Genomic DNA, 72,089 nt, shown 5'->3' on the forward strand with positions numbered 1-72,089 from the left:
CTTGTAAAGTGCTTGGCGTATACACGTGTATATATATATATATACACACATATATCCTCAACAAACACTAATATATGTATATGAATATAATATATTATTATGTAATAATATAATTGTTTATTATATATTATTGTATAATAATATACATATATAAATATATATTGGTATAATATAATATATAACTTATGTAAATATAGGTTTGAAATCTATATATTCAACAAACACTAGCTTTTACATAAAACAGATGCCCTTGGATGCGTGGGAAAGTGGGGAGTCATCCAAGATATTAATTATTCCTGGCTGGCAAGCATCCAGAGACCAAAAGTAAAAAGACCCTGAAACATGTTTATTGCCCTCACAGAGCGTGAGCGTGAAAGCATGCTTGCCCCTGGCTGAGAAGCAAAATAACACTTCAGTTATTTTGCCAAATGTCAACATCAGAGGAGGACTAACATTTATTCGAACAGTGCATCAATTTTGTAGGGAGGCTGGCTCTATTCTTTTACTGTCTGGATGAGGTGGCAATGAAGGTTCAAAGGAGGACCGACAACCAGGGAGAACGTGGAGGGAGACAGACCAGAGGGGCCACAGGAGGAAGACTGGTGCCCTTTCCCAGGAACTCTCATTCTGCATCCGTCTCACCATCTGCCAGGAGCTCCGAATTCCCCTCCATGCATGCTAGTGCCAGCTTGCAGATTCCTGCAGTCAGCCCTTCATATCCGTGGGTTCTGCATCCAGGAATTCAACCGACTGAGGATAGAATTTCTGTGAATGCAGAATCCGCAGATACGGAGGCCTGACTGTACTACGCCACTTTTTAACATGATCTGAGCAACCGGATTTTGGTATCTGTGGGGTGTGTGTGTGTGTGTGTGTGTGTGTGTGTGTGTGTGTGTGTGTGTGTTTTCCTGGAGCCAATACCCTGTGGATACCCAGGGACGACTGTTTGTGGTAATTCCAAGGCTCCTATTCACTCTCACTTTCTTTTAAAAGCCACCTCCAGCATCAGTTCCCCTGGGAAGTTATCCTTAAAGCTATCGAACAGGTGTTTCCCTATTTCTTAATCACAGACCTGCATATTCCTACACCAGAGTTTTCTTGGACCATATTCACCTTTCTGAAGTTGACATCATAAATCGTATGTGATGGCACTGGGTGAGGGCTCTGAATATTTGTGACTTTAAGGTAATGAAAACAGTTAGCATCTATCTATCCTATTTGCTACAAGTTAATCATCACATGACTAAATTGTGCAGGCACTGTATACTTGTAATTGTTTGCAGTCTATCTCATTAAATAGGAAGCTCCTTAAGGGGAAACTTTCTTCTACCTCTACACCTTTACCTCTTAGTACTGGGTCAGCATAGGGCCTGTGGTCAGTAGGGCTGGTTGAATGTATTGATAAATATGAATGCAAATAAGTGAAAAGCACACAGACTCCTTGTTCAGTCAAGAGCGTGCTAAAGAAAACCAGTTTACCTGCTATTTTTGCCTAACACTTGTGGAGAACTTGGGGTAAGACTGCGTGGTTCCTGAAATCCATTGCTGGCTCTTTCCCAATTTGCTGTAGTGCCAAGTGGGAGTTCTGAGATCTTGGTTTTGCCTCTGATTTGATTTAAGCCTTCCTGAGAGCAGGGACCAGCGTCTGTTTTATTTACAACCTTATTCCTAGCACAGTTGCTTGCGTATAATAGATGTTCAGTAAATGAGTGATCAAAATACTTGGCACAGTCATATAACTATGTAAGACTATATGTATACACATATGTGTATATATATATATATATATACACACACACATTGTATATGTATACCTATGCATTATAATACATACACATTATAATATACATCTTTTGTGTATATACATATATATATACACATATAATCTATTCATATTCACACTGTCTCATGCTATTCTAATTTACATATCCTCACTTACCATACCTTTACTATACCTTTGGTTACTCAAACAGGCCTCTTTCCTGCCTCAGGGCCTTTGCACACATCTAGGAAACTCTTACTTTAAATATCTACATGACTGATGCCCTCATCTCCTTTAGGAGATCCTGACCACTCCCTCCCCTTTTAAATTGTAACGCCAACACTCTTCTTTCTCTTTTGCCTGCTTTGTTTTTCTCCGTGGTATTTACCACTGTTTGACAATATATATTTTGCTTATTTCTTACTACTCCATTTCCACCCCTCTTCAAATGTAAGCTCCATGAGAGCAGGGCATTTTGTCTCTTTTCTTTTTTGCTGATTCCCAGGGCCTAGATCAGTGCCTGAAATACTTTATTGAGGTTGGTTTCAATAAATCTTTGCTGAAGGGATTACCCCTCAACACGGTTATTTTAGGTGGTTGCACTGTGTGGGCCATGACGATTTAGTTTTGAGTGAATGTAACACTACGTGCTGACTCTCTTATAATAGAATAATATTTTGAAAGTTAAATAGTTCTTTGAGCTCCTCAGGAAAGGGTCATAACTTTGTCTTATGGGTGATCATTTTTAGTGTGATGCCAAGCTTTTTGAGCCACTGTTTGGTAGCAGATTTTGTGCCCTGATTAGAAGCGTGGTCCCTTTTCCCTGGTAACTGTTCTTAGAACCTATCAACCTGCAGTGTCTTATTTTCACTGGAGGAAACTGAGTGTTTCTTTCTTTGCTTCAGATGGTCACATCTTTAGATCCTGAAGCAAGAGCCGCAGCCCATTCTCTCAGGAGTCCAAATTCAGCAACAGATTTTGCCTCTAAGCAAGTAAGATATGCCATAAAAACGAGGAACCTTCCTTACCAGCCTGTCTCTCATTTGAATTTTTGATGCCTCGGTGGTCAGTTGGAGATGATAGCTGGTTATAAGAAAGTCTCTGCATTGGAAGGGGGAACACATACACCATTTCCCTCAGGGCCTCCAGCTTTTGCTTAATAAAGTAACTCCTTGGAGTCCGTGTTCTCTACCTCTATCCTCTTTGCTTGGAGGCCCTGCTGGTTCCTCTGAGAAATGCATAATTTGACATAGCTGGTTAGTAAAACCCAGATCTGGGGTCAAACTGTATCAGCCCAGCAATACTTGAGCACAGGGGCAACACTGAAGATGGAAGGACTTCACAGCTGCTGGAGATAGCTGTGTAGATGCTTCTAGCAATGCATTCCTTGAGGGGTGGGCAAGCTCAGGATAGGCAGGGGACTGAATGTGTGGACTTGGAGGCCAGTCGCTGTCTGGGCCTCTTTGATGTGCCCGCCATCTTGTGAACCATAGAAGGCATTTTGTCAGAGTTTGGTTGAAATTCTTCTGGAGTGAGGGCTTTTGCCTGCTCCAGGCAAAAGAAGTGGCTTTTCCCCACTTCTCTCCCTAAGTCATTGCTCTAAGGATCCTGGCTTAGCATCTTCTGGTACCTCTAATGGCTGTCTGAAGCCTGTGTTTAGTGATTAGCCTTCCCTAGAGTTCTCTCACCTCCTATTAGTTCTTCTGTTATCTGGAGAATCATTCAATATGGTTTGGAGGAGAAGAAAAACAGATAAATCTGTGTTGCCAAGAACACCCATCATCATTTTTGCTTGGGACTATCTATCTTTGGTTTCTTCTGGGGGTGGTTCCAGGTGGGATGGGTTGGGGGCAATGTCTCCTACAAGCCTGAAAACCTGGTGTTACTCAGTGGTTTTTGAAGATGTATATTCATCAGGGACTGATGGTTTGAAAGAATCCTAAGTCACGCTTCTCTCAGCTATGTGAGCACAAAGAAAGAAATTCACCTTTCTTTGTCTCCCTTTTCGTCAGCAGAATCCTATTTTTAAGTCATTGGCGTATAATTCAGCTTCCCTTACAACCAGGTCCTGGCATTCCTTTTAGGAATTTCTAGAGCCATTCATGGTATGTGACTAAGTTAGGGCAGAGTGTATTATCTCAGTTCTCTCCTGGCAATACGTACATTTGAGGAGCGTGCTATTTTCAGAAAGTTTCCAGTGTAGCATTGTCCAACGATCAGGCCAAGAAATCACAGATCTTGGGCATTGTTGTGAACAAAAGAAATTTCTTGTTCCTGTCGCCAGGCAATGTGATTACAGGGCCCGTGATCAGGTACGTGACCCAAGATGGATGCCTTCCTGAACGTGACTCAGGTCTATCTGTATCTGTCCCCACCTTTATCTCTGAGCGCGTCCTTTGCATTTGAAGATGACGTGCCTGTTGGATTTATTTCCTGTTCTGTCCTCCACCAATGGTGTTTACCCTTGGTGCCGTGCTGAGGGTGAATCATTCCCTCACCTATGCCTTAATGGTCTAGTGTCTATACAGCCAGGTGCCAGGCAGGCATCTCGGGCAGCTTTTGGCTCCTGGCTGAGTGATGATCTCCTTGTAACCTCTGGAGTGATGGGGCAGAAGATGGGTTCACCTCTGCTTGGTACCTGGAGATACCCCAGCTCTTCCCCATTCTCTGCTGGGAAGGAGCCAGCCTGTTTTTGTTTGTTTGTTTTTTGGAGAGGCTTCCAGTTGGGTTTGCAGATGAACTTGTTTCAGAGATGCTGCCTTTCAGGTTGAATCCTGTGGATAATTGAGCTGTAATGGACCAGAGTTTTACATACCTCCTCTTTGGTGTGCTCATTTCCAGCATTTAAGCCCACAAGTGAGCACTTCCCTTGTGAGCCGCTGAGTGTGCTGCTTGCCTGATGCTTTTGCTCAAATGCTTATTAATATGTGGGAAGGAAGGAAGGATGGGCACCCTGGTGTGGGACACGCACAAGATCCTTTCATGCACCGTCAAGAATCCTCAGGTATCCTCAGGGCCATGAGCACAGGAAACAAGTCAGGGTGACAGCAAACAATAATCTTCATGTTGGGATTGTGTTTATTTCTCACTAAACAGGATCATTTGGGTGAAATTGCACCAATTAATAGCAAAAGTCTGTTTTTCTCTCCACTTATACACTGTAAAAGAAGAGAAAGCAGTGTTTACTCAAGCAATCTGTATTTCACACTTGGAGCCATTAATGTCAGTTGATTTTTTTAATAACCATCTAGCAAAAATTTACTAGTCAATATATGTAATTAAAAGTTTCTGATGGTAGAGAAAAACAATTTAGTAACTCAATTTTTTTGAAATAGCTTAACCCACTTTGCATCCACCATTGATTCAGAGGAAGAAAAACTGTACCGGAGAACTGCACGGAGTTTACACGGAGATATTGCTGATGGAAACAAGCTTCCCTTGGTGGATCACAATATAGGGCCCAAAACACAGAAGTTAAAAGAGGTACTGGATATGAAGCCACGGAGTGTTTTGTAGGTGAAAGAAGCAAGTCTCAAAATCAATACTCTCACTTAATAGACGGTCCCCGCTGTGTTTCCAGGCAGCGTGAAACGTATTCACATGCACACACTAGGATCTTTGCATTTACACGGATTTCTCCTGATGTTTCCAGTTGAATTGAGTTGACAGGCTAACGGGAAAGCTGACCATTCGAATGGTCAAAGGCCTTGGCTGTTCTGAGAAGAGAGACAATTCTATTCTTTCGCTTCTTAGCGAGAACAAGCAGGAACTGCATGCTGTTAGGCCTGGTAAGACTTCAGTGATTTGCAAAGGAGAATGCATTTCATGTGACCAAGCTGGTTAGTCCCAGGCATATACTTTGGGATTTCACCAGGAACAACCAGAGGCCCCAAAACAAACAGCCCTAAAGGATTTGTGAACAGGAAGCATTCCTTCCCTTGTTGACCTTAACTTATATGTTGAGTAAGCAAGCCCCTGCTCTGTATACCCTGGTGTATCTAAGGCAACTTCGAATTTCACTGCAATTGGACTGTGTCCAATTGTCCCTTTGGTTCTGGTTCTGAAAACTGCCAAGAAGTGGAGGTTGAGAGAGACCTGACTTAACGAGAGAAACTGACTTGGAACAGGCTGTGGGTGGATATGCATATTTCTCAGGTTCTCCGTGTGTTACCTGACCCCCAGTAGGGGATTAAGAGGGGCACACATGACTAGGTGGCCCTGTCTGACTGCAGTTTCACTGCAAACCTGGCAGGGTGTTTGTTGTTCTAACTTTTAAATGTCTCATAGCTAGTTTAATCTGGTGAGCACACAGACCATGGGTGTGGAGAGTTTATACTCAGAATCTTGGGTTCCACAATAACCCTGGCCTTCTGGGGCCCCGGTTTTCTCTTTGGCATGAAGCTCTTCAAATGCTTGCATGACAGTCTGAATATTACTGGAACGTTTTTCACAATCATGGGAGATGGCTTTTTGGGGGGGGCGGTAGTTAAGAATTGGGTTAATTTCATCATAGACTTGTCAGGCAGTTCTGTCTAGATAGAAGGGGAAAAAATGGGTCAGACATTGCGTGATTATTTGGCTAGTACTTTGGGGAAGGGATTTTTGGAAAAGCTGTTTGCTTGTACACAGTGATCTCCCTCTGACCCCTTGTTTGTAGCTTAGGAATATTGAAGCTACATTGAGATAGGAATCTGCCCTTGGCTAGAAGCCAGGAATGTCATCTAGGGTTTTGTTTAATGTGCTTCCCTATGCCCACTGTGCTTCCATTTCTTGCAGAGGCTGAATGGTCCAGTAGATGAGGCGTGAACCGCGAGGCTTGGCCTCCGAATCTTGGAAGGTGACTTCCGCCTTCTGTCCTTACTATATCACATCAAGGCAACTCATCCTAATTGATCTGTTTCTATTTGTGCATCTCGTGTAGTGTAATCAGACTGGAGAGACTGGAATGGGAACTAACATTCTCTGAAGGCCTGTGCCATGCTGAGCACCTATTGTATCTGATGGCACTGGAGACTCAGAACAGCCTGTATGAGTTTGCTGGGGCTGCCAAAACAAAACACCACAGACTGGTTGGCTTAAACAACAGAAGTTTATTTTCTCACAGTTCTGGAGGTTAGAAGTCCAAGATCAAGGTATCAGCAGGGTTCATCCTGAGGCCTCTCTCCTTGGCTTGCAGATGGCTCTCTTCTTCCTTTGTCTTCTCGTGGTCTTTCCTCTGTGTGGATCTGTATCTAATACTTCTCTTATTCTAAGGACACCCGTCATATTACATTAGGGTCCACCCATCCGTCCTCATTTTACCTTCATAACCTCTTTATAGGCTTTATCTCCCAGTACAGTCACATTCTGAGGTACTGGCGGTTAGGACTTCAACATAGGGATTTTGGGGTGGGACACAATGCAGCCCGTAACACAGCCCCTGTGCATCGGTTCAACGTCGCGATTTTTAGGTGAGAAAACAGGCTGGAAAAGGCTGTTTAACATTACACAGAGAGAAGCAGGGCCGCCAAGGCTTGAATCCTTCTCTGGTTCTACATTCTGTGCTCTATTTCGTTTCTCTATTTCTGTTGAAGCAGACGTCCCTCCCGGAGATAGTTGGTACAATGACTTCACGAGTGCAGCGTTTCCATAGCACTGTTCTTGTGGTTCTTCAACTCTGATTCTGACTTTCTGGGGAGGGTTGGTAACTTAGAGTCTGCTTGTGTTACACGCAAACCGTAGGGCCTTATGACACCCGTCCACGTGTTTCCTAATGCACTGTAACTCGTAGACTTCCCACGTGCTTCATCAGAAATCCAACTACAGGAACGTAGAATCTAGACTTTAAAAGATCATTCTCAAAAAAAAAAAAAAAAGATCATTCTCTGTGAAAATGGCAAATGGAGTTGTTATTACCTGTGCATCACCTCTTCAGAGCCCAAGTTCACAGAATAAACACTCATTGACCCGGTTGACTCTACCCTTCATAATCTTGAATGAGTTCAATTAAGTGTCTGGACAGTGGCTCCATATGTTGGCTGGATGCAAGGTGCCAATATTTTGATGCTGCCTTCTCATTAAAATGATAAGGCCATAAAAGATTCCAGTGTGCATCTCACCTGGGACCTCCCCAAGGGAAACGTGACTGCCAAGCAAACCAGAAATAGTGTCAGAGAGGAAGCACCCCCTCTGCTGGCTCCCCTCCTGGATTGAGTCATTAATGAGCACTTTTTCCCCTTGGCAGGACCAGGTAAGTTGAAGTGTACCTCCTGTGGTGTTTAAACGCGTTCTGGTTACTCCCATGATAGCGATGCATGAAGAATCAACATATTGGACCCCACCCCCCAGAGTATGTATTAAGTTCTGAAGGATTCATCAAAACTGCACTATGTTGTGTGCAATTACACCCTTGAAAGGCAAAATAAATTTGCTGGAGCAGCAGCAGCTCTCATACCACCTCTAGCTGGAACGAGGCATTTTCCAGTTCTATTACCAACAGATGAGTTTTTGCTCGGGCACATTTTTCAGGAGGTGGGATGGGCTAGATGGAGACATCTACAAAACAATTTATGGATGGGAAGAGAACAGGGAGTCAAGCTCTTCTTGTGTTACCCTTTGGAACTGGGTAAATACCAAGCAAAATCCTTCCATCAGAAGGAGCACTGGATTGTGTCATTTTTCTTATTCAAGGAGAGAATGCCAACGCGTTGTCTTGGGAATAATGGAAGGAGTAGAACCTCTGTTGTCTGCCAGGGTCCTCTGTGGTGATGGGCGTGCCCTGCAAAGGGGGTTTTAGGGAAGGATTTCTCTACTCACTTAGCCATGCTCCTCCATTCTTGAAGATGAAGAGCTGGTGTGTATTTCCATTTCAGGTGAACAGAGTCCTGGAGCAAACTTGTTTCTCTCTGACACAGCTATGCTTGAAGTCACCCAGGGTGGCTCCTTACAGCGGTACCTCTGCCCTGCCATTTAAATGTTCCGGTGGTGCCGAATTGCACGTTGTATAGTCATTTTAGTTTATTGTATTATTATTATTTTTTTTGGCGGTACGCGAGCCTCTCACTGTTATGGCCTCTCCCGTTGCGGAGCACAGGCTCCGCACGCGCAGGCTCAGCAGCCATGGCTCACGGACCCAGCCGCTCCGCGGCATGTGCGATCTTCCCGGACTGGGGCACGAACCCGTGTCGCCTGCATCGGCAGGCGGACTCTCAACCACTGCGCCACCAGGGAAGCCCTATTGTATTTTTTTAAGCGTCAGTTAGAGTGTGTTGAAAAGAGCTGGGAAGCTGTATATTCAGTTCACCAAGGAGTGAAAGAGGAAAGGTTTGGCGTTGGATTGCTCTGCAGTGACACACGATAGCCAAGCAGTCACAGAAACTGCATTTTGGAGCTAGCCCTGTGAGCTAAAGGAGAATGAGAGCATTGTGAGGTCTGCTGGAAGGGAGTTAAGAAGTTAAAAAAAATCTTAATGAAGGCATGCATGAGACCAGAATTACATTTTTCTTTGTCCACTTTTGACAATAAACTTCCTGCTTCAGCCAGACTGCCAAGGCTCAAGAGAGGCTGGTAAGGATGGAGAGTGTAGCATGCTGCTAATGGCATAAATTTGTCTCCATATCTCTTGTTCCACCAGGGGTAAAAAAATTAGTGAATCAAAATGCCTAAGTCATTCCCATAAATAATCCAAAATTGTCTTCCTTGCAAGAAAAAATATTATATAGAATGATGTGAAATTCTTGAATTCATAAGTTCAAGCCCTGACCGTGTTAAATGTAGCAATTAGAAAAATAAGGATAATGTGTTTAATTTATACAAAGTACATTTGTTTGTTTTTTTTTTCAAAGTTCAGAAATAAATTTTATTGGGCGATGCATTGAAAACTCTCATGACATCTGGAATATGGAGATCTAATTGCTGATTCAATGGCATTGCGAACACGCAAACATATTTCCTTAGTGAAATGTCAAAAAGGCGGCAATCAAAATGAAGCGTTTCAGCATTAAAATGAAGAAATGATGACTGGGTTGATTTGTAAACATTTATCTCTAAGCTTACTTTATGAAAAAGAAGGAATAAGTTTGGGAACATGATGGCAAATTTGCACATTCTCAGTCCTCAGTGTCGTGAGGGCATAGAAGTCTCAAGATGCATGATGGGTTCAATCAAAATTTGTATTTCCCCGAATTCTGATAAGCCCACTTGACTTTTTATGTGAGGTTTACTGCGCTTTAATGAACAGCAAGAGGTTGCAAGGGGATTGGGGAAGGAATGGGTTTCTTTTTCACCTCCAGCTTAGTTATTTTAAGACAGAAGATTTCTCTATCTTTGCAATAATCACTTTTTAATGCATTTTGGAGTCATTTACTTATGCTGTGATGTTGGTAGGTGGCAGTGGTTACTTTCGCTTGTGTCACTGTGTAAGTAAGCTTGGTAGGGAACCTCTGGTTCTGGCATCATCGAACTTTGGCCTGGCTGTGCTACCACTACCGCTTCTTAGAGCTAGCTGTCCTGAAGGCCAGTGTTTGTTCACTCTGATTACATTCTGAAAAGACAGATCATGATTTAGGGGTATACCTCAAAACCAAAATGTGTTAGGCCACCTCACAGAGAAGGCAGATAAACTTGTTTCTGAAATAATGTTCCTTTGTGCTTGTTTATACAATCTCTACATTCTAGAGAAGCAGTCCAGAACGAAGCTTCCAATGAAAGGGGGAAACTTGTTAAATCGATGAAATCCCCCATGTATGGAGGGACTCACAATTTCTTGGCCACGAAATGAATAATCTCTCCCCAGTGAGTATGTTTTCGGGTTCCCAAATTATGCCAGTCATATACAATGAAACCTTTCTTCAGTGAAGACCTGATAAAGAAATAAAAATCTGCTTGAGGAAAGAAGTTGCCTTCCCCAGAGGCAGTGCATTTGTAAGGTCTCCACTGTATTGTGCTTCCAAATAACATTTATTTCTGTACTGTAAATATGCAAGAGTTCATTTTAATAAAAAGTAAGTCCTAACATAAGATAAAACCCATGACTAGACTTGCATTTGAAGATTTAGAGTGTATTCATCTGCTGGTTTTCGGTATAAATATTCATTGGTTTTGAGCTCTCAGGTGTTGGAACTTTTAATCTGCATTCAGATGGAGGTACTTTAATCAGAGTTCATAAAAGTCTGCAACTTTCCCCCCAACCAAGGAAAAAAAGAACAGAGTAACAGATAGCATAGAGGGTGCTAGGACTTCAAAATAACCCACCAAGCTGAACTGCATTGCTAAAGGGGGGGGGGGGATAAACATCAAATGCCATTTTGTACCATAATATCAATATTCTATTAAAAATAAATCTCTTTCTGTTAGACCGAAAAGCCTCAAAAGCCTGTCACTTGACTGCAGTCTTCGGAGATGACTGATAATGGGTAAAAAACCCCACAGCATCTGTTTACCATGTACTCACACAAACTGTTAGGAATGTTTTTAAACGTCAGCAGTAAGTATGCGTGTGTATTAGCTATCACAGAGCCATGTCGCCACCACGATGGCACCAGGGACAGCTCTAAATTAGGTAGGTCAAGTGAGGAAGGTACCAGAGGAGCCCTTTGAAAGGATGTTGTTTGTCTGGGAGAAAAACAAAAAACAAAACCTGAACTGCAAATGTTAATACGTGAATACCTGGGAAACCCCCTCCATCTGATTTTGAATCAAGCTTTAAATCAAGGAATGTTGGGCTTCCCTGGTGGCGCAGTGGTTGAGGGTCCGCCTGCTGATGCAGGGGACACGGGTTCGTGCCCTGGTCTGGGAAGATCCCACATGCCGCGAAGTGGCTAGGCCCGTGAGCCATGGCCGCTGAGCCTGCGCGTGCGGAGCCTGTGCTCCGCAACGGGAGAGGCCACAACAGTGAGAGGCCCGCGTACAACAACAACAGATCAAGGAATGTTTATCAGGATCCCAAGCATAAGGTCAGTTTGGGGAGAGCAGAGGGTAGAGGGAAAACATTTTGCACGAGATGAATTTTGCATTAGCAAGTTCTCAGATTTCTCTTGGTAACCTAAGCTCAAATCGAGAGAAAAAAGTCATTGAGGTACAGTCGCTGACTAAACAATGTAACGGTGGTTAGCAGCTGCTGGATTACTTGAGAATTCTGTGCCATTTAGCTACGTAGAGGGGAAACACTGCATATTGTCCCAGCAAAGTCATGGAGACTCCAAGCCGTCTTCAAAATGAGCTTTACAGCAGTTTTCACTTTCTTCAAAAAACAATAAGAAGTTTGGTAATTTATTTTGTTAATGGCTTTTATTTTTTCTGGTCTGGTAAAGCCCCATGAAGGTACCATAGCTTATTGATGACTAGGGAGTGTAGGGAGTCCAAAAGGACTGAAAATGAACTTTGGTTTCACCCCTTGCAAATTGCAACATTGGACGTGTTTAATGTTTAATGTCTCTGCCTCAGTTTCTTCTTTTTCAAAATGGGCTTGATAATAACACCACCTACGTTGGTTGTTGGAAGGATTCGATAGATGATGCATGAGAAGTGCCTTTCTCAGCACTCAGTGAATGCTTCAGACAAATTCAGAGGGAGGCCAGTGTGAATTAGTGAAAAACCTAATCTGTGCTATGTTTTCTTTTTTTTTAAAATTTAGTTAATTTATTTATTAACATCTTTATTGGGGTATAATTGCTTTACAGTGGTGTGTTAGTTTCCACTTTATAACAAAGTGGATCATGTGCTGTGCTTTAACGTAAATGTGGGTTCGTTATTTTCGGGTGTGTATGAGAATCATGCCATGCTGTCTAGAGAGTTGTGCCTTAGTGATTTGGTGGTATGTTTCGAAATTTACGTATCAGGGCTTCTGACCTCTGCTTATATCCTGAGAGGTGTGTTTGTATACAAAGTGGTTCCTTCTCAAGTGCTCAGAAGAGTGGGCATCCTTTCTGATCTGTTTTCAGCATTAACTGGAGTATTAAGCTCCTTTTTAAAAACTAGAACCAAGGTCACCTTTAGAATACCTCACATTCTGGTTATTATTTTAAGTAGTGGTGTTTTAACTAATGTGGTTTTATTTTGTTTGACAAATCATATAAATTGCAAAAGGGAAAACATATAAAATCAAAGTAAGTGGCTTCTTTTCCATTTGTCCAATCTAATTAGTTGGGGAAATAGAAGTATGCTTAACCTTCTCTTTTTTGTGGTCCAGCATAAAATTTCCCTCTCACACCACGTGTCCTATTGCAGTAGTTACTGATGTATATTACATACCTGGCTTCTCAGCTAGCATCTGATTTCTACCAGGGCAGGGACTATGCCTTATTTATTGGTATGATATATACTCCCAGAACAATGCTTGGCACTTGTAGTCCTCGTTTATCTTTTGTTGACTGTTAGTAGTCGTAATAATATAGTGGAAACAGAATTAGTGAAGTCAGTTCTTAATGCTTTCAGCACAACCAATGGATTATGTTTTGGGTGCTAGACAGAACCTTGGCACTCAGATTAAAACCATTTTCAGTACTTCAGATGACAAGTTTTTTGTCTGCTCATTCAACATGTATTTCTCCCCCAAGCTCTGTGTACCTGACACTGTGCTAGGTTCTAAAGGTAGACATGTCCCTTGGGTGCGGTCAAGGAGGGTGGGCATATAAGTAAGGAAGTGCAGTAAAGCGGGAGAGGGGTTGTGACAGAAGGGTGGTAAAGGGTCCGAGATGAGGAAATGGTCAGTTCTATCTGAAAGGGACAGGAAGCACTTCCTGCTGGAAGTGGGAAGGGAAATCTCATCAGATTTTGCTGGGAAAGAAGAGTGGTGGTGGTAGTGATGGTGAGGAGAATGTTCCTGGCTGAGGGAATAAAAGTACAGACCACCTGGCTCAGCAGGCTGGATCTGGGCAAAGAAATGGGGTCATGCTTGGGAGATGAGCCCAGAGAGATGAGTGGGGCCTGTCCTCTATACAAAGGAGGCTGGACTGTGTCTCGTAGGTCGTGAGTGGCTGCTGATGAGTCTTGAGTAGTTTGTGGCATGAGTTGATTTTCATTTATAGAAGCATGAAATGTTAGAGCTAGTGGTAGATTTAGAATAGATTTAGAATAAATATTTAAGATATTTACAGATGAGGAAATTCAGGCCTGGAGATGTGAAGTAATTTGGAGGTCATGGTGCATAATAGGAAGATGAAAGAGATTTCTAGGTGGACGAGTTCATGGTCCAAATTGGATCTGGCCATCTTATGGGATTGCATTTCATTGAACAAGTCGCTCAGACTCTCTGAACCTCAGTTTCTCCATCTTTAAAATGGAGATAGTAATTTTACCTGCCATGCAGGTGGGTAGGCAGGTATTGCTGTGGGGCTCAGGTGAGCCACTGCACGTGAAGCCCTCTGAGAGAGTGACATGCTGGAGAAATATGAATGTTTTTTGTTAAAAGCCTGAAGGTAGTGGAAAGTTGTCATAGAACTTAAGTTTTTATGAAGTTGTATCTTTATCTCTATCTGTATATGTTATATAATATTATATATATCCATATACATGCACCATATGTGTGTGTATATATACATAATATTATATATATTTAAAAATATATATATCTCATATGATCCTTGAGAATTGCTGTCTTGAAATTTTAATTGCCAAAGAATGATCCACCCCCAACTCCATCCTCTTCCCCACCAGATAAAAATGTTTTTAAACAAAGACTTTGTTGTGATAGAAAATCTTCAAATTTGGAAGAACACGTTGAGGTTTTGGTTTTTGATGTAAAACAAACAAACAAACAAACAAAAAAACCCAGGAAAGACTCCTGATCTCCCACACCCACCCCAGGATTTATTAGTTGAATTTTCTAAGCACAAGGCACATTTGAAACTTTTCAAATACTCTGGCCATGACAGCTAATGGTGGAGGGTGCCATGGTTTGGAAGTTTCTCAAGGCTAATCATTTTTCAAAGGGGGGAAAAGAAAAAGAAAAAAACAAGTAGATTGATAAAAAGGGCATGGTGTTCTTGATGAGGCAGGAAAAATCTCAGGCATGGCTCATCCCCTCCTTTAATTATCCAGCTCATTTAGTCAGCTGTGACCCAGGACTTTGGGAGGTGACCACAGTGTGAGGAAAAGCATGGTTGCTATCGACCCACTGTTCGGTTCAGGCATGGAAAATGGCCACACCGGCTGATTCGTCCTTTTACAAATGGAACCTGAAGAGGGGAGCTCTGGGTGTGATGTGTGGTGCCCAGAAGTCCTCTTGATGCCCTGAGTTTTCTTGAACCTCAACATAAAAATGTAATTGTATCCAAGAAATTGGCTGGTCAGCCAGCTTCTGTGGCAGCTCCTTCACTTGAACAGAGAGAGCACCAGGATTGAAATTTTCAGGTAATATACCTGCAAGGAAGCCCTTGGGAAATCTAATTATTGTCAGCACTGCATGCACTCCACCTTTTCCCCACCTCTGCTGATGGTTTTATCCACATGGGGTAACCTTTGGGGCTTCCTGCTTTCATGGTACGGCCGCCCCTAGACATCATCTTCAGGCAGGGGAAAAAAGCCAGGAAAACTCACCTGGTTCCTGCCTCACTACCTCTGAGACGCACTTGTCCTGGGATGACGAAGGAGAGTACCCATCTCTTCTTGCTACCAGCCTTCTACTCAGTCCTCTTGAGGTCACACATCCCACACAAAACACTCACCGTTTCTTGGTCCCTTTAAGGTATGTTTCATCCGAGGAACTACAGAAGTGACTCTGTCCCTTGTGTAACTTTAGAGTGCAAAGGGCATTACTGCTTAGTTAACTTAGAAGACCTTTTGGGTCAGTTTACCCACGTGAAAAATGACTGTGTCTGTGTGTGGTGAGAAGCCAGGCCCAGTCAATGATTTAAATTACTGTGTCAACATTCACCGAGGGAGGAGAAATTAGTCATTGTCGAATGATACACTGTTGGCATCTACACTGGGCTGTAGAGCCAGCGAGATCTGGATTGGAGTCTTGTTCTGTCACTTACAATGGGCAGTCACTACAGTGGGCATGTCACTTAATCTCGCTGATTCTCAACATTCTTTCTCCTTACCTGTGAAAGTGAGGGTAATGATGACTCTTCACAAGGTCATCATGCAGATTAAAGAGCAACATTCATTTCATAGCCAAGGGTTTAGAAAATTACAGTTCGGAGCTTACCCTCTTCTTGTTTTGGTCTCACTCTCACAGAGGCAAGGAAAGCTATTCACTGATTTATTCAAGGAGCCCTGTGCCACCCCTCACGGGAGGTGGGCAGGTGAGATATGTGAGACATAATCCTTTGCCTCACCTCAAGGAACAAAGGAGCCCGTTGCCCTCTGTAGAAATAAGATCACATTGAATAAATTTGGGGTGTGAAGTCTTTCTCTCTCAACTCTTCTTACATGAACTTCTAATAATCTCTAAAACTTGGGCAACTTTGTGGGTTTGATGCCATTATTTATAAATTGCTCGTCTCTCCTATAGAGATAATTACAAATAAAGCATATTAGGGAGTAGGGAAGGAGAAAGGAGGAGAGCAGGAGTGGAATTTTCCACTGAAGTCTGGTAGCATCACCAAAGTAGACCAGTAGCTGGACTTGCAGAACCGCTTCTATGAGAAGAGTGGGTGCTCAGCATTGTGGTATCTTCCAAACTAATGGCAGATGCTTTGCGGGGGGGGGTGTAGCTCCTCTGGAAGACTCAGAGGCCAGGAATCCACAGCTCCATATTATATATTATATAATCAGAAAGGCAGTGAATATTTGCCTGGAGACCACCTTGGGGAAGGGGATGGGGAGGAAGCTTTTCTGCGTGCTCGCTGTCTGTGACGAGAAAATACATTTACAGGCATTTTGTCGGCACTCTCGTGGAGGGAGGACCTGGCAAGTTTCTCGAGAGCCCAGAATGATAATGATAAGAGGGGGTTAATTATGTGATCCACATCATGATTAAGATGTGTAAAGTACCATCGTTGGCCTCTATAGAGCAGGGGATCCTTATTCTGCATGCAGTTTGTGTTGGTCATAGAGCATATTTTGAGCTTTCCATAGTGCTGCCCTGACCTCAGGCTGTCTAACCCAATATTTTCTATGGAGCCTTAAGTTTCTAATTGTGAATTTCAGGAGTTTTTCGGACTCTCGTCCCATGTTTCCTTTCATTCAAGGAGGGAGTGGAAAGTATTTACTCTGAGAAATTGCAAGACCCAGGGAGGTTTTCTGAAATTCTTGTGCTCTCCTGTGTTTACCATAAATCTGAGACAGTGATACGATCAGCAAGCTTATTTATATCTGAGTACAAAACACGAATACAATTTAAACAGAGCAGGCTCCCTTTCTAGCAGCTCCCGTTATATGCTGAATATGACTCTTACAACCTTGGTGGACAGTCTGTCCCACCATCAGATATTGATTAGTAATTTAGTTTGCAGTAAATTGTTGCCTGTGCTAACATTTGCATTTCCTTCCTAAAAAAATGGGTTTCTACCTTCAGCTACCTCTCCAATGTCATTTGAAGACTGTATCTGGCTAACTACTGAGGGCTCCCCATCCCTGGCTTTCTAGAAAACTAGTCACTTCCGGTAAAGATGTGTAGCTCAGGGTTTCAATGCTGCTTTGACGTGACGCCCAGATTGCAGGTCATGCCACAGACTGTCACCGTAAGGTGTCTGTTGGCATCCAATAGGATGACTCTTGAGGAAGTGATAACTTTAAAAAATGTATGATGAGTACCACTGAATTAAGACAGATGGGCTGATTTGTGTTATTCCTGAAATAACTGGCAAGTAGGTGTTTATCTCATTTTACAACAGGACAAAATTGCTTTTAGAGTGATTCATTTGTGATCCCAGCTAAGCTGTACTATCAATTTACTTTACTTCTGACTGGTGTATTTGCCTCGGTATTTATTGTGTTTCCCATCAGTATTGTCAAACTGTGGTGCCGCTCTGACACCTCGACATTTGCATTTAGATTATGGGGTTGTGGGTTAGCATTGTAAGATGGTATATGCAGCTACAGTGTGCTTATTGAAGGTGTAGTCAGAGCCATTTCTGACATTTTTCCTTGGGTTCTGCATGTGAAACCTTGATGATCACTGTGACCCTCTGACAGTTTCTTCTGCCTCCAGTCCCTCCCCATTCCTGTCACCTACTCTGGACACTGATGCTTGAGTGAGTTTTGTAACATGCAAATTTGATTCTTTTAAAGCTTCTTCCTCTTCTTCTTCTTCTTGTTTTTTTTTTTGAAAGAAAACCCAGGTTCCTGAAGGGATCAGTTTTACCAAAGGCATGAAACTGATTAGGTATGATGGGGCCTATGGTGACTAGGGGAGTGTCTCCTAACAAAGAGAGCACTGCTATTCCGGCTAATGAGAAAGTCAGCCCATCTTCTTAAGGAAAAATCCAGGTTTATGCAGAATGTCTTGATTTTTAAAACTTTGTACAGGCCAAACAAATTGCATCTGTGCACAGCTTTTGAATCCCTGGCTTATAGTCACTCGCTGGTCCCCCCCTTGGACCTTAAGATAACTCCAAACTCTTCGGCGTGGGATATGCAACTCTTAATAATCAGGGCTTTGTGTCTATCCTTATCTTCTACCCTGCACTCCATTCCCACCAGTCCCAATGCTACTCACACTGAACCCACTATAGTAAAACCTTCCACAATGCAATCAGTGGATTCCCAAAAGTCAACTGTGCGGAATGAGGGGGTGGGAGCTATGAGGTGGGCGGAATGACCCGGGAGAGCCAGTGCAGTGAGGCACACAGGTTTCAGGGATTTTGCTGCAAGACCCAAATCCATCCCAGTCCCACCTGTGGTTTGGTACAGGCTGGTGGTGGAGGTCTACTCTGGCTTAGTTCTTTTTTTTTTTTTTTTTTTAATGGCTTAGTTCTTGATGGGAACCATTCTGGTCAGGATAGCAGCAGTGATTCTGGGAATCTTAGCTGGTTGTCATTCTTTGGCCCACTCTGGAGCAATTGGGATGGGAGGTTACTTGGCATGTGGGATCCAGCATCAGCCTTCCTTTATGTGCATGAGCGCCATTTGCACGTGCATGCATACAGGCAGACATGCGTGTGCACACACACACACACACACACACATAGCAAAGAACTTTAGCTGTCCCCATTTGAGAACTGGGACTGGAGAGAGGGCAAGAGCTGAATCTTGTATTCAAATTCACATTATTGCACGACATGTTATCCTGGGGTTTTCCTGTACCTGTAGTTCCTCAGATGTCAGCACTAGGCTGTGTTTAGCCTCTGGGCCTCTGTAAGGGCTGCTCTGTCTGGTGGCCTCATTCTGGTTAACTCCTCTTAATTTGGGGGGATTCAATTTCTATTTAACCACCTCTTTGAAGACCTCTCCGAGTCCCTGTGAGGAGTCACTTACTTCCTCGTCACTGTGAGGAGTCACTTCCTTCCTCTTCAGAATTCTTGGTACGTCTGAACAACTTATCACGTCTCTGTAATTGGTTCCTTCTACTGTGTGTCCCAGGCTAGTTCTGGGTTGCTCGGGGACAGGGACCATATTCTCAGTACCCTTTTCTTTTCCCAGTACCTAGCACATGCTCAGTAAGTGTTTGTTGAATGACAGAAGAATGGAAATGAAATGTAGCCAAATGGCTACAGAAAAGTTTGCCAAGTAAGAATGAAGCAGTTTGGTTGAAAAAATAATATATATTAGTATATATATTTTATAGAATATATTTCATATAATAATATGTACAGTGTATAGTAATATAATATCTAGTAATATTTATAATTTTAAATATAATCACACATTATAAATACATGTAATTATTAATAATATATAATTAATATAGAAACATGTAATCAATATAGAATTGATTATATATTATATTAATTATGTATAATTACAAATTATATATATAATATTACAAATTATATATAATTTATATAATTATAAATTATGTATAATATGTATATATTATGTTCTGGCTCCTACAGAGGAGCTAAGAAGTGAGCATACCTTTCTCTCCCTCCCGTCCACCAGCCACATTATTCCACATTTTAGTTTCGCTCTGAACTTCCTGGCCCAGAACAAAGGTCTCCATGAGTGAAGCCTTTCTTGCTGCTTCCTGGCTTGGCCTGAAGTCAGATGCGGCAGAAAGGAACCTTACAAATAGATCTGCTCTTGCCAGGTTGCCAGCCAAACTGCGAAGACTTGACACGCTCGTTGAAGTTCTAAGCACACTGTCACACCGACCCCAAACTTTCTGCCACTTTCTTCCCCTCCTCCCCCAACTCGAGAATTAAAGTTCCTCAGCAAATTTCCTCCCCCTTCAACTTTTCCACTCTTTGAGTCACCGTCAGTGACGTGCTCTTACCCGTCACTTCAAGTCTTGCTAAAACGAGGTTCTCAGGAAGAAAGGGAATTCAAGTTCAGGGTTAAGATGCTAAAATCAGATTGTTCTCATCTGGCAGTAAATTGGTATGCCACGCTCACCACTGCTGCAGATGAAATTAACCATGCATTGAAATTATTGCAATAGGCAGTGTCATCAAAGCTTATTTGTAATGAAAATATGATGTTTCAAACCTAAACTCAGGAGTATAATGAATGTAGGACCATATGTTTCCCTCCCACGTAGGACTGCAGAGAAGAGATGCTATTTAAAATATGTAGCTGTGGATGGGGCTTGTGGTTTTCTCTGTAGTCCTCACCTCTGGTCACCCGTGCGGGTGGTCCAGGAGTAGGGGGAAGATCAGGGCGCCCAAGCCTGGCAGGGACGGCTCCTGAGTCTGAGGTGGTGGCCGGTGGGGTCTCTGGCTGGATCTGCTTCTCTCCTTCAGTGGCAGTTGTCTGAGTCCTTAGTGATGCCTCCCTGGTTGCCAGCAGTTGTGCTCAGGCAACTGCTGTAATGATGACAAGGAGAATGAAGGGACTGGAGGTAAACTCTAGTGAGCGGGACCCCTGAGACTGATGGTCAGGCTCAGAGGTTCCTGAGGACAGAGTTAGTTGGTGTTCTCACTCATTCGAAACAGAGGGATGGCAGAAGAAGCCTTCATTCCAATAGCCAGAAGCCTGTGTTCTTTCTCACTGGCCTTTTCCTGGCCAAAGCTAGCTCTCTGAAGGGGCCGCAGACCTTTGTCCCGTGACCGTGAACCTCAGCCACCCAGGTGCTTGGGCTCTGATGCAGCCACCCTGGAGGGCCCGGATGTGTAATCCTAAGTCCTCACAGTAACTCTGACTGGTGGTTATTACCACCTCTGTTTTTTAGGTGAAGAAACTGAGAACCAGAGAGGTTAAGTAGCTTGCTGGAATGAGACCAGCAATCTGAATTATTTCCTGCTTGTTACTGCTGGAGAGCGTGAAGCAGAGGGGTCTAGTGAGCTGTTTTGCAGCCTGGTTTTGCCATTAGCAGCCGTGAGACCTTGGGCAGGTTACTTATCCTAAGTCTTGATTTTCTCATCTGTAAAATGGGAACAAAGCTTATCTCAAAATTCTTACGGGAATTAAATGAGAGATTGCACATATGGACAGGAATCAGGACAGAGTCAGCGCACATTAAATCTTGGTTGTGAATATCATGCTGTTGCCTCTGCCAGGGTCCGTGGAGGGCCGCTCCGTGCCTGCTGTGTCCGAGCCTCTCCTACCCATATCCCTGTCGGCCTGCCTGGCTGGGGTGGGACCAGACGGTGGTGTTAAATGTCTACTTTTTTTGCAAAGGTGAGATGAAACAATATAATGTAATGTTGCTGGCGCATAGCGGGTATCCTACGCCGGTACATTTGTTCCTCTCCTGCTCTCAGCTGCCTTCCTCTGTTACTTACATTGCTTTCAGGCCTTTTACAGTGTCATCCATCTGGGTATTCTTATAACCTACGAAGGGGACTTGTGAGGACCAGGAAAGTGTTTAAGACTCAAAGGATATGTTTCCGGTGGAGGAAGTTCAGGCCCCTTTTATAAGTATAAGATGATTTGGGGGGTGTTTGAGTGAGTGAAGAGGGGGAGGGTTCTGGTGGGATGGATTTGTTGGGCCAAAAGGATGGCTTACGCGGAATTCACATCTCCTGAACTTATCCCAGACACAGAAAAATGGATCAAAGCATCCACTTCTTCGTTTCTTGCTCTCCCTATGAAAACATGCGCCATATTACCCAAATTAAAATCCTCCAACAAGTTTCTAGTCTGTGATTTTCTTTTGCCAAGTGTCTATACTATATTATTGTAAAGTCGGGCAGGTCTTCAGCTTTTCATTTGGCTTGTTCAGATAACGAGGTGCAGATGAAGAGGTGACCCTTGTGGATGGCTCTACACGCTCCTTTGATCTCCTGACGGTTTGCTCGGTGGCCACAGAGCAGCCCCTGTATCTTTCCTCCCTTCAGTTTTACAACCGAAAAATTGAGAGGGCGCGTTCCTACCTTCTGAGCCCAGGGCTTTCACGTCTCGGGAAATAATTTGGGGGGAACATTCTGTGTGTTTCTGGTGAAGCAGTGGCATTGAAAGCCAGAAGGGGTCCTACTTTGGACTTAGTGCTTCGACTGAGAGGTTCTCATACCCAGCAGTGGGAGCAGCGCTTGAGGGCGGCAGGAGGAACACGTGCGGGTCTCATCTTCTTGGTTTTGATCAGTCGTCTCTTTGAAAGGTTTCCTGACAAAAGAGCCTCCCTCACGGCATCGGGGAAAGCAGGCTTGGCATTCCATTTTATGTTGAGACAATGCAAACCAAAATCCCTCCCTGATGACTGTCTGATAAAGGAATAAATTGACTGGACAAGGTGATGCGTTTGCTAGGTCATTCTCACCAATGCACTAGAAACACCTTCTATTAAGAACAAAATGAGGACAAATTTGTTATGCACCTTTTGTTATTTTTAGATTGCACTGACTTTTTTTTTTCAGGTTGGAGCCTATTATCCTGAACTTCCTAATAAAGAGGAGTGACTTAGAAAACGTTTCATTGTGTTGACCTTTCCTTAATTTTCTATGCAAATGAAAAAAACCTATTCCAAGAACCAGTCCATGCTTTAAATATCCCATGTGTATATGTTGTACTTATAAATAGATGTAGGTATGGCTTTGGAGTATATTTTTATCAGCTTGTGTAAGGGTAAAGGGCTTATTTAAATATATATATATATATATGTGTGTGTGTGTGTGTGTGTGTCTATATTTATCTGTTTCTGGGAATAGGGTAAAATGGTTCATTTAGGACCATTGTGGTTCTAAGAGATCATGTGGCTGCTAAAATGTTAAAACCGGGTAGTGTTCTAAAAATAATAATATTCCACTGTGGCTTGCCTTTGGTGAGAGCTCTGCGTAGGGCAATTAGACAAAAATGATACTCTGTTGTCAATTTCCTCTTTAGCAGAAGACAGGGGCTGGCAGTGGAGCTAAAAGTGTTTGCAGGGCCGCTGCAAGGAGAAGCCGGCATCGGGAAGCAGCACCTTTTAACGTTTGGGGATTTTTCTTTTAATTTTCTTCAAACGTTCCAACTGTAGGAGGGTGGGTAACACAGCTGTTCTTTGTAGCTTCTCTTCTGGCAGGCCGACAAGAAAATCAGAGAGCTGCTGGAATCCCTGACTTGGCCCATAAATAGCGGCAAAGTGTTTGGTTTTGAAATGCCTGTGTAGCTCATTGACCACGCGCGATGGCTGGGATGCTAATGGTTTATGTGGCCTGCAGGTGACAGGAAGATTTCTGCAGGCAGGGCTTTGTTGTAAATTCAGTCTGCCCGGCCGCCTCCTACCGTCAGAGCTGGTTTCCAAGTGATTACAGGCTTTTTGAGTTACGGCGAGGGGCACCAAGATGAATGATGGGTTGGCCTAACACAGCTGTTGCTCCCGTCGTGAGGAATTCCAAAGGACACATAAAAAGAGATGGTGCCGGGGAGATGTGCGAATTAGAAACGAGGTGCAACTTGTGTCACAGAGCGGGGACTTTTGTGATGACGCTGTAAGAGATGCTTAGAAACTTTTATGTTATTGTTCCATTACGGCAGTGGACGCGGGGATAATTCATCCAACATGTATTGCTCTTTCTTATTATGACTATTTATTATTAATAGCAATTATGTCTTGTTCCTACAAGGGACTTCCGTTTCACAGTGTGCCCTTCTCTGCCATCTCATTTTATCCTCATACCAAGTGGCAGATATTTATAGAGGGGGTGGTGCTCTTTTCGGGGGAGACACCCGGCTCCTGTTGTGTGCCAGGCGCTGTTGTAAGTTAATTAAAAAGACACATTCTTTGCCCACTAGGCACTTCTAGGCAAAAGAGATGAGAAAACCGCAAATGCTAAACATGTCATAGCTGTTCTCCAAAAGGCCCTCTACAAATAAGAAAATAAGGCGAAAGGGTTTTTTCTTTTTTGTTTTTGGTCTGTTTCTCATCTTGGTGGACCTGTTCCTAGAGAAATAATGTTGATAAACAACAACAACATCCAAAGACATTAGTACACACTTGGCCCTGTCCTCGCTGGTACCTCGCGTGGATTCCCTCACTTAATGCTCACAGCAACCGGACAGCGTTGGTCTTGCTATTAGTTTTGTTTTACTAAAGAGGAAACCGCAGCACAGAATGAGCCCAAGGCCACGCAGCTGGTAAAGGCATTGGCAGAACTCGAATCCAGGCCATTTGGTCTTCTTGGAAAAGTATAAAGCTCTCTATTTATGAGGATGTTATTACTTTATGGTTTCAAAAAGCTTTCTGAGAATTCCCCTGCTCAGTCCAGATGTAATCCTTTCAGAGGAATCTAAAACAATTTCTTTCCAATGATAATTTACCTACTTCGCTGTGTAGTCATCATTTTTTTTTTTTTTTTTAACTTTATGAAGTCTAGAAGAGAAGTCAGTGGGAAATGCAGCACAGTTTCTGAGGCTGGGTTCCCCAAGGGCCATTCAGAACTCTGTACCAAAGCGTGTGACAGAATGTTTTAACCTGAGAAGTGCAGGGCTGTGGTGTCGGGGAGAGGTTGAGGAGGTCTGAGTTTGAGACTGCAGTGAGTTTTCACAAAGTCCTGTCTGGGCTTTCGTTTCATCCCTTGTGAAATCGGGACCATCCTACTCATCTTGCCTGTTTCATTATGTTCCTGGACCTGCCGAGTCATTCACCCCTCCGAGCCTTTGTGTGTGCTGTTCCTTCTGCCAGGAGTGCCCTTCTCAGATCTTTGCATTGTCTAGCTGTCCCTCATCACACGTCAGCTTCTGGAAAATTCTTCCTTGACCACAATGCTAAAGTGGCAGCCCTCTACTCTTGAGCTTCTATTGTATTATTTTCTTTCATATTTTTATTATTCTTATTATATTCTTAGTATACTTACTGCTTTTAGAAATGATCTTTTTATTTGCTAACTTGTTGATCATCTGGGACCCCAGTGCGCTAGTGTCAGCCTCTGAAAGTAAGGATGTGACCATCTTGTTAACGACCTAAGTCCAGTGCCCAGTACTGTGCCTGGAGCAGAGAGGGTGCTAGATAAGTATTTGTTGAAAGAAGGAATGAGCAGATGACTAAATGAGTTACTTGTTGGAGAGTTATTTGGGATGAAGTAAACGAAAGTCCTGTATACAAATTGCTGTAAATATCAAGCACAAAGCCAGTGACAACAAAGGGGCAGATCTGCTTAGGATGTTTACATGCAGCTAGGTGCTCCATCAGAGAATGTGCTCGGGTGACCTGCTTGTGTCAGTTCCAGGAACTGGAAGGCAAGATAACAGCTAACTTAAAATTAAAAAGCCTCTTCCCCCCACTCTCCTTATCATAATGCTGGAATTGAGTAAGTAAATTTCTTGGGTATGTTCTTGATTGGAATTGAATAAAAATCAATGTAAAGTGAAGCCCGAAGCCTTCCTTTAGATCTTCCTGTAGACAAAGTTTCATGTCTCTGATCTTATCAGGGAGGACAATCAAAGGGAGGATGTGTTGGGTCAGTCTTTGGATAAAAAGGAGCTCAAGAATAGCCCTTAATGATTTTCTAATACTTGGTCAGCATGAAAGTGCTCCATCGTTGGTCTATGAAAACGATAGCCTTTCTGATAACATAGTGTTCTCATTTCACCGGGAGCTGTTTCGAGAGCCTCTTAGGTGCATTGGCGCTTGGCATTTCATTTTAATTGGAATAATGTGAATCCTGGTTGCTAATACTCAGAATCAGAAGACCCTCCAAATATGGGATACACTTTCAAAAAATATTGAAATTGAGATGTTTGTCTCCACGTATCACATGGGCAGAATGACGTACGCCAAGATACTCCATGTTTTTTGGCAAGCCTCAGGGTTTTCCTAAGCACATCTGACTGTCTTTGCTACCTACCCTTTACCAGAAAAATGTTTATTTAAATATTGTACCATCCCCACAAGCACTTTTATTATTTACCGATTGAAAAAAATGACATCATTACTTTTCTTTTGAATTTTTTAAAGCGACAATTGTGCAATTAAATTACTGACTTCATTTATATTTAATTGTGCTTTTGCTTTTAATGTGCTATTAGACGACGTTTCTTTCTGAGGCTGTTAGTTTTCCACACAACATGGAGAATCTAAGGCTATATCAAGGAAATATATTACACGGGCAAGACAAAGTCTCATTAGTGTTATTTATAGCATGCTGAAACCTCATTAGGGGAAGGTATGCTGGATTCAAAAATGCATTACCGGGAATGCTTTATTTTTTGTACTGGAGAAATTGCTTTTATTGTGTTTCTTTGTCACAAGCATAGTGGCTACTGGACATTTTGGTTTCTTAAAGTATGAAATAAATTAAGTTAGAAGAAAAGAGTAATTAATCCACTAGCAAGTATAGCCTCATCATATTAGCAGAATGGCCTACACATGGTTCTAAGGAATTTCTATTTATCAACGCACCTTACCCTCGCCCAACGATTCACTTATAACTGGTTTCACCTCAGGTAAAAAGTGATATTTTTCAGGGCAGTAGTTTGCATCTTAAACAGGGATAATGTGCTTTTAGTGCATTTCAAATCAGGGATGAGTGAGTGAAACTTGGGGTGCAAAGTCACAAATTGCCCAATTTAGGAAGTTCTATTTGTTCTAATGTGAGCTATATATTCAAGCCTGCATAAATAGTGTCCAGGAGGCATGCCAAAGGACTGTGATCTGAGGCAAATGGGAGCAAAAGAATGAGTCCCTGAGTTGTCAGTCTCAGGAATGAAACTCATTTGGTGTGTGTGGTTGCCTGATGGGATGGAGTAAGGAGGTGCACGACTATTATAGTTAAAATTCTGCTCTTTTTTCCCCAAGACTTTGCCTTGCTGCAGGGTAGGTTAGTGGAAATCGTTCAGACCTGGCCACTCATTTCTCTGCTCCGTTATCATCCTGGCTGTCGTTGTTTATTGTCATCTGTCTTTGAGTGAAAGGCTGTATCAGTTAGGAATAATTTCTACTGTAAAATTCAGAAAACCCAACTGATAGTTGTTTATGATATTAAGTATCTACTTCATATCTATTATTTACTTAACAGGAGAGATAGGTGGTCTCAGGGCTTCTTCATTAGCTCAGCAGTATTATAAAGACAGGTTCTTTACATCTCTCTTCTCTAAAGCTCTCAGCTTTTTCTTTTCTTTTCTTTTCTTTTTTTAAGCAGAGGTCTTCTTAGAAGCCCATATGATTTAGATTTATTTATTTGTTTATTTATGACTGTGTTGGGTCTTCGTTTCTGTGCGAGGGCTTTCTCTAGTTGTGACAAGCGGGGGCCAATCTTCATCGCGGTGCGCGGGCCTCTCACTATCACGGCCTTTCTTGTTGCGGAGCACAGGCTCCAGACACACAGGCTCAGTTACTGTGGCTCACGGGCCCAGTTGTTCCACGGCATGTGGCATCTTCCCAGACCAGGGCTTGAACCCGTGTCGCCTGCATTGGCAGGCAGACTCTCAACCACTGCGCCACCAGAGAAGCCCGCTCTCAGCTTTTTCTTCATGAATGTTGCCACATGGTCTCAAGATAGCTGCCACAGCTCCAAGTATCATGTCTTTACACTAAGTATTGCAAGCAGAAAGGGACAGGCACAGGCAAGTCTTGTAAGTTTGTATCTTTTTTTTTTTCCATAGCGAGGAAGCTCCTCCCTCAACCTCTGCAGGCTTCATCTTAAATTTCATTGATCAGAACTGGTCCACTTGACCTTCTCCTCCCCCAAACAAATGAAATTACCAGGATTGGACTATGGTAAGGAGAGGGATCCCTGTTCCCTAAGATAAAGCGTTCTCTCAACAAAGAAAAAGAGGGCATATGGCTATTGGGTAATGAATATCCAGTATTTGTTATCTGCCTTGTTGGTCACAAAGCAGTTTATAAGGTTTGTTTGCTTATTTGTTTGTTTGTTTTCGCTCAGTAAATATTTCTACCAGTTACACTTGTGATATTGTTCTCTCGGTCAAGATAGAGATTTTCCCATCTATCCTTCCTCTTTCCTTCCATTTATCCATTCCCCCCCCCATCAACTTACCAAACATTTGAATACTAGCTTCTATGTACTAGGTACATATTAACTGCTTTGTGGAACAGAGAGATAAACTAGACATGGATTCTGCTCTAAAAGCAACCCTGCTATAATTTGGAAATTAGACATATGCCTAAGTAATCATAACTCAAGACAGAAAGTATGAATTGACCTGAGAGTTCAGAAGTGGGAGAACCAGGGACGCTTTCTGGCATAAGATTGGATTTGAGCATTTTATTTCTATCTAATACCTATATTAAACATAATAGCCCTTCCTGTATCTTTGTCATTGGAGAAAATGTCCATGATTCTCTCAGAAGTTATTTTTGACAGCTTCTCTTGCCCCGGCTTCCTGTGACACATCTTGGGGTGGAGTAGTCTCTGGTTAAAAAAGGAGTGGAGAAGGGCAACGGATGGGTCTTGATGTTCTTTCGCCTCACTTGATAATGAGTGTATTTGAATTTGTGGATGAATTGGGTGGCTGGTTTTGATGAGATTTCTATTGGAATTATGTCACCAATGACTCCAAGTGGTGCATGCAGGGCAAGATCACTACAGCAAAAACCTAGAGAAGAAATAGACATCATCAGCCACGTTAACAGTGATGAATGATCATGGCAATGATGTGGTCTTTTTTTTTTTTTTTTTCCTCTTGGAAGCAGACAGCCCTCTACCTGGCTACATTTCCAAGGCATAGTGACATAAATAGCTTCTGGGTATACATCTAGAAATGTTCTACCTGCTAACTTAGACTTGAAGGCAGAAAACCACTAAGGGCAGACGGGCACACTTGAGGTTCATGTGTCAAATCCAGCCTGTGGTCATATTTTGTTAGGTGTACATGGTGTTTTAAAAATCATGAAATTAAAAAAAAGTTCAGATTTTGGGCCTAAGAAATGGAACTGTGTATAAATTCTGGGTCCATATTCCTACAGGGCAATATTTGCCTAGAACTGTGAAGCTCCAGCTGCCTTGAACAGGGCATATTCCCTTCAGTTTGCCACATTACCTCCCATTCTCTGTTGCCTCACACTGGCTCTACTTGATTCACATGTAGTCCCTGGTGGACAGTGAAAACTTTGGAGTTTTGTCTCCCTGAGTTAGAGACTTTAGTTCAACTTAGGCAACACAGAACAGGTGACTCTAGCCATTTAGAAATTACTGACTTTTCTTATCTTTCAAAGTCCTCAGAGAAAGCTCACCACTATCTTCTAAAGGTTTTATTATTTTGTTTGTTTGTTTTCTCTAAAGTAATGAATAACTTTATATTTGAATTGCTAACAGCTCTGTTTATAATGTGTTGACATCTCAGTTAGTTTTAGAAATGGAGTAAAACTATTTGGAGTTAATCAAGCCAAGTGTAAATTAATACACTTCTTCAGAGCTGTTTTATATATATATCATATATGTATATATAATATTCATATATACATATATAATACTCATATATACATACACTATTCGTGTATACATATATTACTCATATATGCATAGACTGTATAGTCATATATGCATATATCATTCATATATGTATATATTATATGCATATATTTATATATTCATATATATGAATACATATACTATTCATATTCATATACATATATATATACATACATACATACATATATATATATATATATATATATATATATATATATATATGAACTTTCTCCACTGGGAAGCATTTGGAAGGCAATTAACTCTTTCAAGAACTGTCATTAAATGATCCCAAGTGGATTGAAAGGGTTAACTCACCTTCCAAGTATGCAATTAACTTCTTCAGGGCACTGCGAATTACAATCTTGGAAAATTTGGTCGAGTTATTGTGGTTGTTACCATTGCTGTTAAATAGTAGTAATAATGGATTTATGTAGTACCTTGACACCACAGAGCTAAAAACAATTACATTTAAATATCAATTTAATTTAATGTGAAACCATGTTTTGTCTAATCATTGTAGCTAATTGCCAGCTTTTAGAAGCCGTTGCCACGACATCTTTATTAATGGTCTGGTAGCAAGTTAGCTGTTTGGAAGTTTCTTCCATGAAGTATCATGCAGTGTGAATTTATGTGTATCAAAAGTATCTTTTTAAATGTATTCACTAGCTGATGTGTATACAATATATGACCTACTGAAGATTAGAAACATCAGTGGAGTGAACATGTCTTTGAATCAAATATGTCTGGAGAACGTTCATGAGGGTAAGATGAAGGCTTCAAATGATGAAGTCAATCTACAAAACAATGAATAAAGAAAGTTGGCTCTCCCACTCTTTCTGTCACCTAGGAATCCCTGTTAACAATCCATAGGTGTTCAATAAATACCCAGAGATCAAACAGTATTGTAACAAACTATGTTTGCAGTAATCTCCCCGGGGGCAGTGCAAATGGTATGATGTCAGAGTAACACCAAAGAAAGATTAAATGCCTTAAATGCTTTCTCCCTTAAGCTTTTAAAACAAGAAATGATTAAAAAGTTAAAGTCGGTGGGAAATAAAACAATATTTAAATTGTTTATATATAATGGGGTTGAAATCAGAAGGCCTGGTTTTCAGACTTGATTCTTCCACTTTTTAACTGTGCACCTTAAGCAAGTTATTAGACATTTATGAGTCTTTTCCCCTGTTAAACGAAGGTATACCTTCATGAGATGTATGCTGTACACCTCATAGGATTCTTGAGAAGTGAAAGTAAGATGATTTCTGTGGGCAGCTTGCATAGTGCTGGACACATTGGAGATATTCAACGTGCTGGTCAAGTGTTAGTTGCCTCTCCTTTTACATGAAGAAAGGCTTTTTTTTACACAATGTATGTTAGAAATTTCAAAGAAATGGCCAACATTATTGTACTAAGTTTATGAAAATGATATGGTTGTTCCTACCTGTGTTTCTTGCCTCATCCAGAAATACCCACCGGACTACCAGACGCCTGGTCCTCCTTTCCTATTGATTATTTTCCTGATGATTTGGTGATGCTTGTTGCTGAGCTGGAAGGGTGTGGTAGGTTAGCAGCTGAGGCTTTAAGTCCTATGGTACTCAATTAAGTGATTTAGACAGGTGTTTGTTTAATATGTACAGTTCAGGGAACATATCAATGTCCACGTGATTCCATATTCAGGTCAACCTCTTCCTGAAAGCCAAGGGGTTGAGATATTTGGAAATGAAGCAGGGCATATCGAGCTCTTAGGTTAAAATCTGGTGGTTTGTCTTTTACCACTCGGGTCATCTCTACACATAAAGTGTCCCATTGGTCTTCCCACCTAAGGCTAAGTCACATGGCTGAGATAGGTGGGTAGACCAGATGGCTGGGGGAGGGCACTCGCATCCAGGCCCAGGACCCCAAGCTTGCTGTGGTAGATAGCAGAGCACCAAGGAAGCAAGGAAGTGGTGTGGAAAGATGTTCAGTCTGATTGTCACCTGTGAAAAGGATAGAGAGTTTAGAGGGCAGAGGCAGCGATCCCTGCTGGGAGAAGGTTGCTGGGAAGACCCCCTTCCCTCGCACCTCCCCTCCTCTCTAGTCTCCTGGGGCTTCTTCCTTCTCCTTCTCCTCTGTGGGGATGCTGAACTCATCTGTAGCAGCTGTAGAAGGGGATCTCTGGCTCCGTGCCACCACCTCTTAGGAGGCCAAGTTAGACCAGGGAATGGAGTTTCAACAACTCCTTGTGCCTCGCATCCCTGCCCCTTCCCTTTTCTCCCACATCCTCGAACTTGCTTTTCCTTCCCACCTCATTGCTCACATCTGTTGTGAAGGCCTAGGAAAGAAAAGAGGTGTGGGCTACACCACTTGTCAGCATCTATTTTCAAGGTCGATTGTGGGGATCAATAATTGAAGAGTGAGTTTTAAATACGAAGTGTCATATAAATGCTAAATAGACTTGTAATTGATGGGGATGCTAATGTTTCAGATACCATAAGGTGGGGTGGGAATGAGTAGATATAAATGCTTATTCCATAAATATCATGACAAAGGAACATGTTAATTTGTTCAACAAATATTTATTGAGTGCCTCACTGCCTCGTAGGAGCCAGACTTTATGGTAGGTGCTAGAGATACAGAGGGAGCAACCACAGAAATGACGATGAACCTCCTTTCCAACTCCTGCCCAAGGAACTTATGTCCTGATGAAGAGAGATAGGCAGTAAGCAAAGGAATAAGACACATAGTGTCAAAAAATGGTGTTAGGTCCTATGGAGAAAAGTATAAAGCAGAGAGGGGTATAAGGACTTGGGGAGAGGTGCAGTTTTAAATGAGATCAACTAGACAAGGCCTCATTGGGGCTATAGTATTTTAATAATTAATTTTTACCAAGGAGTTTAGATTTTCCAAATTAAAATCTAATTCAGAAAAACATCTATTTCAACCTAGGGTAAAGAATGCCTTTTCTGTTATGTAGATATCCTTTCTAGAAATGGCATTATGGTTGCAGATAAGGATGTGTGTGTGTGCGTGCGTGCGTGCGTGTGTGTGTGGTTTTTTACAGCTCCAGAGTCAAGGTTTTTGTTGTCACCAATACTTCTAGATTCCACTAATGCTCGAATCTTGTTTTTTTCCAATTCTTTCAATCTTCCTCTTCCTATCTCTTTCTCTCAATATATCCCTTCTGTTTCCTAAGTTTAGTAGCATCTTCTGCCCAAAGTCACCCCTGTATGTTTTCCTAGAAATTCAAATTCGGAGGCCCCTGAGAGCTCGTGGAGGAGTTCCTGGAGCCACTGGGTGTGCATGGAAATGTGTACAGCTGTGGTCAGAGCCCAGGCTCGGAAGTCAGCACTGAGATCTTGGGCAAGTTATTGGATCTTTCTGGGCTTCAATTCCTCATCTGCAGAGTGAGGCTAATGATTCCTAGTTTGGAGATCTGTGGTGTGAATTAAATGAGAGGACCCAAGGAAAGTGTACAGCATACTGCCTGACCTGCAATATGTTCAAGAGGTGTTGGGTGCTTACGTCCTGATTTTTTTCCTCATTCTACGTTTTGGAAGATAATTAGTATAGATTTTTATCTTAGAGCCAGGATGGATCATGGAAATCATCTGGTTTAATGGTTTTCAAATTATTATAATTTTTAAATCAATAGAAGGAACCCTATTTTTTCCCAATGAAATTCTGGCATGGAACCTCAGAACATAAGGAAGATAAATGAGATGAAGCTTGTTGAAATGGGAGCAAGAAATCAGGATCCTACCCACCTAGCCTGTACCCCTTGACACCTCAACCTTCCCTTCTCTCCACAAAACAGCCTGTAAGGCACTTCTGAGAAACACTAGGGTTTCTTAGGCCTTTTAGACCAGCCAAAGCCATTTATCAGAGGGAGGCTGACTATAATCTTCCCTCAAATGCTCTGCATCCTTAAATACTCTCAATCAGTCAACCTTGTCTCCTCTCTGAAAGAATTTGGGATGGGAACTGGCACTTTGAATTTCTCACTTACCTACTTTGTCCCGTTCTTTTTTTGTATTCTATTGAAGTTTTCCTTTCCAAGGTCACCAGACTATCTGCCTGGCAAACCCAATGGATTTTTCATCCGGTTTTATCTCTATGCAGAACGTGCAACTAACCGTCTCATCCTTTCTGAAACTCCATCATCCTGGGGCTTCCATGATCCTTAAGTAAGGGCCTGAGGCATCTTAATAACGCTTCCTCAATGATAGCTTTGATTGTGTCACTCCCTTTCTCAGAAGCTCTCCATGGCTCCCTATTGCCTGTAGAATCAAGCACGTACTCTGCAACCAATCTTCAAGGCCTTTCGTGATCAATCTGCTATAAAGCTCCTTTTTTAACCTTAAATTTTATGACTTCCCTGGATTCTTGCCTGAACTTGCTCTATGCCTCCCAAAATGTGTTTTGAAAGTTCAGAAACTTTACTTATGGCTGGGGAAGGAAAAAAATAAGGGTAGGATTAGGGAAGATGAAAAAGAGAAAGAACCACTTCACCTGGACTTGGTAAGATGGGTAAGATTTGAAACCGTAGAGATGGCAGCAAGAGCATAACATGTTCCCTGCAATGCGTTAAGGGTGAATATGTGCTTTTGTCAACCCTGCTAGATGGAAATTATTTGAGATCAGGAACTAATGTGCTATTAGAGCCTCCACAGTACATGACTCTCAGCTCTGCCCACCATAATCCTCAACAAACAAATGCACAAAAGAAGGAATGAGCAACCAAATGTGTGAAAAAATTTGCACAAGTTTATATAGTCTATTAATGAATAGATGAAACCCTTTGAAAAATGAAAACTAATATAGAAATGTGTTTTATTATCTAATCCCCTAATGTGCTTTTTGTTTTATAAATGATGCAGTTATGTTATTATAATGTGTTTATGTCCATTAATAGTTTTGTCAGAGGAAAGCCAGTGTCCTGTTGGAATTATTTATATACCTGGACTTTTTATCATGGCTTTTCCAAAGGATGCAATATCGGTTATTTTTATTTTTTAACCCAATAATGCTGCATCACCAAGCACTCCAAAACTTGGTGGCTTGAAACAACCACTGTTTATTATTTCTCATAGGTCTATGGGTTATCTGTACAGTTCTTCTGGTCTGAGGCGGGCTCAGATGATCTCAGCTGGGCTCACTTTTGCGTCTGGGCCAGCGGGTGGGCCAGCTGGGGGCTGGCGAGTCGGAGGATAAGCTTCACTCTGCTCTAAGTGATCGTGGGCTAGCCCAAACTTGTTCTCTTGGTGAAGGCAGAAGAAAAAGAGAGAGAATAGAAGTATGCAAGGGCCACTAGCCTCAGATCACACACTCACACTGTTATTTCCGTCATATTGTATTGGCTAGAGCAAGAGACAACGTAGCCAAGCTTCAAGAAATGGGGAGGTGTTCTCCACTTCTCAGTGGAAGAAGCTGCAGAGATATGGCAAAGGGCACAGACACAGGGAGAGACAGAGAGCTGGGGACATCCATCTCTGCAGTCAGTCTGCCATGGCAGACCTACATGCTTCGTCAGTTTTTCTTGAGATTAAGAAGGAGACGAAGGAAGATACACATTACTCTAACTCTAACATGCAGACCTACATGCTTCGTCAGTTTTTCTTGAGATTAAGAAGGAGACGAAGGAAGATACACATTACTCTAACTTGAGGGACCATGAACTTCCTTTTGCCTCGTTGATACTCAAGCTGCGGCTTAAGGTGCTCGGAGCATTACTACTCGATCTGCCCCTGAAGCTGATTTGATTCTTTAAAGGCTAACTCTATATTCCATCTCTTTCACGCCCTCTTAGTTTCTTATCTCCTAACACAGGAAATGATAGATCAGTTATTTGTTGCCTTTGTGTCTCTAATGAGTAGAGAAAAGAAAAGACATTGGGAAGTTCCTAGGAAGCAGATATGTAGAGAAATGAAAAGAGGTAGCTTTGATTTGCCTCTTTCTTGGCTGGTTGTTCAAAGGTGAAATCTAGAAGGAAGTAGAGTGAAGTCTCGGGGGACAGCTTTGGGTCTGGGAAGGATCTAACCAGGTGTGTAAAGGTATCTGTGCGGCGGGAAGCACATAGAAGTGCTGATCTGGAGTATTGGAAGGCATGAGAAAGAAGGGGCTGATCAATAGCTGTTTCTCAAGTGCAGAGCATAATTTGTGTCAGGCTGCTGAAATGAGTTAGTGCTTCATAGTTAATGGCTGTGAGCACATTTTGTTATCGCTGCACTCTCTAAAATGTTTGCCATCCACAATTTTAAAAGGCTGTGAGTGACTCACGGCCAATGTGAGTAATGCACTGGAGCTCTGTGAGCTGGGGCCTCTTCTATTCTGAAAACCTTCCCCTTGGACATCGTGTCTCTGTATTTACCTCTCTGGCTTGGCCGCCTCTCATATCATCTGGTATTCCTGCCATCTCGTTTGGACATTACTCTTCCTCAAGTTGCCCTTCTTTCCTTGGGGGCTGTCCTGGTTCCCCCACTCCGTCTTTTCTTGAACCAGATGGAAACATCATTCCCTTGACATTCAAAGTGTGGTCCATGGACCAATAGCATAGATATACCCTGGGAGCTATGATTCAGCCCGACTGAATCAGAGTCTTCATTTGAACAAGATCCCCAGGGGATCCGTGGGCACATGAGAGTTTGAGAAACACTGCACTATTCAACAAACATTGATTTTCACCCCTGCTATTTCCTTCACTGTTAACCTCCCCCAGGCCCTTTCCCGCCTTACCTTAGCTCAGAAAATGCTCGTCCACTTTTCACTAAACTCTGTATGAGTGATTCCAAAGTGTGATGAGTTTCCCTGCTGTGGATTGACATAAAGGCCCATTAAAAAGATCTTTTCCCCCCAAGGTTGCTTCTTTGCTTGGGTAAGTGGAAACTGGTGGTGGCTGTGGGGTCTTCTTCCTTTGTAATGTGGTGTGAGCCACAAGGTAGTCCGAAATCAGACACTTACAAAAGCAAAGGACACTCTGTCTTACTCTCGCCATACCCTGATATTAATCAAGGCTTCCTGCCAGGGGAGTGGGTACTGTGTGTGATTAGAGGCATATTAGAATATGATCTCATTTAAATTACTCCCAGTTGAGTGAGTTATACCCATTCCTTGAGTCTTTTCCATGAACCCTGTGCCAAATCCTGAGCCAGGTATCTATCCAGATTATGATTCAATCAGCACATCAGCCCAATGGATCATCATCCCCATTTTACAGATGTGAAAGTGACGCTCAGGGAAGGGAAGTAATTGCCCAAAGTTGCATAACTGGTGAACTGCAGGATTTGAAAGAGGCTACATTCTTCACTTCTCTGTGATTTCTCCAGCTGGAACTTCCTTTTTCCGCTTCTAGAAAGCTTTTTCCTCTGGGTTTACTAGGCATATATTTTTGAGAAGCGTCGTTACACTAAGCTAATTCCTGATCTTCGTCCGCCCCTGGGCTCGCGTATTTCGAGTCCACATCCCCACACTGTCTTCATTGTCTGTTCCCCGTGCTGCCTCCAGAAGAAGGTCCGTTCTGATTCCTTCCAACGAGATGGCAACTCTCTCTTCTTCGATCTGTGTTGCCTGCGGTCCTCTGAAAGCTTTCCTTACTCAGGGAATTACCTGACGCTTTCTCTAACAAGGACATTCCATCCTTTGTTCCCCTCTGTCCACTTTGCCCTGCCTGGCACTGCGCCTGGCACATCACAAATAACACATATTTGTTCAGTGAATTGAATCTGAGCTGATTTCTCTCTGACAGGGACCTTGGGAGTGTCAGGACTTCGGGTGGAGGGAAGGTTGTTAACAGAGGAGAATTTCTCTACACAGACTATTTCACACTTTTGCCAAGGGCCGGCCCAGATTTCTCTTAAAATCCAGTCCACAAAGAAGCGAAGCTGAGGGGATGATGACCTTGCCCTCCTAGGGAGAGGGGGGCCCACACCACTGCTTTTGCTCCTTAAGAATCTCAACGAGAAAGAAAGCAGAAAACATTTAAAACTTCCTCTTGGAAAGCTCTTCTGCCTCTGATTTTTTCAGAATGTCTTCAAGTGATTTGGGTCTATTTTTAATACCCGTGAGACATGATGTTGTAAGGAGAGCTAAATATAGGGGCCACATCCCCCTTTCTTTTATTCATTGGCCTTAATCTTCCTGGGAGGAGAAGAAAATGCACATGATATTTCACCACAGAGTTGTGACGTTTGCCCTGCTGGGCCTTGCTGCGAGGAAATTCATAAATACCATGTCGGAAATAAAGATAATGAATGGATTCTTTTTGGAGAAGATGTGAAGTGGGAGTTTATTTATGTTAAACCTCCCCTGTCTGCTGAAGACGGCGAGATAGTTCCTCTCGTTTTCCTCAGGGTCCTCTGGGGACAGCAGGCAGCCTGTGTTACTGGAGCGAGCTGCAGCACCCTACCAACAGAATCGAGAAGAGCCGGACAGTCAGCCAGAAATAACACACGGCATCAGAACAGCAGCTATAATTCCGGTTTATTATATACTTACGAGCTTCCTTCTTCTCTCTTTTGAAAAAGAAGGCATTAAGTGGTTGTTAAAAGCAAACAACTTTGTGAGTACCCGTTGGACCAGAAGGAGAGACCGGAGCTTACTGCGGCTGCCCTAAGCCTGAGGGATCTGGGCCGGAGGGCTCTGCTCTCTGTCTTATGCCTTCTTTGGGGCCTTTGTGTTTCCCACACACCTTCAGGATCCATTGTTTCCACTTGTTTTGGGTGGATCCCTACATCAGCATCAGCATCTGGGGATGTGGCTGGGATGCATCTTCAATCTGACGCTGGTGCCATCGTTACCTGTGGTTGCTTTGGAGGCCGATTAAGAAGGGAAGCAGTCGGGGGTGTGGCTCCCAGGATGGGCTCTGGAATCACCCATTTGGTCGTGGATTCGCTCCCTTAAAGCCACGAGAACTTTGCAGAATTATTCGACTTTTTCATGCTTCAGTTTCCTCATCGGTCAAAGAGAGATAATGATAGTCTCATACAGAATTGTCTTAAAGATTGCCGTGCATGGCGAGTAGTAAACACTCAGCATCCTTTAGCCTCTAAGTCTACCCTTGTAACAAAGGCTGGGCCCAGTGCGTCTTCTAGAGCAGAGACATGATTCAGGGTCTGATATAGTTACTGTGTTTTAATAACCATCTACAGGATGGTCTTGCCTTAATTTGGTTTCTAAATCTGCTCACTGTCCTGATTCCTAGTGTTGTTCTAGGTAGAGTGGCAGCCTTCATTTCAGAGAAGTTGCATCTATGTTAAGTGCCGTATCTGTGCTTCACGTGGGCTGCCTCTTGGGGAAGAGGTCTTCCCCCTGCCTCCTCTGTCATTCCCCAGGAAATAAGAGTGGCCCACAACTCTGCCTGAGAGACGGAACTACGGCTGGAAACATTGAAGGATTTCTTCTAATGGGGTAGAAATCAAAAGGTCCTGAATGGCACTCTTTCTGCCCAAGTCCAAGAAATACAGTCCCCAGTTACTCCCTAAACCTTCCAACAGAAGCTGCATTTTTAAATCTCTTTGCTTGTGTGTGCTCCTGTCCCTCTGTCTTCAGAAAGGCAGCTCTCCAAAGGAACATCTTTTGTTAAATGACATTCAAAAGACTTAACACCCCTGCTGATCTCTAGTTGGTTGGCCTCTAAGGGGACTTTTGGCTCTCTTAGATAAATCATGGCTGTTCAGACAGAAGCTAGAAAGTACGAATTTAGACACCTTGGGGATATTAGGTCAGAAAACCCCTTGTCCCCAAATTTCTCTGTTTATACAAATCATTGACTGGAATCTAGCAGAGGAGAGTTTGTCTGTGTGGGCATCAGTATCCTGTAGGTGTCCGTGGGTATTTGGATTTGGAAATCAATCTAAAAAGAAAAAAAGAATTCATGGGTCAGAGTGCTGTGAAGTCTTTTTGGTTCTGTGGTCTGTGTTTCTGTAGAAACCTTTCAGAAACTATTGGATTTAAAAACATCACCACCAAAAACCTTAAGCCTAGATTATATACTCAGATTTGGGGCAGGGTCTCCACATTGCCTTCTCCAAAGACACGGCAACAGGAGCGGACCTCCTGGCATTGAGCTAGGCCGGCATAGCGGGTTGGGATGGATGGATCCCTGGGGCAATGCCAGCATCCTTCCTTCTCCATGTTTAGATATTACTGTGGCTGAGAGGATTTGCTTACCTGGCTGTCTCCCTCACATGAGGGCAAGGAGTGTGTTCCTCATCTCTCATCTCTAATGCCCAGCACTGTTCCTAGCACATATTAGGTGTTTAGTTCATGATCTTAGAATCCACGAGCTATAAAATAATGTGAAAAACCACTTTGCATCTGTTTAGTTATAAAGAAAGACATTTATCTTGATTTCTGTTACAGGCCTGGATTTATCTCTGATGCCAGTTTAGGAAAAATGTTTAGAAAAACATTTGGATTTGAATTCTGACATTTGGTCTGTCTATTAATTTATGGTTTATTTGATAGCTCTAAGAGGCATGTTTGAAACCTAAAATGAATTAAATAAATTACAGAATTTGTCTCCCTACCTCTGTCCCCTAGAACCCAAAAGTGTTAATCAAATGTGTGCTCAATTTCATGGTTGCTAGGTTATCGCATGGTCTGCATCTGCAAGTTGGAGTTTATTTGTTGTAGAACGTTAAAAAATTATGGCTGTTCAGACAGAAGCTAGAAGGTACAAATTTAGCTCTTATTTTGTAGTTCCTGTCATAATGCTTTCCTGGAAAAAAAAATGAACAGCATGTTTGTCACGAGTGGTCTTACCTCTAAATTATATTGTTTTTTTTGTGGTTTTAAGCCAGATTCTTGATGTTACTTTAACTTGCTTTTCCTGGTTTAATTTATTTTAGTTGGTAAAGATTATTCATCACTCATTCAATTCCAGGGTTATCTATTGATTCTTTTCTCCCCATTTGGTATTTTCTGACATTTTGTGGCACTCAACATTGATTTATACAAAATCAGTCATCTAAATGTCCAGAGGAGGTGTCATTCACTTGTCATCAGCTGTTTTTCTGAGCTAGTAAGTGGAATAGTCACGTACACTGAGGTTGTTGAGTGATTTAAGGGCTGGAGTCCCGCCCATCACACCTGCTGGATCGTGCTGATAAAGATCCTTACAGAATTTTGAAAGTGAGATCACTGAGAAGATTCTTCAGAGGCAGCAGCAAGCAGTTTCTTAGTAGGGGGCTCAATTCTTCCATGTAACATTTATCAGTTATTCTGTTCCTCAGTTACTCTAAGCCTATGCTCTAAGTTAAGAAAAAAGAAATAAAATAAATAAAGCTTGCTATGCAAATACACCTTCCAGATAATTCTTCCTTCGTTTCCTAAATTTAATGAATCAGCCTTGATAAAATGCAAATAGATTCTGTAGATCTGGAGTGGGGCATGAGATTCTGCATTTCTGCCAAGCCCCTAGGTCATGTTGGTCTGTACACTTTGAGTCCTTAGCCCACCTATTAACCAAATTCCCATTCTGATTCCTTCGTATTTTGAAATTCTTGAACTGTATCTGAGGTTCCCCAGGCATTCAGATGTTAGTATTAAATGAAGAGGGAAGAGATGGACCCCCTTCCTGCCCCCACCAAGTTATATCGGCATTATATTTTTCCAACGTTATATTTTTTAACGGCAATGAGAACCTAGGTGTATGTTACAAATCCCTAAACCAATTGGATAGCTTCTAATAATCTTCCAAGAATCTGGTGGTTAGTAAAGTCAATTTTCGTGAGTCTTTGAATTTATATTTCTTAAAGTTATTTGTGCCTGAGGGGCTCTGGCAATCCCTCACTTCCTCGGTTCTAAGCCCTTCTCCTCTTCTGAGGTTCCTCTGGCCTCCATCTTCATTTCTTGCCTGGTGGCAAAGAGTCTTACTCTCTAAGCTGAACTGAAAAATAACTTGTGACAAAGTGTTAGGAGATAAAGCTTTAGGTGGCCCCTCCTAGGAGTATGTGCAATTTCATAGACAGTGACAGAAAAGTTTTTAAAATCAAAAGATATGACTGGTGGAATTTTAGCCCCATGGCAGTCTACTGGAGGACCCTTTTGCGGGGGTCGGGAGGAAGAGGGAATGATGTTTCCAGCCTACCACATAGCCTATTTCTCATTCATTCTTCCTACTCATAAGATCTACCTTCCCACTCTACTCATGAGTCCATTGGTTATGACTTCTGGGGGCTTATGGCTTTCGGATAGTCTTTAAAGTAATCTCTTTCAAGGAAGTATTCTGTAATTCATCTCTGGTGTGCGTACCATTTGCTAAGGCAACTCTCTGTGTCTACGGGCTCTCTCGATGTCCAGGATCTCACAAAGTCCGGAACAGTATATAAACATACTGGAAGGGGAAATATTATTTTTATATTGAATTGGAAGGATGATGTATGGAATATCTTCACCTGGTCGGACTTAGATTTGATTCTTCTCAAGTCAGCGACAGATTCATATGAGGTTCTCATCTGTATGTTGCTTTTTATTACATTATTTTGCTTCGGGCTCAAACATATCAAAGTGATTCAGACACTGTGGATGAAATCATCTGATTTCCATCAATAAAAGTCTACTAAATCCTTTTGATTATAGGCAGTTGGTATTATTACACGGTTATAGGAAGACATGGGGATGCTATGCACTAATTAATAGGAGTCTACGTGGCTCAGATTTATACAATGATGAATGTTTATAGTTATAGCCAGACTGGTTCTCACTTAAGCGATATAAGTAGATTTAGGTATTGAAATGGATTCTGTGTCTTGGTTTGAATATTTGAGTCTATTGCTTTCTATCTCTGTTCACTAGGAGTCGATTAAGAAAAGGTCCTTTCTAGTTTACCTTCTTATTCCATGATTGAAAATGGTTGTTGACTGATTAATCATGTAAGTTGATTAAGTTGGGGGATCATAAATCATATACCTACACAAAAATTTGACTTTTGCTTAAAATCCATAAATGCACATTTATTCACCAGGGTATCGCTGTGGAGCTAAGGCCTTTTCTCTAAGTAGGGGTCCACAGAGTGGAATTTTGGAGTCTTTTTTTGTGTAAGCTATAGCCCTAGAGGAACCTCTACAAATTCCATTTTCAATGTCTTTAAAGGAAATTAAGAATTTTAAGGCAGTGATCTGTAACTTGAGTAGAATCTGTGCAGACCTTTATAATCCCTGCCCCTGCAACGACAATATTTTTAAAGCAACTTTTCTTTATTGGGTCTTGCCAAAGCATTTGACTAGTTTCATGAAAGCAACAGCTCCCTTTCCATTGAAACTCATATTTTATAGCTATATTATTTAATTAAATTATGTAATTACATTAACAGGCACAACTGGTATAAATAGGATTGGGAACAAACACAAATGAATCTTGATAAGCTTACAACTCAGCCACATGGGAGCCAAAGCACGTAGGTGCACAAGAGAATATTCTCCTAGCCACAGTGCTTTATTGTCCGCTGTCCTGTGGGCATCACTGTAGTTCAGTTTAGATATTTTACAGAGGAAATGATTAACATTAATTATTCCAGTGAAACGGTGAACTGGAAACCAATGTTCTATTTTTTTTCTTTCCAAATTATGGCTACACTGCCAAAGTTCATCCTTTTCAGATTTATCACTCTTACGACACCTGTTTTTGTTTGTTTGTATTTATTTTGTTTTGTGAGCGTTAATACACAGATACCTCTGGTGTTGTGGATTTGATATATTATTGTAGTTTTTCTGTGAAGCAAAGTTCTGAAGGTAAACACCTTACTATTAGCTTCTAATAAAAAAAAAGAGCAAAAACAGAAGTAAAAGTTTGTGGGAAAACGTCTTGGGAAATTTCATTGAGAATGGATTTAAAGTGAGAATGTATAATAAAATGGATGGTAGGAACTCATAAAAATTCTAGCCCAGGTGTTAAGTGAAAGTGTGTACAAAATCCTATTGGTGGGTGAAAGACCATCGGTTCCTTCCACACCTGGGTACTCCTTGGCTCTGTACTTATTTTCATCAATGTCCCCCGGCTCTCCCTACCCAGGCTTTCTTTGATTTTCTCTTCTAGACCAAATACCTGCATCCCATAGAGCAGGTTAAAGTGTCATGTTCTGCCATCATAGAACTCTGTGGAATGTATGGCTTAAATCACTTAGAAAAGTCTTTATTTTCTAGTCCTTTGATTCTTAAAAATAAAGTATTAACCCATATTTATTCTATAAGTTAAAGGAATTTTCCTTAAAATCAAGGGAGGACTGACTGATGCATTTTGTACAGATATTTCCTTTTTTTTAAAATTTTTATTTATCATTATTATTTTTTTGCGGTACACGGGCCTCTCACTATTGTGGCCTCTCCCGTTGCGGAGCACAGGCTCCGGATGCGCAGGCTCAGCGGCCATGGCTCACGGGCCCAGCCGCTCTGCGGCATGTGGGATCTTCCCGGACTGGGGCACGAACCTGTGTCCCATGCATCGGCAGGCGGACTCTCAACCACTGCGCCACCACGGAAGCCCTCCTTTTTTATTTTTTTATATAACTTTCCCTTAAGGAAAATGTTACAAATTCTAAAACTCTTTCTATTTCTTATTAGTTAGCATATTCTCAATAAGCTGCTTATATTGAAGGAAAAATAGTGATTTGCCAGCAATCCTTGGCATGTAGGCACATCACCCCAATATCTGCCTTCATTTTCACGTGGCTTCTACCTGTGTGCATTTGTCTTTGTGTCCACATTTTCCCCTTTTTATAAGAACACCAGTCGGGTTGGATTAAGACCCACCCTAATGACTTTGTTTTAGCTTGATTATCTGTGTAATCCTGTGTCCAAATAAGATCACATTCTGAGGTTCTAGGGGTAGGATTCCATCCTATCTTTTTGCGAAGACACAATTCAACTCATGACGCAGGGCATAGTTTTTAGCGTTTGCATTTGCAAAACATTAAGAAAAAAAAAAAAAAGACTCTCCCAGCGGTGTCCCAAAGCAGGTTTGAGTTTGTGTCTTGAAATGTCAGTGTTGCAGTTTGGCTAACGTGTTATATATGCTTTCCTTACACTTTATTTTCATAGTTGAACCTTCCTTTAATGAAAATATTTACAAAGAAAGAAACAAAATGAATTCTTTTTTGATTGCTTGATTTAAGAATCATGAATAAAAGCTATGCTATTTAATAAGCTCCCATATTCCTGTATGTTCTCATTATGTTTACATTTTGAAGGCGTGTACTTTATTTTATCAGTAGTGAATTCATACTGAGCTACATTTAGTATTTGAGGCTTCATGTTGCTTTCGTTAATTTCCTTGCTAAATGATAAGTGGCATTAAAGTCATGCTATTCTGAGTTTGCTTTCCGAGACAGAGTGACGCTGCATTATTGAACACTTTTACCCTTCCTTTTTAAAATTCATATTTCTACATCATCTATGGAAATTGCCACACTTAATGCTACTATCTTATCAGCAGGAAAAACCCAGGCTGTAAAAGAAGGAGGAAATAGTGGATTATGTGGGACGTGGGTAGAACAGACTGACTTGTAATGGAATTTACTTAAAATAAAATAATACTGCAGACTTGATGCTCATGATAATGCTGTAGTGAGATTATTTCATTTGATTCTTATAATGACTCTATGGTAAGGACAGTGTATTGGTCAGGGTAGGCTAGGTTATGCTGTGGAAACAAATAACCCTGAGGTTTATTTCTTGTTCACATAATGCCTGTTGTTGGTCCAGGTGACTCTCCAGGGCAACTGTCCTCCATGAGTTGGCTCAGCGTTCTAGTCTGCTTCGACGTTCAGGCACGTCTTAGCAACATATGCAGTCACTGCAGTAGGGGAAGAGTTGGCTAGGAGTCAAGAGCTGGTGATTAAGGTCTCCCCTTGAGAAGTGATAGCCATCACTTTTCTTACATGTTATTGGCTGAAACAAGACATGTGATTGATTAAGGCTAATTTTAGGGGGTTAAAGGAAATGCCATCTTGCTGTGTCCCTGGGACAAATGGGAATCAGATATTGATGAACAATAATATGCTTGAGACAATAATACTTCCCTTTTACACACATGGAAACTAGGGTTCAGAAGTATTAGGTGACCTGCCTAGGGATATAGAACCAGATAATAATGGAGCTGCTACTCACACCTTGGTCTGTCTGACTCCAAAGGCTCTGTTCAACCACTTTGTGTACTGCCATAAGAACTGAGTCAGCTACCTTGAAGATGATGTGATTCAAATGGTAAAGCTAATTGCCCCCAGTTTTCCTTACGGAGTGCTTTTGATAGAATTTAGAGGAAATGGGGAAGAACAGGTGATCGGTGAGGCTTCCATTGAGTCTAGTCTCTGGGGAAATTTTCTGGACCCTTTCTCCTCTGGCCTTTCTCTCTTACCCTTCAGGGTAACCTCTGAAGAAGCATCTGAATATTATGGATAAAAGAGAGGAGCTGAGCAAGTAAAGGAGCGATTTTGCATTTCTCTGCTTTGCTAGAGGTGGAAGGTATAGTCTTGTAATTATTAAAGGGATAACAGTGTCAAGGTAGGCCTGTATGGTAATTTGTAGCCTACATAACATGTCCATATCTAATCTGAAGGTGAGAGCAAACCTCAGTGTACTAATTGACTGTGACCCATATCAGTGAGGTGTGGTTGTCAGAATAGCCAATGGGACCTGGGACTGCATCCGTGAAAGGGACTGACTAACATGAAGTAGAGGTGGAGAACTCAGACCTTGGGGTCACATCTGGGCTACCCTCTGACCCATCACCTAGGCAAATACCTTTGTCTGTCTTGGACTTTTCACTGTAAATCAGGAGCAAAATGATGACTTCACAGTATACTCATAAAGGATAAATGATGTAAGGTTAATAAAGTACTTGCAGTACCGGGTGTATAGGTCCATGCTCAGTAAATGCTGGCTGTTCTTCTTCTTATGTTGGTTGTTAGTGTGAGGATTTTTAAAATAAGGCATGTGATTATTAGGCTCTACATGCAATGATAGACCATAGCGGGGATATTACAATCACTTCTGGAATATTAGAATCACTATCACTAGAGATAATGAAATATATTTTGAGGCTGGCATCCAGGATGCAGAGTTTACCTGAAACCATCTTCCATGGTTTGCTGAAGAAACTAGCAAGATCTAACTTGGAAAAGAGATACTTTAGCAGTGGTTTGAGGGCATGGGCTGCTACTGTCTTTGGATCTCTGAAAGGTTGTCCTACAGAATAGGCTCTAGTATTCTTTATGGAATTAAGAAACAGTACAGCCATGGAAGTTGCAGGGAGAAGGATATCAATTCACTGTGGGACAGAAAAATCAACCATGGAATTGGACTGTCTTGGGAAGTAGTGAGTTTACTGTCATTGGTGGTAAGAACATTGTTCACATGGGTATTGGCAGGATCTTGGGCATTCAGGCATCAGCTGAGTGATTAGATTAGAGAAACCTTAAATGATACTCAACACTGAGTTTTGTGATTCTAATCCTGGGCACTCAATAGAATCATCCAGTGGGATTTAAAAAAATATAGCAGTGTCTTGGGCCCTACCCTAGACCAATTAAATCAGAATCTCTAGGGGTGAGGCTCCTGTAACAGTATTTTCACAACCTTTCCAGTTGATTCTGTTGTGTAGCCAAGTTTGATAACCACTGTTTCAACAGAAAGAAGCAGGTGCCATTGGCAGTAGCGCCTCTCTTAAAACTGTAGGTGATCAGTTTTGAATAGCAGGGGAGAGTATCATTCTGTGTGAGAAATAGTAATGGAACAGGGCAGAGTCTGGTTGGGTTTGACTTCGTTGAGCCCCCAGTATTGAGGAGTCCATCCAAACTGAAGCCTCTGGTCATTTTGGCTAATGGTTTTGGTAAAGGGTTGAGGTCCATGTTCAGTTTAAACACACAACTTCTTAGAGGGGGGAAACCAGAGACTGTAGACACTCAAGATTCAACTATAGGAAAAGTCTATTTTCCCCCAAAGGGACTTGCTATTATTCATGTTTACTGGCTGCTGAGTGATTCAGCCGGTGTTGAGGGAGATGTGCTCAAATGAAATGTGTTGCTTCTATGTAAAGTAGCTTATTTCTTCTAGGATACTCCGGCCCACTGATGCAACCCTGCAGAACAATGCAAATCCTGCTGTGAGAGTGTGTGTGTGTGTGTGTGTGTGTGTGTGTGTGTGTGTGTGTGTGTTTGGGGAGGAGGAAGAGACAGGTGCACACATAGATATGCATGTTTCTAGGTCATAGAGCATGCCTTCACACCTCCCTCCTCTGACCTTTATGCCAGAAACATAAGAATGACCCATTGTCCACTGGCCCTGGAGCTTGGTTGTTCCTAATCTCTGGATGCTCAGTGGCTGAGCTGGCCTCCTGCCTGGCCATTTGGCAGCCGTCAGGGTAGCCCCGTGTATCCCAAATTTGTTCCCGCGTGGCTTCTTCCTGCCTGATCCCTCATCCTCTGGCATGGCATTTTCTCCATGACAGTCTGCCCCTGAACTGCCCTCGCTGCCGCTTTGGTAAAGGCTTGCAACGAAAGAGTAACAGCCACTGGCGAATCCAGTTTGTGCAAGCAGCATCAGCAATGGATGAGACCTCCCCCAGGCTGGAAGAAGACTGGAAAAAAGGACTTCAGCGAGAAGCGAGCTGGCAGGTAAGTGATGTCCTCGGCCCCAGACGGACCCAGAGCTCTCGCTCAACTCTTTTAGCCCAAGTCTGGGTAATTCACATCAGTCTGTTTGCACAAATGCGTTATCTGCAGACACATCCATTTGGGAAAAGTCATCGTTAGTTTTCATTTCTTTGTAAACCATGCAAATAAGATTCCAAATGAATTTCCTCTAGATTCTTGAGCAAGCTAATAGGGTTTTACAAATCTATAGATGTTGCTAAATTTATACTTTCTTAATAAAGCCCCTTGAATTAACAAGTTGCAGGTGTATGTCAAAGGAAGCATGAAGATTTGGTTTGTGTGAGTATAAGTTCATTGCAACATAAAAATTTAATACACCACCTGTCCCCAGACTTACTTTATAGTGTTACAGTAGCTTGGAATAAGGGGCTTGGTTTTAACCTATTTTAATGAGGTGACCATTCTTTTAATGCGGCTTGCGTGCCTTTCTTATTTATGCTGAACTCATAATAGGTGGAAGCTCTGTGGTATGCAGAAAGTTCAAGCTAAAGGATTCATTTTGGTGTAGAGGCAGTTTTCATTAAAATATGCAAAGCAATAATGTTTATACCTTACAATACCTATTTCAAATTAGCAAAATTATATGCTCCTGTCTCATAAGCTGCCAGCTGAAATCCCTTCCTAAATCCTGTTGAATGGCTTTGATTACTCTTCTTCACATTACACATTACACCTCTAATGCATATTTTTACGCATCCACTCCATTGCCATTTAATTAGACAACAATATTGAAGAGTGATGCCAGAGGTTTGGTTTTTTTTTTTTTCTAATGCTGCTCCTTATGGAAAAAGAACGCTTCCGTGCATGAAGCATTTCTTATGGGTGGTGTTGGATAAAGTGCAACTGTGATTTTCCATTTTGTCTATAGCAGACAGTTTCCTACAGAAATGGTGATTCAGGATGAGTTGATTTTCAACATCAATTTTAAAAAATAATTGTCCCTTTTTATAAAAGGAGGGAAACTTTTCATAAGAGTCTCCTTTGCTATTGAAATTTCAGTGAAATGTAATACTGGTATTGACAGGTATGTTCTGTTCTAAGCCATGTGATGTTAAGTAAGGAGCTTCAGAAAAAAACCTCCTCCAGCCTGTCATGAAATTGGAGTCCTTCCACTTTGAGTGGGAGTGTTATTTAGGAAGCAGGAAGGCATACAAATAAATCTCTGCATGCTACTTTGAGAATGTCATGTGGTAGGTCCCCAGGGGTTCTAAACAAATATTCAGGTATGTTAGGTATATTGATGTGACTTTTGGGTATTGGTCTTTTGTTTATGTGTTTTCCTTTAGAGAGTTGGCATCTTATATATAGTCTTCATTTCAAAGGAGGATGAAGGAAGGAAGCATGTGAGGAGATGACTCAGAGATCTCTGTGGACAAAATATTTAAACTAGGAACATGAAATCCAAATGTTTCTGTAAAAAAGCATGTGTCCTATCAATGGGAGCGTCCCATGAACCTTTAGCTTAGTCATTACCCAACAGGCAGATAATGAAAATGTTCTCTCTGCTCCTTGCCTCCAAAGATGTGATTATGTTCAAGTTGACCCTTGCCATTTCCATTATGGTAACCGAAGCTCTCCCTATAGCTCCTGGAGGTCACGGTTATGGGATGGACATCCCAGGCTCCCATTTGACCCTCCCTGACTCTTGGCCATGGCTACTCTGCTTCTGGGCTCTACCCCCAGTGAGGCCTGCCTGCTGCCCACACTGTACAGCCATCTGTGTTGCCATGCTGGGTCCCCACATGCACGGAGTCACCCCACTTCAGCTGATACTTAAGCTGTCCCTAAAGGAGGCAATGAAATCTGATGGCATTAGATGTAAGACCTTTGTCGTGAGAGTGACTTCTTTTGACCCTGCATGGTAGTGATGGAGTTGGGGACAATTTAAAAACAAACTGTGATTGATACTGAAACTTTAATTTAGCTTTAGTACTACATTTCTTGTAGAAACTGATTCCATACTTCTTTACCTAACTAACCACTATTTACCAATCACAGTGCCAGGTGTGTGTGTGTGTGTGTGTGTGTGTGTGTGTGTGTGTGTGTGTGTGTTGAATAGGATCGCATCTTTGGAGGCAAGGAGCAGAGAGAGCATTTTCATTATCTGCCTTTTGGGAAATGACTAACCTAAAGGTACATGGGACACTACCGTTGATAGGACACATGAGTTTTTACAGAAACATTTGGATTTCATGTTCCTAGTTTAAATATTTTGTCCACACACACCACTCCAACATTCCTAAGAAGCCTAGAAGGTACATAAGATTACCCCCTTTAACAGATGAAGAAATTAAGACCTAACCTGTCCAAAGCCATCCAGTATTCAAGTCCAGTCCTGTTTGACTCCAGTGCCTGTGCTCTTCCCACTTTGCTGTACCATCTGAATTGAATTTTATCTCATTTTTTATCTCATGGAATAATAGCTTATGAGCAGCTGTGATGTGGGCAGGCAGGAAGAAAGAGAAAGAAAGGGAAAAAGTATGACGATCTTCTAATGGAATAATCAATCTCTGAATCATTAAGGCTTTAATAAAATGTTTTTCAATAGTTGATTTTTTAACCCTTACTATCTACCAGGCACTAAGCTGCATTTCTAATTCTTACAAGTACTCTGACAGATATTATTTATTCATCTTATACAGATGGGGAAACTGAGGCTCAGCTCAAGGAAACTGAGGAACATGCTCAATGTTACATACCTACTGAGATGATGAAAAGAGATGTGGGCCCACTTAGACTGGCCCCAAATCCTGTACTCTTATACAAGACTGCCTCTCAGAGTGTATTTTCAAATTACATTTTGATCATACATATTTTAACTATCTCATCTCACAATGATGTGATGGGATTCAGTCCTTGAGAAATCCCGATAGTTTTTTTTTTTTTTTTGTAAATAAATGAGTTGGGCAAAAATGCCTTGCTCACTCATTTCTCCAGAATGTATTTTAATTGGATGCTGCTTGCCTTAAATGAACCAGCTTAACCATGGAGTTGAAAATGAGCTAGATGCAATTTCTAGAATCAACTGTAAATCTAAAAATCCTTTCAAGCTTATAACCTGTACTGGAAAACCAACAGTAGCTGTGTCAGGGTTAATGCTCCTGTTGCCCATGGCCAACTTCAGCTCTGGGAGAAGCTGGGAACCAAGATGGCAGGGGCTTCGGCCACCAGGTAACCGTCGGCCTACTGGCAAACTTACTTAAGGCAGCGCCTTTGCTTCTTCACTTGTAAACCGAGGTGATTATGCTTGAGTGGGGCATTGGAGAGAGGACGGGAGGAGACACCAGTGCTTCATTGCTCTGGTCAATGGTCAGTTGAAAGATATTATGGAGGGGCAAATGGCTCATTTCTGGGTAATGTTTTATCTTGCAGTGGTTCCCTTGAAAATAACCAATGTAATAGTGGTGTGGCCATTGTGAACTCCTCTGTCAATGTTGTCTGTCTGTGTCCATCTCCCCCACAAGAAGACAAATTCCTCAAGGGCAGAGACACATCTCGTGTGACTCTGTGTCTCTGCCCTTAGCACTGAGCCTGACACACACTTAACCCTGATGATGTTTGCCTAACTGAAGGGAATTGCAAATTTGATCTGGAAAAAAGCTAAGGTGTAATGTGACCTCAAGGCCCTGATTGGACACGTGAAGAACAAAGGCTGAGCAAGGCTGACTGCGCTGAGTTCTACTGCTGGTTAGTGAGTAGCAAAGATGGTAATCTCCCTGCTTAGCTTTCTTCCGTTTCCCTGGATCACTTCTCCATGAAATTCCAATGTCTCAACTTCCCACCTGTAGAATTGGAACTAGAATATATTATCTGTGTCTGTTCAGATATCTTTATTTATCCTGGTACCCATATCTGACAGGAACAATGGCATAAGGGTTAAGAACATGGGATCTAGAGTTAGACTTCTGGGTTCCAACCTTGGTGTCATCAGTTTCTAACTATGTCACACTGGTAACATTTCTAACCTTTCTGTGCTTCAGTTTCCTCACCTATAAGATGGAGGTAATTATCCCAGCTACGTTCTAAGGTGGTTGTGAGGATTAAATGAGTCAATTCAAGAAAAGCCCTTAGAAGAACCCTTCAGTTAAGTACTGTTTAGTGCCCCATAGTGTGCACTATATGTGTCATCTGGATCTATTACCTGTTTAATGAGATCAGCCATTTAGCATTTTTTTGAATAGGTACTGTGTGCAAAGCACATCCATACTTATGTGAGTGAGACAGTGACAGGAGACATTGCCCTTGAACTTGAGGTCATGGTGGAGAGAGCATAGCAGGTCATCACGATTATAGAATAGCCACAAAACGCTCCGTGTATCACAGAAGCACTGAGGAGTAGCCTCTGATCCGTCTAAGGGGTTCCATGGAGGGGGTGATACTGGTGCTAATTAAACAAAGAGAAGGACTTAAGCCAGACAAAGAACTCGGAAGAGTGTTTAGGCCAAAATAAAGAACATATCAGAGGCGGGAGGAGCCAGTTGTCTTCTGGTGCCAGCCTTTCAGGGTGAGGCAGGAGTGATGCAGATGAGTCTGAAGGGGCAGGAAGGAGACAGTTCCTGCATGGTTAGGCCAAACAGCTTCAAACTGCAGTGGAGAGCCATCGATGGGCTTTAAACAGAGGCATAAATAGGGATCAACATTTTTTAAAGACATCATTCTGGCTTCAGTGTGGAAGATAAATTAGACTAACAAGACTAGAGGCCAGAAACCCAGTTAAGAAGCTGCTTCACCACTTTAAATGAGGGCTGGCAGGACTGTGGAAATAAGATGGAGATGGAAGCGTAGATGCGGAAAAATCTAGAGGGCAGGGGCCTCTGGATTTGGTGATCGATTGATGCAGGGAATGAGGGTGTGGAGAGTCCAATGACTCTTTAGGATGGCTAAGTGGATATCAGTGACATCACCTGAAAAGAGATTGCCAGAAAAGAAGGTGGTCTCTCGGCTCATGGTGGGCTGGGTAATAACTAACGAAATAGTGGAGGAGAGTTATAAGAAATATGAATAATATAGTGTTTTATACCAGAAAGATAAACAAAACCTCGTGAGGACTCAGAAAACCCAGAGAAGGTAATAATATCAAGGATATTGAACAATTACCAAGAGCTTACTTTGTGCCAAGAGCTGTTTTAAGCATTTGTCCTGTTAACTCAGAGAATCTTCACCATCACGGCGTTAGAGAGATACGAGTTGTATCCTCATGGTGTAGGTGAGGAAGTTCCAGAGAGGTTAAGATCGATCACTTAACCAGTCCATGGAGCCTAGGTCAAAGCAGCCTGGATGCAGAGCTTGAAAGCACGTAAGATTATGTCCATTTGCATGGAGCTAGGGGCCAGGGATGAGTTCACAGAGTAGATGACATTTGAGCTGGGTTTTTTAAGGAGTGCAATTTGCAAGTAGTGAAACCCTGAGTTAGAATCCGGGCTCTGCTGCTTCACTGGCAGTGGATATGCTCTACTCGGGGCAGATAGAACAGTCTCTTGTATGTGTCTTTGGGTTCAATGGGTCTCCTAAGGTTATTGGCCCGAGTTTCTCAAGGTGGGACAGGCCAACTTCATAGCTCCCAAAAGAGGTTGCATATGGTGAAGGAGGCCTCTAGCAAGGCCAGTCCAGTGCCCAGCAGTCCATGATGTATGGGAGATGATAGGCCTGGAAATTAGAGGGCCTGACTGGAGAAGGGCAGCTAGACTTAGATGTGTGACCTCAGGCAAGTCCCTCTTCTGAGATGTTTCCTCCTCTGTAAACAAAGCAAAATACCCACTTCCCAGGTAAAATAATGTGTGTTTAAAAGAATTTGTCTAATGTAAAGCATTAGACAGAATGTAAGATTTTTATCTCTAATAACAGAAAATAAAGTAGAATTGTATCTTTGAAATAATACCAAATACAAAAATAGTTTCGTGTTACTCTCTACCTTCCCTTCCAATTCCATTGCTATTTTGTGTTTCAGTTTCCATGTAGGAAGGGAAAAAAGTATGTGTGAGGTTGTTTCCTCCTCTCAGGAAAGGATTCATTTCTTTATATGGGATACACCTTACATTGGCATCAATGGAATAGTGGTTCGTATTTTGAGTTTACATGATATTTAGAGAAATCTGCTTCAAGATACTAATGTCATCTATCAAATGAGCAAATTGTGATGATAGGGTAAAAGCAGTACCCGAGGATATAGACTGACCAGTTCTAACTTTATGTCAGGAGTATGATGGACCTAGCAAGAAATGGTTTGAATGTAGAAACTGTTAAGAGTTTAGGTTTCTCAGAAAACAAGTTCTGTTTTTCTTCTATTGTTACATTTCTGGCACAGTAGTATGTTTGAGAAGCCCTCTTTTTCTGCTGGTTATAATTTTTTGTTGCCTTTTAAATTATGTGGGACTCATTCATTCATTCATTCATTTGGTCCAGGAAGGTAAAGTGACGTATTTCTTAGATTCAAATGTCATCGATTTATAAAGCTCAAAGAGACCTTGAGATGACATGTCATTGTTTATTTTCACCCTCTGTGTTCCTCACTCTGAGCAGAAGCAAGTCCAAAATGCTGAAGACAGATGACCTTCTATAGCTTCTGTCCATAACTCATCCCTGGGCCTAACAAATGATTCTTAAGCTAAGGGAATTCTTCCTTGTGGTGGATTTAAACCGCTCCCATTGCAGCTGAGGACCTGCTCCTTCATCCCTGGAGGTGGAGAAAAACAGCTCAGTCACTGTCCTCAGGAATCAGCCTTCCTGGCCTTGAAGATCATTATGAAAGCAGCCTTCAGCTTTTGCTTCTCAAGGCTAAGCAACTTAAATCCTTAGGTTTAATTCTTCATTTCCATCTTCTTGAGTTTCTGTGAAGCTTCTCCAAATCCGCTCATTACCTTTAGCTTCTTTTTTTTTTTATACAGCAGGTTCGTATTAGTTATCCACTTTATACATATTAGTGTATATATATACACTAATTACCTTTAGCTTCTATAGTCTAGAACTTTTCAAGAAGATCTAGCCAGGGCTAACCAGTAGGGGTCATCTGCTCATTTATTTAATCAGCTACTGCATATTTATTGAGCTCCACGTTCTAAATACTAGACCTCTGGGCAAAGTCCTGAGGGTACACAGATAAGTAAAAACAGCATGAGGTAGCACTAAGAGCCAGGCTGTATCATGGATCACTGCTTACCAGCTGTATGACCTTGAGCATGTTACTTAAACTCTATGTCTCACTTCCTTCATGGGCCAAATGAGATAATGATAGTATCAATGATCTATGTCATTGCTTTGTTGTGAGGATTAAATGGATAAGTACATGTAATGCACTTAAAAGTAGTGGTCGACGCATAGTTATGGTCATGTAACTCCTTGTTAAAGAAAATAAAAATGAAATAAGATGCGGATCCTGCCCTCTAGTTGAACCCACTCTACTTGGAAGGATGAACGAATAAATAGTTAATGACAGTTCAGTATGTTCGATGCTCTGGTAGCAGTTTGAGCATGTGGGATGCAGGTTCAGAGGTGCAAGAGGAATCATGCCCCAGGGCATCAGGAATGACTTCGTGGTTCAAGGAAGGTGGACTGTTGGATACACGTCTTAAATTCACATATCGTTGACATAAAAGGCTGGGAGAGACCTTGGGATGACATCTCCTTGTTCATTTTCACCCTACAGATGACTGAGTTGGATCTTAGGGGAAGAGTAAGGGCTTTCTAGGTGGTAAAGAGGGTGAAAAGGCACTCTGGTCACAGGGAGGCTTTGTGAACAAAGAATTAGAAGCGTAGACGTTTGGCACATGTTTGAAAGATGGAGGGTGGCTTGTTGTGTCAGGGGGTGTGATGGGCAGTGATGCTGGGAGAGGCTCTTCCATCTGGGTAGCTTCAGGTTGTGAGTGGAGCAGGGGGCCCTGCTGAGGCATTTGCCATATCCTTAACCTAATCCGTGCTCCTGGGGCTTTATTTTAAAAAGCTGTAGATGTGTTAGGGAGGCTGCCACAGCATTTGATGTCTCTCTTCTAGGAGTTTTCTTACATTGTCTTGGATCAGAGTTATGTATCAATCCCTAGAGGCCAGAATCTGAATCTTATTCATTTTCCTATTTCTCTCAGGGCCTAGCATAGTACCAGGCACAGGGCAGGCTTAAGTCATGTGCGTTGAAATCAAGTTCGCCGTGTATAACCAGTGCCCTCATCTGACTGTTCAAGGACAACCAGTTGTGCTTATGCATGAATGAACACACGCTAATAAATGCATCCAGGGATTTTACAGTTTTCAAATTTGACTCAATTTCGAGCACCTCTTGGGAAGGGAATAGTTTTGTGTAAAACCCAAAAAACCAATACGAGAAACAAATTCTCCCTGTGGTGTCTTTGCCTTTTACATTCGGCTTCCTGTGCTCCTGTGTGCCACATTCACAGCTGATTATTCTGATGGGGGCCCAATGAGCATCGACTTTATGTCTTAGACTCTTCCCTTCTCGAACTCGTGCTTGAGCATTGGCTTACATAGGTCACAGTCCACGCTGACGTTGGCTACAGAACATTTGAGCTGTAAAGGGCAGATCTTAAAAGAAGGTTGAGGGGGAAAAAGCAGCTCTGGACTCTAAAGAGACAAATGTGTTTTACATCAAGTTCCCCTGTTGAAAAAATGTCAAAAGAAGTGAGAAATACTCAAGTTGTACCAGCTGGTTGAATGCAGTGATTCTCACTTAGGGTGCAAAAGCTGCGATTTTCTATCTAATTCACTCCTCAATCACTCCATGGCCCCTGTCTCAAGCTCAATTTAAGTTCAGTCTCCAGTACACGGAGCCACTGTACAGTGTATAAAGAAATGACTGGCCAAAGGGACTGCGGGGAAGACGGAGCCACGTGGTACCAAAGCTAAGTTACCAAGCAGTCCTGGGATCACGCAGCATCTCTCCCTAGCGCCTCTCACAAAGTCCGTGTAAAATAGGTCATTTCTCCTTTAGCCTTTAAATGGTAATTATCTCCGCCTGATAGGCTAATCTGATCAGACATAGCCTGATGCTTCTGGTCAAATGCTCACCACATATACTGGGGAAACAGACAGATATACTGGAGACTCTGGGGTAGTGCCTGGATTGAAAGTTTGCTGCCTCCAGGGCTTTGAATCGAAATGGAAATGGGCCGGCTCTCTGCAGAACCCCATTACTGTTGATGACCGTTTGTCTTTTTCAGAGGAGTTCGGGTGAGCGATAAATAGGACTGCTCTATAGGGAGCGCGTCCTGGAAACTGTCAGATCTTTCCTTACACATGTCAAGTGTATTTCAGTTTTCAAAAGCGCATATCCATTTATACTCCTTTTTCAATCTCATAGAGGCCCTATGAAGGAAATGGCAACCGTGTTATTATAACCAATCGTCAAATGTATAAACTGAGGGCTGACAGGTTTAAGAGGCTTGCCCAGCAGGGCCAGGACTAGAACATGAGTCGAAGTACAGTCCTGCGCTTGCGTGCTCAGATCCAGCTACCTCTCTCTTCACTGGTCAGGGTAAGCTTTCCAGAAGCTTGTAAAAAATTGTTATTAAATTAATACTTAATTAACCTCAATCAATCGTCCCCTTCCTAAAAAAGGGTGACATTTAAAGCTAAAAACTTTTATGTAATCATTTCTGAGGAAGAGTTCCCCTCCCCAACCCAACAATGAAAATGTCTGGTGAGAAAGCAAGATGTTCGTGTTTCTCCATGCTGCTCCTCAGGCTTCAGGTATGGGCTTCTCGCAGTGGTGGGAGTCCAGCAGGGCTATTACACAGTTACCACTATCTGGGGATATTCTGCAGAGATACATAATTTTGTGTCACACTCTAAAGACTTTATTTTGAACATTGCTAAATTCCTTTTTTTTTTTTTTCTCATTGGAGAAGGAGACACACCATTTCCTGCAACTTAGCTAATGAAACCAAATGTTTTCTTTAGAAATTTTTGAAAACTGAAATGGTCAAGAGGTTACACAGTACAGATTTTGTTATTTTTGTGGGAATAATAATGAACTCTTAGATTCATTGGTCTTCGAAATATGCTATTTTTATTAGTAATTGGTTTTGGTGTTCACACTTAACTTGAGGAGCTGTGGAGAAGCATCTTATGTTGCACTTTTCTTGCACTGTTATTGTACTTTGTATGTCTATGTTTCATCTGCCTAAAATCAATCCACTCTTCTCTCTCCCATCTCCTTTCTCAATCAAAAATTAAAAAAAAAAAAATCTCCTAGTCATCCTTAAAAACTCCTATCACCAACTCATACTTGAAATTCTGGAATATAATATTAGTTATACACAAACATAAGCTCTGAAGTCAAACCAATGTAAAGTTGAATTCTGCTTTGCCATTGACTAGTTGGATAACTTTGGATATATTTCTGCTTTAAAGCCTCAGTTTCGCTACCTTTAAAATGAGATTACAATAGTAACTTTACTCTAAAATGATTATGAAAATTAAAGGAAATAATATACCTAAATCCTTTGGCAAAGTGGCTCGCATGGTGTTTCCATTAAGACCAAGATTATGACAATGCTGTTCACAATCCCATTTATGCCAATTTACTCATGTATGGGACAGAAGTAAGACAGAAAAAAGAGACAAAAAAGTATATTATCAGCTAGAATTATTGTCTATATAGGAAAGCAAAGATATTTAGAAAAACTGGAAAATTATTTTAAAAAATGAGAGTTGAGTTAGTTGATTCAACAGAAAATAAATACACAAAAATTAATAGCTTTCTGGTGTAGTAGTGATAATCAGTTAGAAAATATGAAGATTAAAATCATTCAAAATAGCACTAAAATATATAAACTATCTAAAAATAAATTCATTGAGTAATTCTGTATGAAGAAAACAGTAAAATTTTAGCAGGAGACATAAAAGAAGACTTGGATAAATGGAAAAGGAGTCATTTTCTTAGAAAGGAGGAATGAATACTGTCAACATGTTAGCTCTTCTCAAATGAATATACATTTTTAATGTAATTCTAGTCGAAATCATTTTGCTGCTGTGGTTTTCTGGAAACTTGACCAAGTAATCTAAAGTTAATCTCGAAGAGTAAATAGAATGAAAGAGCTAAAAAATATTTCAAAACAAGAGCAGTAAAGCAGGCTTTTCTCTAGTGGATATTGTAATGTACTGTAAAGTTATGATAATTAAAACAGGATGTTCTGGAGTAAGAATCAACAGACAAATGGGGTTGAAGTAGACCAGAAACAGACTCTAGTAAAAAAAAAAGAGTTTTAGGAGGTGGACGTGGTCAAGGCTAGATTACATATTAGTTGAAGAACTGACAATTATGCAATAAAGGGTGTTGAGCCACCTGGTTAACTAATAGTTGAAACAACTACATATTAAATTCCAGGGAGAAAGAGTAAAATGTAAAAAATTCAAAACATACAAATGAAAGGAGAAAATATAGGGTAATATTTATCCGATTCTGAATGGTAAGGCTTTCTAGGCTTAAAGAAAAAGAGTGATAATTTTGGTTATGTAAAAATTTAAAAATTCTCTATGTCAGAAATGTAATAAACAAAAACCCAACAAATAATAAAATGGAAAAATATTTTGACAAGTCTGGTCTAAACGGCTTGATATCTTTAACAAATTAAGAGATTATAAATAAGAAATAACCTAATATTCCACTCGAAAAAAAATGAGTTTGGTCCAAGAACAACTAACAAGAGATATATGTTACCAATAAATACATGAAAAAATTGTAATCATATTTGTCAGTAGAGGAATTCAAATTAGAACAACAGTGAGACACAACTGGTAAAGATTTTGAGAAACAATTATGTTGGTGATGATGTTGGTGATGGTGGAATGAATCCCATGTAAGTACTACCTCTGCCTTTTGGGGGAGAGTGTGAATTATTGCCACCTTTCTAGAAATCAACTATATGATATGTATCAATAGCTTAAAATTATTTAAAAACTTGACTGAATGTGATTCTAGAAATAGATCTTAAGGAAATTATCAGTGACAAAGATAAAACTTCATGTAAAAGGATGTTTATTTTGATGTTGTTTATAATAATAAAAGTTTGGCCCATTCTAAATTTCCAGTTATAGGTTGCTGGTCAAACACACTATGATACAGCCATCAGAAATTGTGTTCTCCATATTTACTGTAGGGAGAGAATGCTTTTGATAGACTATTAAGTGAAAACCATGGACAATATACTTTGGATTAAATATGGTAACTGAAACCCAGCGAAAGACAATAAAGACATAAATAAGGTTTAAACAATGAAAGACAAAGAGAATGAAAGAGGAGATGACATTGGTGAAGAACTGTCTACTGGAGTCTGAAGGCTTGAAAGAGAATAAACAACTAGTAACGGACTTGGCACGTCATTAAAATAATAGTGAAATTTTAGCTTCCGGGGGAGAAATCAGCAAACAGCAGGCTGTCTGGCATTACCAAATTTTGGAAATGCTCAGGAATTGGATGTGCCAAGTATCTTAGAAGGTGAGGGTGAGAAGCAGAATGGAAAATAGGTGAACGGGCTGAAGATATCCAGAAAGAGCAAAGAGACCAGATCTCTTCTCCACTGTATGAAGGCAGAAAACAAATAGTTCATATCCTAACAGAGTTGAGAAAAGATCTGAGTTTTGAGGACAGTCAGGCACCGTGGTGGGACAGGTAACAAGCAATGTGAAAATAAGAAGGTTTCAGGTGACAGTCTGCCTACTGAACAGTGAGACCCCAGTTCTCTCTTCTCTTACAAAGTATTGGTGCCTTGCTTCATTCTCTGCTGGAGAGGAAAGTGAAGGGTTCCTTTCTGGGGAAACTGACCAGTCCAATAAAAAATGCGTACTGTGAAAAGATAACTCTCCTCCAATGCCATACTGCGGGAAAGCCCACCACCTGTAACTCCTTTCCATGCTCCTGGAACTTCCAGTCAGCCTTGGATGTTTTACTCTTGAATGACCAGATATTACTGGAAGGCATTCTAATATGAAAGAGGCTAAAACAGAAACAAACAAACCGAAATAATTGGAGCAAATGGAGGCTATGCAGGCCAGAGGAAAACATTTTAAACAATCTTAAATTTATTTTGAGAGGTAAGAGAATATATTTCATTCGAGTTATAAGAACAGACCACTATAGGAAGGAACATTCTGAATACCAGAATGAGCTCTTGGAAATAAATATATGAAAGCAGAAATTAAACTTAATAGAAGAGTTGGAAAACACGTTTGAAAAAAATCTCTGACAAATTACGTAAAAATGAGAAAGAGAAGGAAAATACAAAAGAAAAAAAAGACAAGAAAAAAAAAACAAGAAAATTTGATGAACAACTTAGGAAGTCTAAAATCCAGAGGAGATTCAGAAAGTGATACCAGATAAAATGGAGGGACTGCCACTCTCTTTTGAACCAAAAGACATGAGTTTACAAATGTAAGCATCCATTTATTTAATGCCAGCATAACAAATGAAATAACACACACACACATACACGTAGACATATCACTGAAAATTTTCAGAACATTTGGAATAAATAAAATATACTAAATGATTCCAGAAAAAAAAAAAACAGGTCACATACAGCAGACTAAGAATAACATTGAAAATTACCACTCGAAGCTAGAAGAGACTAGAGTATTATATTCAAAATCTTAACTGATTATCGACCTAGAAGTCAATATCCTGCTACTGCCTCTCACTGCTATGGGAATAAACTTGGAAGCATCTCATAGGATTAAATAAGATAATGAATGTAAAGTTGTTCAAATAAGATATTTTCAGATTGCAAGATCTTTACAAATGTCTCAGAAAGCTACTAAAGGATGTGCGCCATTAAAAACAAGAAAGTGAATCAAGAAGGAAGAAGATATGGGATCCAGGAAATAAGAGAGGCAAAGGATATTCCTGGGATGATAGCAGAAGGGAGCTCTAGGATGTCAGCTGTGCTGAATGCCTGAAGAGAAGCCAGTCCAGATCAGAGCAAGAGGATTAAGGACTCCTGGAGGGATGCCTTCTGGAAAAAAATGGAACTCAACATCTGTCTGAAGTGAACATATTGAGAAGTTTTTTTCAGCTCTGACAAAGAGTTTGTCACTGAGTGAAAGAAAGAAAAGGGAAATAAAAAATGCAGACAACTATTAACTCCAGGGAAAACAAAAAAGTATGTAAGAAAGAAAATTTAATTATGAGACACTACATAGCTCAGCAGTGAACAAAACAGTTTTTAATAACGTAACATAACATGAATATAATTTATTTTACAGAACACTATGACATAACTGTACTGGGAGGGTGAGAGTAGAGGAAGTGTATGTGTCAGTAGGGGTGGTGTAAGACCTAATCCTCCGCTTCCATATTTAGACATCAGTAGATAATATCTGATGCAACAACCTGGTTAGAGGGACTGTTACAATTTACAAACAAGGAAATGAGCCTAAGGGTTGGATGATTTGTTCAAGGTTTTGCAGCAAGCTCATGGTAGAGCCAGAACTAGAACTTAGCTATCTGTCTAGTCTTGGTCCTGACTGTGGCAGAAGGGTCTATCAAAATACATCATCTGACTTTCTCTAGCTCTTCCCATACCTCCAAGTTGGCTGACTCAATAGAAATTCCTCTCTCCATAAACTTGTATTGAATTAAAATAGGTAACCAGTGATTTTTATCACGTATTTTATGTGAGTTTCACTCTGAGATGCGGTAATTGTGCTGTTAAGGAAATTATTTTCTAAGAATAGGCAGAATTTATATATAAATTGTGATTTGAATGGGCTGCCTTTGTTGTTACTCTGGGTCTGGGTTTGAGGGCTACCTTTTCCGTTGATTAGCTGTCTGATCTTGGGCAAGCTAGTTCATCTATCCAAGCTTTGGTTTTCTCATCTGTAAAATGGGAATAAAAACAGCAGCCACTTCATAAGATTAAAATAGGTTATGAATGTAGAGGGATGAACACAGTGCCCAGGTCACAGAAGACCTTTGATATGTTAATGATTGTAATAACGGCAGAAGCGTAGTTGTGGGGTGGGGAGCAGGGGGAGAAGTTGATCCCAGAAATCACTACAAATATTGTACCTTTTTAACATATTTATAATGTTAATATTATATTACATGGTTGTTGCGAACTATGACATAAAAATATGGGAGGAACAGGGAGATCTGTAGGGAATCTAGTCAAGGTGGTATGCTACCAGTGTTAGGTCTCCTGCCTTCACCAACCACTGGCATGGGTTAGAAAAAGGTCTGACCTTTGGTAGTGGTTATTTGACAACTGGAGCAGAACTGGTAGTAATAATATATTACAGGTTTGTTATTCTCTCAGTAATTCAGCATACTTCTCCATGGGACATCTCTGAATATGAAAGTGGGCTTGAGAAGTATTTGAAAATTTCATGGATGATAGTTTCAAGAAGTTGCTAAGCAAAAGGGAGATGCTTAGCCTTGATACCTATCTTTAGAGCTTAGCCCTGGTGGAGACCACAGCCTATCACACATTTTCACAAGGAAGCAAAATGGACCACTAGGTCGCTTGGTCTACAGTGTGAAGCCCATGTGGCAATTTCTTGTTCTTAAGAAACACACCAGTTGCGGTACAGAGTATTTTCAAAACATGATGTATTATTCGATGACAAGCCCTGTTCTCTGATATATGAGGTGGAGAGGGGCTCATACAAACCTGAAGGATTCTGCAGCAGGGAAAATATTTGTCTTCACCTCTAGGGAAATGAGGCATTTGTCTCTCTCACCTGAGACTGCCATTGGCATCTGGGGCTTGAAGGGAAGAGAGGGGATGCTTAGGGCACCCTAGGTATCTCTGGAGCAAAAAAGCTGGAATCTGTGAGGGGTATCAGGAGGATTTTCTTTCCCTCTGCTTTAGGGAAAACACACTCTGCCACTTAGGGAAGGTGGGATCTTTCATTCATTGTCCTCTGTTTATGCTTGTGGTTCAAAAAAATCTAAACATATCTCTGTGCAGTTAGGGATATAGGAAACACTTGGTCGGGCAGACGCTTACAGACCAAAACATCCGATTATTTGCATCTCACTGCACTGGACAAATGTTTTCAGTCAGTGGGAGTTATCACAGGGAGAGTACTTTATCCAGAATTTCAGAGAATTCTATGAAGGAATGAAAGAGCAAGGCCGATTTTACAGTAGAAAGATTAGGGCACGTAAAGGTAGGCAAAGGAGCATGTGGGAGAAATGACTTCTAAGGAGAAGGGAGTAATTAGGAAATCGGGGGAAGGCAACTTAGGTAAAACGATGCTGATGTGTATGGTAGTTTATGTTTAATTCTCATGTCAAACCTACAGATATATAATTTTATAATGATTCCCATTCTCAGATCAGGAAACTGAAGGATGGGGATGTTGGTTCTCTGGAGGGTACCCAAGCCCACATAGGTAGTAGTAGGTAGTGACTTCTCAGGTCTCTCTGGCCCCCAAGACTATCATTTTCCTTCCCCCTTTCTTTTCTAGGTATTTTACAGTTACTGGAAATCCTATTTGTTGGGGTCCTCCCTTCCCAGTGTTTGCTGGACCAATCCCCTTTTCCTTCTGGTGATGACTTCCCTTTATGAGACCCTCTACGTGGGTGAGGAAGATCTGGGCATCCAGGCTTAGTGCTGCCTTTGGGTAGTGGGGCTAGATACCCACCAGGAGCCGACAAGGGGTCCAAAGACATCACACTCTTCCCTATCCTCTCCTCTCCACCCCAACATACTCACGTTCCACAGATTGAGACCGGCAGTTGACCAGCAGTTCCTCGTGCTTGCCTGTAAAGGGGAGAGGTCAAGTTTAATGCTGGTCAGTAGCATTAAATGGTCCAAATCCTGGTTAAAAACCTCTTAAAAACTGTGAGAACTTGACAATTTCCTAACCTCTTGGTGCTAATTTCTGTGTTTCACCATCTGTAAAATGATGATAGTAACAGTAGCTGCGTCATAGGGCTGCCATGAGGATTAAACAAGAAAATAACACCATCATCATTGTCGTCATCATCTCACTACCACCCCCAAAGGGCCTGCACATACAAGGTGCTCAGGGCATGTGGCTCTTTTCATCTGAGATCGGTTTCAGCTGTTTGAAGTTTGGATTTGCAGGAATAGGGGTGAGATTTGGGGAGGTCCAGGGTTCAAGAGAAGGAAAAGCAGAAATAAGAACAAGGTGTATGAACATAAACTCCCTACTGTCCTTAATGTTTCTCCTCTTGACTCTTACGAACACTCCAGCCACTTCCCTCACACATAAACATACACACGCATACCTCTATATTTTTATTAAGGATAAAGTTCACCAGTGGTCAGAATGCTCTGAAGACTGTCTCTTAGAAAAACTAAAACTTTTCTGGATCACCTTGCTGTATTAAATGAAGGAAGACATCAGGGAGCATTTTAAGACATCTAGACCTCCATGCTATCCTGGGAGCGCTTGTTGATACATCTCTTTAGTGTAACTCCAGTTAGACTTAATTTGTGACTCAATGCAAGTTAGTCACTGTGACTCCGAGTGCTTCAAGCAACTTCCACCCAGTGACTTTCCTTTAGCAAGTCTCTCTTGGCCAGCGATCCCCATGCAGTTGCATTGCGCCAATGTTTCCACCTGGTTTGGTCTCCCTGGCACCAGTGGGCCTTTCTAGGAGTCATTGAATTGCTGTAGCACCTCTGAGCAAGGCTGAGTCACCCTCAGTCCTTTAAAATACCAGAGACCTTTCAGACAATCGTGGTTCAAAATACTGAGGCTGCTTGAGGTTGCCTGGAGAAGTTTGTATGTGCATTTCAGGAAGGGTAGCTTAGAAATCTTTGATCATTGGGTGCACAGGGCCTGTAGATTCCCGCTGAGGGGATGACAATGCACTGGGGAAAATGGCTAAGCCGTTAAGAATCAGGCTTTTCTTTGTTTGTGTGTGTTTGAATTCCTAATTTTCAGATTTATAAGAGCAAGTAATTATATCACCAATTAAATAAGTGAAAAAATCTATAAAGCTAAAGAAATGCTATTCCTGTTGAAAAATATATGTACATAAAATTAGAGCAATTCACAAATGCAGAATTCTAATGTTATATTAGATGGTTGCAACTGCAAAGCCTGCATTCATATTTCCATTACAGCTCTGTTTTCTTTCAATTTGAGGAAATGTTTCTCTTAACAAAAAACTCTAATGCTTTATTTTAGCCTCAAGGGATAAATCTCATACAAGACCTGTTTTAAATGATTTTTTTTGAGCTTTTGAAGCAGTAAAGTATTTTTATTTTAATCTCATTAATTTTTTTGTTGTTGCTCTGGGAGGACTCACACATAAATCAAGTTTAAAAGCTGAAACTTTCCACCTGCCTCGTTCCCAGGGAGAAGCTTGCTCATGAAATGAGAATTGTTCAGAGAGACAATGAGAGCATTGAGGGGAGGTCGAAGTATAGGATCTGGTATTGGAAGGGACTTTAGGGTCATTTAGCCCCACGTGGTCCTCTCAGTGACCCTTGGGAAATGTGTGTAAAATCCACTTGCATGTCTAAAATTCAGTAGTACGTCTAGCCCCATCCATCAAGGTGTGAATTACAAGTAATCTAAAGTCTCTTCTAGGTTTAATTAAAATTTTAAAAAAAATTATATATTTTTTATATGTGCTTATATTTTCTTTAAAAAATCAAATGTTTCAAAAGGACTTGTAATGAAAAACAATTGGCCTACCTCTCTTCACTTAGAGCCCTGTTCCTTAGTGGTAAATACCATTACCCCGTGCTGCTTCTCAGGCCCTAACAAAACAGAACAAAACAAAAACTTAAATACTCTGATTCAAATTGCTATTTAGTATTTCAAATTCTTATGTGATGCTAAATGACAAATTAGAATCTATGCGTGAGTTATTGTCCTGGAATTAGGGAATGTGAGAATGGGAAAGCCCCTCAGGAGCTGAAGTAATTCACTTGTAAACGAAGACAACCAAGTCTAAAGAGTGACTTGTCTGTGACTAGTCCAAGGTCAAACATTTCGTTTATGGCACTCTGTGAACTAAAACTTGGATTTGATGCCCTTTCCCCTTTACTACACTGCTTCTCAGGATGTGTTTTGATACAATTCAGGTACATCCTGAGTAGTGCTGTGATAAACTAGGTCTCTTCTTTAGATAGTCAAGACTATTTTAAAATGCTAGTTAACGTGAATGCAATAGGAGTGATGCATTTGTCATTTAGAGACTAGTGCAAATTATAACATACCTATGAAATTATAATGTACCTGTAAAATTGACCCAGTTTGGCAAGAGAAAAAAGAAAGAAACAGGCAATTTGGAACAGGAAAAATAAAGCATTATTGATACAGGGAACTATGTAATGTTAGAAAGCATAACTGGTAGGAACTTTCTAATGTTAATATTAAGTTCCAGTAACATCTTTCCATACCTGATGGTTCCTTCAGTTTGTCATTTGATGAGAAACAGAGTATTGATGGTTCAGGAATTATCGAAGACAGTGTAATAGACAGAGGAAATCAGAGTATAAAGAGTGGGGAAATAGAAACCAGAATTTGGGGTCCATGTGTTCATGGAGGGCTATCTATATAAGTGGAAGTGGTGATGATAAATTAGAGGCAAGAGTCAAGAAAGTGTTCTGGAGTTCTAGGAACTACCTTGAACAGAGGCTGACACATTTGAAATCCAGTCTTAAGGTCAGAAAGAGTTTGATCAGGTAGCAGCCAGGCTAGATAGGTTAGTTTCACCCACTGAAAGAAAACATAATTGGCCTAGACAAGTAGTTGGCAAAATTATTCTATAAAGAACCAGAGAGTAAACATTTTGGGCTTTGCCAGCCATAAAGTCTCTGTTGCCATTACTCAACTCTGCTGTTGTAGCACAAAAGTGGCTACAGGCAAGATGTAGACAAGTGAGCATGGCTACGGGCCAATCAAACTTTATTTATGGTCACAGGAATTTGAATTTCATGTAATTTTCATATGTCACAGAGTCTTCTTTTCTTCATATTGTTTGCAACCATTTAAAACTGTAGAAACCATTCTCAGGTCACAGAGCTGTACAGGAATAGGCGGTCAGCTGGATTTGGCTCATGGGTCATAGTTTGGGGAACACTGGGCTGGGCTAACAAAGGGTTAGGGTCTAGCACTTAAGGAATGATTCTTCTGTCTCAGCAGAGGAGTGGAGAGGAGCTGCCCCTTTTCTCTAATTCTGTGGTTTCTGGAATCTAAGTACTCTCTGTTTTGCTTTGTTTTCCATAGACCAGTGGTCTCGACATAAGACAGAGTAAGATCTATGTGTGATCTTTTCACTCTAATATCTCACTTCCTCATCCACAAAGCACTCCAGCGGATAAAACAAAGAGGTTCTTTACTGCATTGTACAGACCATTTGCTGAATATGTTTGCCATTGTGACTAAGGTGTAGCACTTCTGAAAAAGTTTGTTGTTCTGAAGTGCATCCTGCATACGGATATAGTTCTGTGTGGCGTATATGCATGGGAAAACCTTTCCATGCGTCACGTGGGTTCTGACGTCCTCCCTTATGTCAGGGGGGCTCTGCCTTGCTAGCCACCCCCAGAAGTGCACTCAGTGAAGCGTTTCGGGCTACATCCCTCACAATCATTTGTACTTAGTATGACTCATATTTCTAATCCCTACACTTTGGATTGGTTCCTGGCCCTTTTTATGACTGTAATACCATATACGCGTGGCATGCTTTCAAGGTGACAGGTTTTTTCCATCTAAAACCCTGATGCAGATGGCAGACTGGCACTCAGGGAAGTCACACAGGTAGAAAGTTGTGGAACCACCGCTCAAAGCCAAACTAGACTCCCGATGCATTTTTCCTTCCGCTCAGCCACCCAGCCTTGCCCCTAGTTTAGAGTTTATAAGGCTTGGGATCTAAAGCCACTTGTAAACTTTGATTAGATGAGGTCAATTATTCTTAAGATTTATTGCCATTAGAGAGTGTTTATGTATTTTATTAATGCATTTGCTTCCTCCTAAGTGAAAGTCATTGACTTGAGTGTAGGAGGGCATCTCATGCTTTAGAGAGTGATAAATGAATACCCACATTCAAATTTGTTGAGCAATTAGCCCCTCTTTCCCTGTGTTGACCTGGGGATTTTTGCCTTTGGACAGTAGAAGAAAAAAGGTACTTAAGGAAGCAAGAGAATTTAAATTAACGATTAGAACATAACTTGAAATTTAAGTTCCTTGGAATCTGTAGGATGGATGGAGATATGTACAAAAACCCCTAACTCAACTAATTTATAAATTACTTGATTTCTTTTCCAACGAGTATTTATTCCACATGTGGATGCCTGTAGTATTTACTTATTCTTTATTCTGCCAACCCACCTTGAAAACCCATGCACTTAGCAATGCCCAGGCTCCTTGGGGAAGATAAGACCTGATTACTGACTCAAGAAATGTATGATGTTGGAAAAGCCAAGAAATCTTGAAATAATTCAATAACAATACATAACAGTATGACCAGTGCCAACATTAGTGGCAGACATGCTAAGCTGAAGGAGATTTCAAAGAAAGAACAGGTCAATATAGACTCAATGTCTGGGAAAGACTTCATGAAAAAGCACAGATTTGACCTGGCCTCTGGAAACAAGGAGGATTGAAATAGAGGAAACCAATATTTTTTGAGTGTGTACTGTGCTGGACACTGAAGTTGCTCATTTATTCCTCACTGAACATCAGTATTACTAGATCCACCTTGAAGTTGAGGAAATCAAGGCACCCAAGAGAGGTAGTCTAGCGTGGTTAAAAGTATACACTCTGGAGCCAAAGTTCCTGGGATTGGCTCTAGGCACTACCATTCTACTAGCTGTGTGACCACAGGCAAGACACTGAACCTTTCTTTGCCTTAGTTTTCCTCTTTGTAAAATGGAGATCATAAAAGTACCGACCTAGGTAGCATTACTGTGAAGTTTGAATGGGTTAGTGGAGTTAATGCATGTCAGATGCCTGGCGTATATTAAATGCTCAATAGATCCCAGGTACAGTTATGACTGTCACCACCAAGCACCTTGCCCAGGAGCAGGGCTGAGATCAGAAGGCAGGTCTGACTCTACCTCCGTGCTGCTCATTTCACTGCAGCCCCGTTGTGGAAGGTGGTCCTGGTGGATCCAGCATGGGAGAAGGCTGGAGTGCAGGATGAGGTACCGTGATGGTACATGAAGGGCCGTGAGGAGAGTGCTGTGATGAAGTAGAGGATTTGGGGTACTGAGTGGTGTGAGAGAAAGTTGGGTGTGTAGGGGGCAGTACTAGTGTCCCCTTCAGGGTAGGATGCACTGCTCACTTAAGGCTGTGACTAAGTGAACATGACTACGTACCTTTCCCTTTGACTTCAGTTCAGGCCAGGCGTGTGTGTCCTGTTCTGGTACCACACTCATCCCACAATACACATGCATATGCGCACATACACACAGACACAGTGGCGCTGGGTATAACATCTAAATCCTAAACGTGACACGGATTAAGCCATGCATACTGCCCCAGCTTCCGCTCTCAGCCCTCATTCTCCCCTCCCCCGCCTCTCCCACACACTCTGCGCCAGTCACACAGAATTAATTTGCAATTTCCCAAAGCCGCTTGAAGGCAGGGCCCTGTCGGTCACCCCCCACCGTAACCCAACTGCCTAGGGTAGCGCCTAGTGTATAGCAGATGCTCTGTGAAGGATGGGTGCAAAAGTGAAGGGATAAGTAAAAGAGGGTTCTCTCACACCTCTGGACTTTTGCACATCCCGTTCCCTCTGACTGGAACAATCTTCCCACCTTCTGTTAACTTAGCTTTGTCAGTCACCTCTTCCAGAAGGTGTTTACCGCGTCTTCCCTCCTCCTTTATTAAAACCTGAGTCACAGGCTTCCCTGGTGGACCAGTGGTTGAGAGTCCGCCTGCCGATGCAGGGGACACGGCTTCGTGCCCCGGTCCGGGAAGATCCCACGTGCTGCGGAGCGGCTGGGCCTGTGAGCCGTGGCCGCTGAGCCTGCGCATCTGGAGCCTGTGCTCCTCAAGGGGAGAGCCCACAACAGTGAGAGGCCCATGTTACCGCCAAAAAACAAAAACAAAAACCTGAGTCACATGTCCATAGGAACCATAGTCATTCCTTCCCCAGCATTTATCACTTCGTACTGCAGTCCCCTTTTTTAGAACTTTTTTTATTGTTCTATATATATATATGTATTTTTTATTGAAGTATACTTGATTTACAGTGTTTCAGATGTACAGCAAAATGATGCAGTTATGTATAAATATATATGTACATATATATTCTTTTTCAGATTCTTTTCCATTATAGATTATTACAGGCTATTGACTATAGTTCCCTGTACTATACAGTAGGTCCATGTTGTTTATCTGTTTTATATATAGTAGTGTGTATCTGTTTATGCCCAATCCCTCATTTATCCCTCCCTGCCTTTCCCCTTTGGTAACCACAAGTTTGTTTTCTATGTCTGTGAGTCTATTTGTTTGTAAATAAGTTCCTTTGTATCTTTTTTTTTAGATTCCACATACAAGCGATATATGGCGTTTGTCCTTCTCTGTCTGGCTTACTTCACTTAATATGATCATCTCTAGGTCATCCAGGTTGCTGCAAATGGCAGTGCAGTCCCCTCTTTATTAGTCTTTTTACCCCATTTAACTGTGGCTTCCTGAAGGGTAAGACAGAGGTTTTCTTCCCCAGCACCACATGCCCTAGGCCTAGCCGAGTGTCAGACCCCCATGAGGGCCCAGGGCCTGTCTGTAAACATAGGTGAGTGAACACACACATACACACACACACACACACACACACACACACACACACACACACACACGTTCTTTCGGGAGCCATTCTGTTCAGGCCCCTCAGAGAGTGAGTCACCAAGGTGAGTAACAGGTGACTCAGGACAGTGGCAGATGTCTCCCTCCTTTTCTGGCAGCGGGGGTGGCATGGCTCAGCCTCCACCGTTACTCTGGCAGTTGGAATTCAGAGAAA

This window comes from Aethalodelphis obliquidens, unplaced genomic scaffold (assembly GCF_003676395.1).
Source record: "Aethalodelphis obliquidens isolate GAN/ISIS:26980383/991018 unplaced genomic scaffold, ASM367639v1 scaffold6, whole genome shotgun sequence".
In the NCBI taxonomy this organism is placed as follows: Eukaryota; Metazoa; Chordata; class Mammalia; order Artiodactyla; family Delphinidae; genus Aethalodelphis; species Aethalodelphis obliquidens.